Raw genomic sequence first — 58,323 nt, 5'->3', positions numbered from 1 at the left:
ACACAAGATAATAGCCGATTGTTAATCCCTTTTGAATGTTCACTTTTCAAATCCAAAAGCAATCCCCTTCACGCCATTCAAGACAGCGACTTCAAATGTTTTAAAGTTTCCGAGCATGCAACTGGTGTACTTTTTTTGCAATTGTGTTTTTTAGGCTATTCTTAAAATTAATTCTGGCATCATTTACCCGTGTCACTGCAAACCTGTACTTACTTTCTTAAAAAAAAAAGCCAAACCAGACATTTTAAACAATGTGCTGGTTGAACCTTTTCATGCATTTACAGTGAATGAGGACAGACGCTTCAAAAACGATTTAAAAAGGCCATTAAAAGTATATTATAGTATAACTTGACTTGAGAATCAGAATTATTATCATCATTCTCATTCTCTAAAACACTTAAAATGTACCTCTTCGGCACAGCAGTAGTGATGTGCGTACGATATGTGGATGAGTGCTTCTTTTGAGTCTTTTGTAAACTGCAGAAATTGGGGCGGGCGATATGAAAATCACTATATGAGTAACTTAATTTCAGCAGAACAAACAAATAAGAAATGCTGCTTATAAAGTAAAACTGCAATTTAATAAAAACTGCATATTCTTCATGGTGTAAATGAGATATATATTTCTTCTTATTAAAGTTTGATCAGCATGAATGACTGCTGTTACTTTGAAGGGTTACTCCACCACAAAATTAACATTTTGTCAATCACTTACCTTTTACAAACCCGTAAAAAAGCTTGGAACACAATTTAAGATATTTGGGGCTGTCCCATTGACTGCCAACCATTTTCCACTGTCAAGGTGCAGAAAACTATGAAAGACTTCGTCTATATGCTTCATTTGTCATCGGTTGTTCAACGTAAATTAATAAGCTACAAGAATACTCTTTGTACGAAAAAAAACCAAAACAAAAATAACAAGTTTATTTAACGATTCGGCACTGTAAAGTACTGCCATTTTGTAGATCGGTATATGCAGTTCTGAATTAGATGCAATGGGTTTGTACAAATCAAATAAGCAAAGGACAAAAATGACAGCACAAAGAAATGATCCATTATTGGAATAGAGTTTATTATTGTTGTTTGGATTATCATAATAATCGTTTTTACAGTGTATCATTTTCATTTAATGCTCATGGTGCTGTATTTTCACAAACATCTTATCATAAAGAAGTTAGAATCACAGTGATGGTAAAGGTTAAGGGAACACCAACTCGTGCTGATGCTTCAGGACTGATTCTCTCAACTATTTACACATTCACCCTCAATCACAAACACAAATAAAAACCATTTCATATCATTTAGTGCTACTGAAAACCATCGTATCTGGTAATACTGCATGGGCAGAGAAACCTGCATACACAAAAAACAACAAAAAACCTAGAAAATGTTCACATGGTGAATCTTGTATCTGTCCTTTTGTAAATAATTACTGCTTAAACCACATTGTTATCTTCAATGCGGTTAATATACTTAATATAGCTTTCGTGGTCCACTTATAACATCCATATACTATTTTAGTGAATACAAACTCAAATTTTTAAAAGGGATTGGAGTTTTTTTTAATCATCTATTCAATCTCGTGAAAGGTACCCATAACATATTATACATTTTTGTAACATCCTTAAAGAACATGGACCTTATTGTTCTACACTTGACTCCAAAATCTAGTGAGCTGCCTTACTTTGTCAACATGTACATAAAAGAAAACTCTTTGATTCCAATAATTTTACATTAGCGTGTTTCTAAGCTAAAAATACTTTGAGCACAAAGAATATATTGCAAACACAAACACTGCTGCAATGCATTCTGGTATCTACATTAAAATGAGACCTTAGAATCTGGCAAAAATTTGGTATCTCATTTTACCGTTTACTACTTTACTGTCTGTCGTACATTGCTACGCAGCTCACTAGGTCTTGAAACAATGTAGCTTACATTATGGGGCGAATCTCAGTGTCACAGGTAATATTTTACTTCAAAATCCAAAAATTTTTTTGAACTTTTTGCAGTATGGTATTCGCACGTTTGCACCGATTCTCCCCCAAATTCTCAACAAGTAATAGTTTTACCATTTTTTTGTCATTTTTTTCAGTGATACTTTTTGCATTACAGTAATGCTAATTTGCAATTAATGTACTTCACATTTCAATAATGTCATAAAAAGTAAAAATCAGCCAAATGCAATTAATTACTTTGGATTTTAGAGTGAAATATAACCCGGACATGTTTATGACAAGGTATGTGATATCCAGTGGACAATTCATTTAAAATAAAACATTACATCTTTATATAACAGACAACATTCTCCACACTTTAGTTTCTGGAATCATCGGCACATTTCTGGCACAACTATTGTAAACTTAATTCTTGTGGTTTTTACAGTAGGAGAACTAGAATGCCTGGCCATGGATGAAGTGCTACGTGTATGCAACAATATACTATAAGTGCTTGGACATGATACGTGACAAATAGACACACCTAACCACCCCCACCCTCCCCACCACCCCCCACAAAACCCCCAAATTTCTTATAGGAAGATTAGTCCATGATATTTGCTCATGACTTGTGGAAAAAAATCTTTTGGAGCATTTGCATGTATGGAGTCTCTTAACTCAGCGTTATCTATATATGGCTATGACCTTGAATTCATATTTTTTCAAGTGATTCTTTTCAGATGTTTAAAGACAATTCTTTTTTTAATACAAAAATGAAAATTCTACACTGTTCAAAAGTTCTAATCTTTATTTTCATTATGATCCCTCTATCAGTCAGGGACCTGTGGACTGTGCTTTCATATGTATTATTTCCTTAGGAATGTCTTATTTGGCAATTGCTGCCATTCTGCTTTTGTCCATACTTGCATATTCCTGTGTGGTTTCTTAAATGTATGGGGACTTGGAAAAAATGTATAGGCGGGCACATATCTCAAGGGGTCAAAGAGGACCTTTGTACTCAATGTCCTCTGCTCTTCTTCCATGTGACATCCCTGTATTTCCAGTGGTTTAGGTCTCAATGATGGCCCCTTTGTGTAAGTTGCATGATGTCCTTAATATGTTCATTATGGCTTTGACTGCTTGTCCAGAGAGAGAGAGGAAGACACACTAACAAATTAACAGAGAAAAGTCTGGAGAGGATGCTCGGAAGACTGTTTGAAAACCCCCAAGTTCTTCTGCAGTTCCTCTCTCAACATTGTGCCCTGTCCTTTACCACCTCTCCCACCTCTCCTTTACATTTTTTTCTGCCTTTGTTCCTCAATCCTCATCGGTCCCTGCTGCTCCTCTCAATCCATTCATACAGAAGGGCAGAGTTGGAGGAAAAGTGGGTTCCGCTGGAGAAAAACCGCTGAAGGGAGGCAGAGATGCGATCCTTTGCAAGTGGGGAAAGAAAGCTGGAGTTTTGGCCACATGGTCTGAGCGGTGCCCTTCAGCGTGAGCTGTAGGCATCTCGGGTGGGGCGTAGCGAATAGTGCTGGGAGCATAGAGACTCTGAGGCCCTTGTGGGCCGAGAGCCAAAGGGTGAAAGAGCACACGTCCTGCAGCCCCACTCGCAGTCAGTCTCTGCAGCAGTTCAAAGTCTGGAGCACGGCCTCCGTGGATGGACCGATCATCTCTGGGCAGGGATGAGGCCGGAATGGGAGGCGACAGTGTCGGGGAGGGTGGGTTGAAGAGACCCTTGGATGGGGCTTCTGTCGGGGTGGAGTTCTGAGGTTGGGAAGGTGGACTTCTGCCATTGGTTCCTCCACTGTTGGGCTGAGCTTGGCTCCAACGTCTCCCAGAACCCGCACCTACACTTGTTCCCATTACTTCTTGTTCAGTCTTAATATTCGACCCGGAACTGGTCACCACGCTCTTAAGATGCTGGATCACTGCACGTCCGTTGTGGATCTTACTTGCTCCATTGGCCCCGTTGCCTTGTTTCAACTGCCCTTCTTCGCTCTTCACCCGTTTGCTGGTGGGGTTGTGGTCCCACTCGCTTTCCCTCTCATCATCCTCTTCCACCTCGCTGTCGCTGGCTTGGTCCGAGGAAGTACATGGGCTGTCCTCTCTCTGCCGGAACACCTCCATCCGCCTCCTCGCCTCAGGAGGACCGCTGTCAGGATCAGACTGGTGCAATCTCTTCCTGGTGTTCTCTGATTGGCTGGCAGCAGTGTGTGAGAAGGCTTCCTTCCCTTTGTGGTCTGTCTCGGCCCTGCCTTTCAATGGCTGTGTCCCTGTGGAGCCTGAAGTAAAGATAACTGCTGATTTGGGCTGTTGAGTAACGTACAACCAGTGTGTATGGATAATTGTGTGAGAGGCTGAAAGCATACCTTGTGCCTTTGGAGAGGTGCCACGTGGGGAGGAGCTTGCTTGAAGCCTCTCTGCCCTCAGGCTTTCTGGGAGTTGTAATAAGTCCAGAGGCATGTCTGCAAGCTCTGGTCGACTGAAAATACAGATAAAAGAGTGTGAGCAGTTTACCTTAGGGAGCTTTACACATTTAACAGTCTAAATGCTAAACTCTATGCCACAGGTTAACGGAGTGTTGTCCAATCAGTATGTTTGAATCACTCAACAGGTTGTACAAACACTAACTCAGATAGTATTGGATTCTTATATAGTATCAGTTCTGTAGCATAAGTAAGCTCCTACTTAGACAACAATTTAAGGCATTATTTCACCCCCGTTATTTTTTTTTTTACAATTGACGGCAGCTTGCATTCAGATCTGCCTCCATCCAATACTTGATGTTAATTGTACCTCTAATTAAATTTAGTGTGATAGTTTTTTCTTAAAACCATAAAACACAAAATGTTTATGCACTCTTCAGAAAACATAATTCAGTGGAGAATGAATGGAAATTATATTCTATATAAAGAACGTGAGAATGAATCTGAATGAATAATAACTCATAATAATTCTCTCACAGAATACTCCTCTGTCATTGTTTTTAATTGTGTTCTATAAATTCACTGACATTTTACAAGGTAGTCTAAGACTGGTTGAAAATTGCAGACAGATCCAAAGAAGTTCTGGAATATACTTAAATGTATAATAGTTTGATGTAATTAAAATGTCCCAGAATGCATTGCAACAAGCAAAAATCCCAGATTGCCCCAAATCCCCAAAATAAAAAGAAGCTCTATAGTAGCAATAAAAATAAACATATTTAAAGTAAATTATCTGACCCAAAACTTGTGTATGCAATGTATTTTATTTTTATTTAGAGTACTGCATCATTTGCTTAGCAACATACTAAAGGCAAACTCTATAACAATCAACTGTAAAACTGAATTTTTCTATTGTGCAGCAGAACTGCTATTATTCTGGTGCCAATAAATCACCTTTGCTGATTATGAAGATTGTTCCAAATCAGTCAAGAGAGGGTACCTTACCAGTAGGCAGCAACACAGTTCACTAGATTTTCGAACACAGCTTCAGATTTTCCTCCTCACAAAGATTAACCCCACAGTAAGAGATGTACTCGCTTGTGATACCGTTCCCAAACACCCCCCCACACACACACACCGTCACACACACACACACACACTCACACTAGAAAAGCCCTTCTGAACATGAACATGGCTCCAGCAGGGTGCTATAGAAGTTAATTAGCTATCGTAATTACAAAGCTAATTAACTAAAACACCATTCAGCCAGAAAATTTTGACATCCATTTGGTGTAATTATATATCACCAGTCCAATTATCACTGAAATTCAGCCAATTTTTTTCGTGTTTTTGTCTGACTTCTTTGAACGCGTGAGCTTGTGTGATGAAGATTACTGCAGACAGATGGAGAGGAAGAGCGCTTACGAGAGGGCCTCTGTGGAAACCCTCAGCGCATTAACATTTTTTATACTGTAGCACAACACTCAAAAACACAAACACACAAGGTCACTAAGAAACTGACCTGAGCACATAGTTGACCCAGATGACATTACGCTCGTGGGGCGCTTTGTGGTTAATGGACACGGTGGCACAGGACTGAATCCACAGATACCCTCCTCTTTTCTGCAACCAGCGATAATACCCCGTCACAACCTGCCCTTTCCGCAGCACTAAAAGAGAATGATTAAAATATATACATCAATATATTTTAAAATGCAAAAACCACATGGAGGTCCATTTTATAACCTGGATGTGGAGAAGAATTTTACAATTAGTTTATTTGGCTAGGGGGCGCTGTTGTCAAAATGTATAATGTAAACAGCAGCTTCAGGCTCTTAAACTGACAAAACAGATACAGCAGTTCTTTAATCACGAACTAAAACGGTTATTTTTCTCTTTCCCATTTCTTTTATTATTCACCTTGCAACCACCCTCACTACAGCTCTTCATATTACCCATATCTACATAAAAGCTGATAGTGTACTGGTCATTGCGATACAATAAAATCCAATAGTATGATTAAGTTCTTGACGTGAAACACATAGTAATAAATAAATAAAATGTATGATTTCTGTTATTTATTATATAACCTTGAGAGAGAGAGCGCACATACATCTGCAAGTTGTCTGTTAAAGATCTCACGATCTGGAAAGCATCTGCTGTCTACAGACAGACGTCTTACAGATGTCAGTTTTACATACATTCTAAATTATAAACATCTTAAAGACATCTAACAGATGACCGTTTGACATCTAAAAGGAAACGCCCCATAGACGTCTTGCAGGTGTAAATGTAGACGTCAAATAGACGTCTCTGAGATGTATGTGCGCTATCAGGGATGTTATAAGCTTTTTCTAGAGATGGGGCGGCAAACAGATCACAAATCTTGACAGGCTTACAATCTTCGTGGCTCTGCCTGATGGTGTCCAGGTCTTCTGCGTGGATGAAACGGTAGCAGGTACGTCCGACTACCTCAGCTGGGCTCAGGTCCATATACTCTGAAATCCTACAAAATCCAAACAAGTACACATATAACAGTGACACTGGCTGTAACACTGGCCTTTAATTTGGTCAGTTTGCTGTATTAACATCGTATTTTTCAATCATTGTTTTAGCCACTTAGTGTAATTCTATTCCCAAGGCTTCAGATGTGGTGTTGATGCGAAAACACCAGTTATGCTCAAACAATATGGCAAAGGTAGCAAAATATATTATAACCCCAGACTGAAGCGTGCTGGAAGTTTACCTGTTTTCACAGTAGGTGACTTGAAGGTCCATGTTGACTCTGAAGACAAACATGTGACTTTCCATGCGCACCTCATTGAGCGTGGAGGGCGGAAGTGTGTGAGCCAGAGCAACCAATCCCATTGGTCGATGCAGGGGGCGGGAGGAGCCTGGCACCAGGGCTGGCCGACACCGAATCCGACCTGTCACATGAATCACCTGATAAGAAATTAAATAAGCAGTTCAGTTTTCAAATCATTCAATCGTAAAACGAAAAAATGGGTAAATGTTTATATGCTGGTCCTGCGGTCCCATGTTCCGTGAGCCCTCTACTAAATAGTTGCCTCTTTGGGCTGGTCTAAAAAGATGCATTAATCATGCAAGCCTGTTTCCACCAATGAAGAAGGCTGAATTGTAAAAGGTAAACTTGCAATTATGAGAAAAATTTGTGAAATAAAGTTGCAATTCTGAGAAATGAAGTCTGAAACTGCGAGATAAACATGTTTACATCTCGCAATTTGGAAAACAGGACTGATATATATATATATATATATTATGCAATTCTAAGAAAAAATGTCATACTTGCACAATTACAAAAAAGTCAGTATTGCAAGTATCACCCAATTCTGAGAAAATACTCTGGTACTGACTCAGAATGTCCTTTACAGTACAATTCTGAAAAGTCAAAATTGTAAGACGTAAACTTGCATTTGCGAGAAAAGTTAGAATGGTAAGTTTATATCATGCTACTCTTAGAAAAATGAAATTCTGCAATTGACTAAACATTGACACAATTCTAAGAAAAAGTCTAACAACTACAAAAAAAACCCATGTCTTTGTATAAACATGCTTTAAGACTACAAAAGATGGTGCTACAATTTAACACCCAAGATGGTACATGTCCAATAAAGGACTTACTTTATAACCCGAGGATTTAACGTGGAGGCCACGCTTGGTGAGGGTGGATTTCATCCTGATGAAAAATCCACGTTCAGACAACTCACTGACTGGAGAACAGGGACTAGATGGTGCTACAGGAAAAAAAACACACATACAACACAAAGGTATCAACACTTCAATTTGTATATCATTATATTTCACAGACCAGGAGTGTACAGTCCTGCAGATTTGCCTGAAACTTTATGATTCGGGTGTGTTTAATTTGCATTGCAGCTATAATTTGGATACCTTTGAAGTAGACAGTCAACACATATATGGAAAGTAATATTTAGTGTTTTTGCCAACGTATGTACATTCATATGATCTCGTTTATATTATATATATTTTTTTTATCTATGCTTTTTCTGGGCAGTCATGGCCTAATGGCAGGGACTGTAGGTGGGAGGAGTCAGTATCATGACTGAGGTGAGACCCTTGAGCATTGGCTGCTCACTGCTCCGGGTGTGTGTTGGTGGTGTGTGTTTTCACTTGGACGGGTTAAATGCAGAGCACGCATTCCGAGTATGGGTTACCATACTTGGCCACATGTCACGTCCTTTCCTTCCTTTCCTTTTGACTTTGTACATGTGCATGAAATTTTTTGATTTTAGAAGAATGTGGCCAAATGTAATATAGTTCATTTTTGCTGTTCAGTTTAAGTTGGGACAGCTCAGAACAAAGTATCAGTGTCATTTCATTTTTACCTGAGGCCCACCATTTTTTTCTTTTTCACAAAAAGCAGTCGTATTTTAGTTTTTCATGATCATTTTCTATCCTCCTCTCTGACCCTTAGAATGAAACGAGCGGTTTTCGCTGCCGTGCTTCAAGCCTTCTATGCAAATAACCTCTTGAAAATGAGAAACAGCACTTTCCTGCAGAGCGGCTGGTGTTCTGCCCTGGATCAGCACGAGATCTGAAAGGCATCGGTGTGCCAATACCAAATAGTGTATGTGGGTGGTCCTTTTTAACGCATGTATCTTACTGATGACAAAAAGTTATTCCAGCAGCATTGTTTGAGGCTACTGAAACAGTATGATTTTTGTGTATCGATTTTAACTATTTATCTCAAAGGAGTCATTGAGGAAAAATTAGAGTTGAATGAAGCTAGACATATGAAGGCGAGTTACCTGGCTCTGGAGTGCCGGCCAGTGAGGATGTGGAGGCGGAGCTTGAAGCGCTCTCATGGGACGTTTGACAGCCTGCCTCTGCCCGGAGGTGTGGCCTAATGCCAAGACGCTCTGCCATCTCAACGTGATCCGCGGGGTGGATGTAATCGAACACACTACTGCCAGTCAACTCAACCTGAGCATGCGGATACACACATAAATACACATGCGCACAGATCAATACAGAATAACATTCATATAAGAAACATGACATAGATCACAACATATTGGCTAACAGCCAATGAGAGACCTTGAAAAACACAAGCTCGTCTATAGCTACTGCTACATTTGTAATGTGTAAGTGTACACACACACACACGCGCACGCACGCACACACACACTCCTAAACCCTTAGACTGAGGGAAGCAAACATCAGAGAGAGATAAAAGCAATGCTACACATAAAACATTAATTATAGCGCTCCATGACCTAGACTGAATATTCTACCTGCTGCATTTTACAAAATGAATAAGAAACTCAAAACAGGTGAGCTTCATAAAACAAACCGAGCATGTATAGATATAACAATGTTACAAATCATTGCAAATCTGTATGCTTTTCCGTTCTTCTTTGAAACACAAAAGCATGTCAAAACTGTCCTTTTTTATGCAAACGAAGTGCAGAGACCAAGATGGTCTAGATTCAAAGGCACAAAAAACAAAGTCTTTTCTAAACCAGTAGTTCTCAACCGTTTTGACTCTCAATTGATCTCTCAATCACTATAATATCTGAAAGCCCAGCATAATTACTTTCATAGTTAAGTAAATTTCAGTTTCCCTCTTTTCAGTAAATTTAATGATATAAATTTCCCAGTTGTTTATGATTTACTGGGTAAGAAATAAGAATAAGGATTTTTAGAGTTGGAAAACACAATTACCATAGTTGCAAAAATATTGCCATGAAGTTTTAGATCAAACTTAATATCCAAAGAAATATACAAAAGATCTTATTTTAATGCTAATTTTATTTTATATATATTTTTTGTTTTGTAATTATATTTTTACTCTGTCCTTTACAATATAATGATAAATGATTTTTCAATGGTAAAAAGAAAGAAATATACACTATATATATATATATATATATATTCCCTTACTGCTCTGTTTAACAGGTAAGTGCAATTTATTTTTTATAATTTGCATTTCTGCCACTCCTGGATCTATAAAAAAGAAATCTGTGTGGGTCAGATTTCATTCTACAGTATCTTGATAAAAGGCTGGTTTCTCCCTCACACCCTTGTCTGTGGGACAAAGCCATTTATTATGGGATTAGATCCATTTACGGAGGGATTTTAAAGGATTTTCCGCTGGCCGTCAAGGACACTAATGTGTGTGTGCAAGGCAGGTTGCATGCAAACAGAGGGAAGAGCAGAAAGAAGAGGGATAGACGGAGGAGTAAAGAGCGGGGCTGTGTAATTGGGGATCAGTTGAGGGATGAATTGTGAAGAGTCTGGGGTTTTAAGCCTGTGTCGGCTAATTGAGAGGTAAAGGTGGAGGTAAATCCAGCAGACAGGTGGTCTGATTTGGAGAACTTAATCTGATCTACAATGCTTTGGAGAGGGTTGTTTAGCTTTTTGAACTAGCACTGATGGGATCTCAGATGTTTGGACACCAAGGAAGACACCAAAAGTGCACGTGGAAGCTTTTGGGAAATATCAATTAAAAGGATCCACCGGAGGATTTGTAAGAATAAATGCAATTGTGAAATTATCGATTCTTTTAATGCTCTTTCCGTGTATTTATTTAATTTTTTATTTATTTATATTTTTGTAACTTCATCTTACCATTTTTTAACATATATATTTTATTTACATTTAAATTTTTTTTTTTTTAAATATGATTTATTTTCAAGCGGACAGCACAGTCATTAAACTTTTTTTTTGCATTCTAATAACCATTTTATAATTTTTTTATTATTACAACCAGGACATTTAAAAAAAAAAACGTATTCTTTTATTTATTTATTTTATTTACTTTTAAAAGTATAAAGTATACTTTTATTTATAAGTATAAAGTAGACTTTTAAAACCTTCATATAAAATACAGAATAAAATGTCACTGTGTCATGTACCGAGATGGTGTGTTTTTAAGAGGCCGTGTCAAGTTAAAACAGTGAAACTTTGAAAAGCGTGTCTCGAGATGCTTGCAATGTTCCGCTCCGTCTTACTGTTTTTGAACACGAGAATGCGTCCTGTGTGAACGGCTCTTTACTTATTCTGTGCTGCTGCTCTCAGTAAGTGTGGTGTCCTGTACTAGCGTGTGTCAGAGGCCGTTCACTCAGGACACCTTCTTGCATTCGAAATCAGATAGACGCAGTGAAATGGAATAAAACACGTGTCTCGAGACACTTAAGTTTAACTGTGTTTAACTTGACACAGTAGTGCTCACGCTGCAAGACACATATACTACACATATAATACCTTACACTACCATTTAAAATCTGGGCTAAGTATATATATATATATATATATATATATATATATATATATATATATATATATATATATATATATATATATATATATATATATATATATAAAATATGCACAAACCATCTTTTTGCATTAAAATGGTACTGAAAGGATTTACTAAAGACTTGCACTGATGAATTAGTGCTAAAAAAGGCATTAAAAGGAATCGTACAATGCGATTTACTAACGTCTGCGCTTGTCAAATTATCATACTTTTGTCTAAAGCACGCCTAAATCTATTTTAACAGAAAGAGTGTGGTAGAAGAAGGGGGTTTCTCCACACTTATTATTCAGATGTTACGTCTGTGTTTTTAATTATTTTTAATAATCACTTGCATCACAGGAATAAATTACATTTGTAAATACAGTTAAATAGATTTTTTTTTTTACATTTAATACTTTTAACACAAATAATATTTCACAATATTCCTGTTTTCCCTGTATTTTTTATAACTATATAATTTGATCATATATACGCAAAATAAATATTCTTTTTTTTTTATATATATATCTTTATTTTTCAGCATTTCTTTATTACCTTCTAACAAAAGCCCAAAAGAACGACTGGTTTGAAACCAGGCATCAGTAGAAAAGAACCAGAGAGAAGCTGAAAGAGGAATGAGAAATAGAAGAAGTGAGAAAAGGTTGTTGGTAAGTGTTAAGAAGAGGGTTAAGAAGTGAGAGAGAGCGCGAGAGAAAGACATGATATAAATAATAGCTAGAATTTAATATGTATGAGGCGTCCGGGCAGTTGTCCACAACACTCTCTCAGTCTGCTTCTGACTGATGGGAGAGGAGCAAGAGAAGAGGACGAGGAGGAGGCAGAGGAAGAGATGGGGAGGAGGCAAGGTGATGGGTCTGCATACTAATCAGCCCAGGATCAATTTCCCACCCCATACGCCCCTCCACATTTCCCAGATGCTGTGGCTTCGGCCGTGGAGAGGAGACGAGAGGCTAAGCTCCTAGACCTCCATCTAGGCCCGGAGCTTTGGCTTCTGTAGGGCAAGAAGCCTGGAAGCAGGCGTATCATCCCGCTCTCGAGGTCCCTGACCCTGCCTAATCCGCCTAAGGAACCCTACTGTCTTTGGAGAGGTCACAAGGATTAACCAGAACGGATGGCTCTATCTACGATGGTGTGTCATGACCTCTGACACAAGGTAACAAGTGGGGTCTTATGCTTACAGTTAATGGATTTCCTCTTGTGTGACCTCTGAGACCCAGACAGAGGCCGCAGTGAAGGACCGCGGCGGTGCAAAAGCTACCAGGCAGCAGCTGGACACACTCGACTGAACGGAAATCTTTGTGATTCTAAACGCCTTCTGATCTTGGGCTTTTTAAATGCTTGGAATTACTTTTGCATACACGTTTACTTTATATTTTGGAATTGTATAGATATACTAGTTATTACACGCGATATTCTAGTTATATCAGAACTCCAACCATTCAACTGTTTGTAAGACAAATCTGAAATTTAGGATTATTTTGATGACAAAATAAAGTAGATATAGGGTCACATACTAGCTATGCTCCAAAACCTAGAGTGTGGCCTACCTCAACCTAGTCTCGGCCTCAGATGTCACGCTTATCTAGAAACACTTCAGGAGTCTTCTTTGGATTCAATTCTACAGGATTTCCGGGAGACGTTTGTGCTGTGTTCTTTAGCGTTCCTGAAAGCCGTCATGTTTAGAACTGTGGCGACGAGCGCTTAATCAGAACACGCTAAATTCTCTATTTTTCAAATTGGAGGTATAGAATCTTTGAAATAAAGATTTAAATAGAGGTTTTACACACTGGTTTGTTATTTTGGTGACATTGTCATAGCCAGAAACATGACACTAAACGAAAAACAAACTGTAATTGGTTGTTTGATTGGTCGGTCAAACGGCCTCATGAACGGGCTTTGGCCAATGAAAGCTATCATGTATTCCAGACCTTCAGTCTGAAGATCTGAGACACACCTCAACGCCTCAATTTTAAGGCCGTCGTCTATTGTTGGTAATGATAAAGCGATGCATTATTCACAGATTACTTACAAACTGTAATCCGTTACTGATTCAATTGTAGTTAGTAGCGTAATAGTGCATTACACATGATTACTGTACATTATAGTTTGTATAATCCAAGCTTTTAGATTACTTTACAGACTACTTCTGATTTTTCACACTGGTTTATACAGGATAATTAAATCCTATAATTGCAAAATTAAAACAAAAAACTCTAAACTAAATCAAAATAACAATTTTTTTGTAAAACTGAAAAATGATTTACCTGCATGTCATGTGACTATAATTTGAAAGGCAAACAAAATGAATATATGGTAAAATGATCAAGTGATAATTCAAATAAAAATGAATACGTTCATCAGTAGTTGAAACACTTCTCAAAGTCATACCGTGCAATTTCATCTTTGTATATAAGATCCATAAAGATTAAAGCCTCAAATACTTCTGAAAGTTCAGGATCTTCGACAGATTCCTAAAATGGCTCATTCAAACACGTCGCCACAAATCTATGCAGCTCTGTGGGAAGATTTACATAATACAGTGAAGGGAGTCAAATTTGCATCACACACCAGAGGTATTTGGCCAATCACAATGCACATGATAGCTGGCCAATCAGAGCACACCTCGCTCTTCACATGATGAGCTTTGTAAAGAAATGAGGGAGAATCAATAAATTATGAATAAATTACTGTTACTGTAATATGTAATTATGTCATCCATAGCAAGCTAACTGTGGTCCAATTATGAGTATTTTAAAATGTAATTTATTGGAATGACAAGTACTTGATTTTTGGGTTCGGATTAAGTAATCCAGATAACGTGTGATCAGTTACCAGCTCTGATCACACGTCACACGGAAACTTCTTTCAAACCAAGCTGCTTTCTGTTGTTCAGTGCTGCGAAATCGTATAATCGTGTGGGGAATATTTCCCCCTCGCGCAAAATTCTGCATCGCACGGATTCCTACTGAAATGGTAAAATAATCCCAGAATGCACTGTGCAAAGCTCAGTGAAAGAATTCAAGATAGCGGACATGAAACTTTAACTATAAATAAACATGCATCATTGAATACAGAAAACTATCAATAAAAATAGTTCAGTGTAATATATTCAATAAAAGTTGTATATATATGCATAAATATTTAATCTAAGTAAATATTTAATATACACCCAATATTTTTGTCTGATATGTATTTTTAAGTGAATTACATCGACAGCAACATGCGAACGTCAAACTGTAATAGAATCGATTGTGACATGAGTGTCTGATGAGTTTTATGTGAGTGTGTGGAGTTTCTGTTTACGTCTCCTCTTCCGAATCAGTCAGATATGAGTTCCTGTTCAGTTTGGATGCCACTGTTCAACAAATATTGTGAAATCCACTCAGTTTTAATAATCATTTTCTGTGACAGTATATTAAGTCATGTGTGTTTTCTATCAGCTCCACAGAATCAGAATTAGAACAGGGATGCCAGATTTATGAATAAATCACTCTAGAATCAGTCAAATGGGTCTGCAAAAAGGTCTGGAACTGTTCATTTTGATTCATTAGGACAGTTGTAAGACAGAAAATAAAAGAGATTATGTGGATATTTATATACAATTGACCCTCCGCTGGGAGTTTGTTCTGACCAATCATAACGCGGAATGTGCCATTTTTGTCTGACAAACAAACCAAACAGGAGAGTAGAGTAACACTGGTGAATTTGTACTGTCTCTTTCCACATTTTGAACAAGATACCGTCTGATGTTCGTTCATGTTTATTTTTATGCTATAACTAGCAAAGTGTTCGCATGGAAGTTAAATTGAAGCACTACAGTGATACACATAAAAGAGCCACAGACGGTGTTGAATAAAATGACTTTTAAAAGTAATGCATTACAATTTTGCTTGTTTCTAATAAAAACAAAATCTTCTTTTACAAATGTAAAAGCTTTTTCACACTAAAAATTAAAGGAATGCACTTCAGGCTGAATGCTATTTCTATGATCTTATTTTGCTAAACATGGCAACACAAGAGCTGCCAGTCAATACACTGGGGAAAGTAGCTGGAGTTACTTATTTGATATAGTGATATAACTACTTTATACTGCAGTTAAATACTATTTATATCCAAAACGTGAAAATATGAGCACACTTGTTGTGCCTGTGACTCATAGTGTCGACAAAAGCCCCTGGTTGCCAAATCTTGAGTAGTTAGTTCAAATGACAAAACTAGACAAAAGAAAGCTCGTTTTGAGTGTGTGTCCTGCTCGCACAAGTATTCGGTAATCTAGGCTTGTCGATATGGAAACGGCAAGATGGCAATAAAAGGTTGAATACTCACAATTTCTACTTGTTTTCCTCAACCAGCCAAACTCATTCACATCTATTTTCCCTCCTAAACTCACTATCTGTCCACCCATCCCCCTCACACCCATCCCAGATTGTGTTTGTGTGTGTGTGTGTGTGTATTCTTTTTTGCCACACAATCAATGTGGCTTTTAAGATGTCTATCGATTTGTTCCCGAGACAGACCCCGGCTCGCTGGAGCGACGCTTTGATTGCTGTGCGAGTAATTACTGTTATTATTTATGCATCTGGGTGAAATGGCAGGACTTAACATTCCCTGTACAAGAGGCCACAGGCAATCAACAGAGAGAAAGCACCTGGAGAGGCGAGAGGCTCAAGAGAGGAAGAGAGCTGGAGAAATGAGCGCAGGGACACAGGGAGATTCACAATACACCAAAAACACAATCGTGGATGAAAGCGTATGCGGGGGTTTTTCATAACATAAACCAGGGCTGTCAAATCGATTTCAGATTTAAATGGCAAAATATGTCAACAAATTAATCGATCGCATTATTTGCATATTTAACCGTTTTGCCCATATTGATCATCCGTATAAACATAATTCCTTGCATTTAATCGTCTGTTATTACACAAATATAGCATATATTTAACTAATAATATTAATAATATATTTAACTAATACACGAATCATACATTTAGTTTTAATAATAATAATATTTCATTATTACTAATAATTTACTCGCTTATGATGCTTTAATTATTAGTCAGTGTGCAACAGACTTTGGGTTTTATTGTAAAGTGTTACCAAAATAACTAGTTGCACACAATGAACCCAACCCCAAGCATAAAGCACGCTGCAGTTTCTACAAGTGTTTTAGTCTCACCTGTGAAAGGCCAAGGTAGATGGACACAGTCTCTGAGATGTACAGAAATCTGCCTTCCTGACTGACCACGAACACGAATCCATCCAGAGACTGCAAAGAGAAAGTTTTGCACAACAAGTCAAAAGTTTTGTGTGCTTTTCCATTTTCGCCAAATTTCATATACAGCCATATTATCTGCTTTCATTTAGTCTCATTACGGACGTGAAACTGCCTGTGCGCGCTATTTCTATGCAGTACAGCATCGGAGAAACACGCGATGTAAAGTAAGAACATTTCAGACTTCATTTAATCAATCCTGAGCAGCAACGCAACACTTCTGAACAAGTCTCGAGATTTATTTGGAATCAAGCTGCAGACGCGAGCATCGACATCAAAGCAAAAACAACATGAGCGGAGAAAATGATTTGGAGAGAAACCTGCAACAGCTTCAAAATAAACTCTGGCGCACCAGATGAAAAGCGCGTCCCCATTAAAGGACTCATTTAAGGAATAATATTAATTGTAATAACACACAAGCAGCGGTGAAGCAGAGTGGGCACTTTAGTTGAGACTGACGGCGGTAATTTATGCAAGTGACGAGTTCACTATGCAAATGAGAGTGGACCGGAATGAGGGGAATGCTGGAAATAAAGCGTAATTATCTAGTTATTACTGACAAAGGACGAGACAAAGAATCATAAGGATTTTCAGAAGTGTTAATTTGATTTCTATCAGCGCCGTCTGTCTCTGAACACTTTACATTTTTCTCAAGGTAACCTTCTAATAGCGTTTTTATTTATTTATTTATTTCCCTCTTCAAGTCAGATGTCCAAATTCCAGTACTTATGGCGCACCTTAAACAATCAAGCAGATGATTTGCAAAAAGTGGATCCAAAAAGTTTGGACACAGCCTGTATGAAAAATGTATGAATGTTATTGCATTATTGAATGTTTTTCTATTCCATATATATATATATATAAACAGATTATTCAGACATCTTTGCATATTGCGCTTGCAACCCCATGTCTTTTGTTGCATTTCGCATTACATTGCAAAAGTTCAGCGTTTAAGTTTGCATTTTCCCCCATTACACTGTATTAATAATATGCATTTACATATTAGTGATACTTTGAATATTGCTGCAAACAAATATAAAATGAACATAAAATGTATTTAAAAGTTATTTCTGATGCATCACTGAATTTTCTGCTGTCTTTATTCTTCTGTATTACCATCTTTAGCAGCACTATAAATGTCTTTACTGCCACTTCTAATCAATTTAACTCATCCTTGCCAAGTGTGAGTATTAATTATCAATTCATTTTCAAATCTTGTTACCCAAAGCTTTTAAATGGTGTGCAGAAAGACCTAAAATATCAAAGCACCAAAAAACTTTTAAATAAAAAAAATTAATTGTGAAGAAGAAGAGTTTAACAGTCGCATAAAATAAACAGCAAAAATGGTTACAAACGATATATCTTATTTTGTTTTATTATATTTTGTCATGATACTGCATGCGATGCTGCTGTATTTATTTAGAAACACTTTCGAGTAAAGTTGGGTAAAGTTCTACTGGGATTGAGGCAGTATGAAGGCTGATAATGGCTGAATGCAAACAGAAAAAAATGATGATAAACGAATAACGAGGATAATGTCTCATGCTGTCTCAAGTAGTTTGCCGAGCATTTCTTTATTTCAACACACTTACAGTTAAACCTTAGTATTATCAATTTGCGATGGATCGTGATTCATCGCAGTCTGTGACTGTAATTAATGCGACAAAATTATTTTATTAATTGACAGCCCTCTCCATAGTCTCTAAATGTATAAACGAAACACATCTTTACCTGCAGCAGGTGAGCACCCAGGTGCTGTTCAAATATGTCAGTGACCAACGAGTGACTTGTTCTTCGCACTGCAAAAAAAAGTAACAAAAAAAAGCACATCATGTAGTTATTTAAAGCTAAACGTGTCTGATTTTACCAGAAGCATGAATGTAAATTCAAACAGACCATTTAATCGCTAAATGTAACTTTTGAAATTCTGCTACATAATTGTAAAATGATGATATTCTCGAACGCATCTTGACAGTCCCACTGTTTGGTTGCTACAGGAGCGACCGGCTGATAATAGCAGCTGCTAATACACCTTCCCATTTCTTTACTGCTGTTCGAGAGAGGCGGCGAATGTCAGAAATGCTGTGGTTTATAGAGAGACATGCTAATTCATCTTCAGCGCGCAACAGCATCCTGGGCCGCCTGTCATCACAAAACAAACACGTTTACAAATTACACAAATGACATCGCTGGTGCATTTCAAACATGCCTGGCTCTGATCTCTGCTGTGGAAGCCCAGCTGAAATTCACTCACAGCAGGACGCCTGTGTGTGTGTGTGTGTGTGTGTGGGGCAATCAATAAGTGTTTTGAGAGAGGATGACAGCGTTTGTCTGAGTTGCTACTAAACGGGAGACAGACAGGGAGCTCGCTTCTCCAAGCCTTTTTCCCGTGGTACTCCTGCCACAACACGAGTGTTCACCTGACAAAATACACGGCTTCGGGAAGAAGCGTTCGAGAAGATGCGGAAATAAAAGGTAGTCAATAACGGATTAAAAAAGTCAAATTAACCCTCAAGTCAACCGTTGGTACACTTTTGCTGTGTTTATTAGGCAAATAATAAACTACAATATACTTCTGTCGTGAATGTATAATAATTTAGCAAATATTAATTATTAGAAAGTTGTAATAATGTTGTAAATGTATTGAAAATGTATTCATTTAAAATGTAAAGTTGCATAAGTTAATTAAATTATAACTTTAATTAGGACTTTACACATGTTTTAGTATGTACTTTAAAGAAAAACGTAAAGATTAAATGATTAATCATGAAGTTCACATAATATATGTGTGTGTACTATGTATATTTATTATGTAAATATATATATATATATATATATATATATATATATATATATATATATATATATATATATATATATATATATATATATATATATATATATAGACACACAGGATATGTTTTGAAAATATCTAGATGTACTTACAGGTATATATTTATATTATATAATTTATTTTAAATATAAATAAATATATATATATATATATATATATATATATATATATATATATATATATATATATATATATATATATATATATATATATATATATATATATATATATATATATAAATATATATATATATATATATACAATAAATATACAGTACAAACACATATATTATGCAAACAAAAACTTTTAAATTGCGATTAATCGTTTGATAGGACCACTTTTAATATGACATTATTTCAAGGTGAATTTTTATTTAAAGAGTATTTAAGTGGGCTAAGAAACAATATTAATGAAAGTAAACTCTCTTTTAGTATTCTGAAGTGTCCTTTTATTTGAATAATATTATATTAACTGCTAATATTTTATATTTTAATTCTATTATAAATACTGCATAGTTAAAATGACTAGGCAAACATACGATTAAAAGCTACTACATGGTGTTGGGAAAGATTTTAGAGATAAATGGCTCAAGTTTGATTCATGCTAAGAGATCATATGGCTCTACAAAAATATTAATATAGCACAAGGGTGAGATAGACCACTGGCACTCTTTTGTCAGTTTTGGAGCTTAATTGTTTCTGTTTTTTTCAGTGTAAGGTAAAGAGGAGCCAGGACAATTTGCTAAATATCTCCTTTTTTGTTCTACTAAGGAAAAATCAAACACAGTTTGCAAGCGACATGAATGCGAGTGATTAATAAGAAGATACGCTTTTATATTTTTGGTGATCTACTTCTTTGACATCCGCACGCTGACAACAACACACAAGTCCACACATAAATGTGTCCCTGCACCCAAACTACACACACCCCAAAACTCACTTTAAGAATGGGGTCCCCTCACAGGAATATCAATGAGTCTGTCCCATTCAGAGGCCTGAAAAGGGTGTTTGGCGCAGAGAGCGGGATCACCACTCGGTGCGTGTGGGTACACAGAGCACTGCTTGTTCGTCTTTGGGGGTCACATGCATGTGGACGATTGAATGGTTCGGCGACCCCCCTCATCCAAACACCGAGGGTCTTCCCACAGAGTGTGTGAGCGATGCAGTCCGGCTATAGAGCAGGCCTGACAGGAGCCATACTGCCTGATGGATGGACAATGGGCGGCCCTCATTTCCCAAAGTCAGCCGCTACAGCAGAGGCTAATGTGAAGTCGAACCGGGCCCAATAGTGCAGAGGGTGAGAATGATGGTGCTGTTTCTCAGCCTGGGGGTAAACACCATCTATCTGATATAACAAATCACTTAATAGTGGAAACTTAATGATCGGTCTTCTTCATATGGTTATTTTAATAATCACTCATCTATCTATCTATCTATCTATCTATCTATCTATCTATCTATCTATCTATCTATCTATCTATCTATCTATCTATCTATCTATCTATCCATCTATCCATCTATCTATCTATCATCTATCTATCCTATATAAATATTTATATTTTAAATTGTTGTGTATATTTTCTTTTTTAAATTTAAGTTGTATGTACATAAAATGTTTTAATTAAATTTACATTACATCAATTCAATCTTGTAATTAATCTTAGAAGACCAATCTTAGCTTTTTAATCTCATAAGCTTAATCTCCTTTAGACTTACTTTTTTTTAAACTTTTTAATGCTATATTATTTTGCTCAACACAAATCTTATAGTACTTAAATATGTAATACTTTTGAAAAAAAAAAAAAAAAAAAAAAAAATATATATTATATATATATATATATATATATATATATATATATATATATATATGATATATAAAATGCATAATACTATATGCATAAATATCAGAACAATAACAAAAATTATGTTTTTATATTACATACATTTATATATTATAAAAATTACATGAATATAGAGATATAGACGTAAATATTTCAAAATGTATGTTATGTGTGTGTGTGTATAATGTACATATAATACATATACACAGTACACACTTTTATTTTAGATCATTAATTAGATGATTAATTGTTTGACAGCACTAATCATTTTCACTCTTGGGTGAGCTTTAGAGGCTATGTCACAATCTAAAAATCTATATAGAGAATAAAAAATAACTAAAGTCGTTTGACTCTTCTCCTGCACACCCAGCTCACTTTGACTCTCTTTCATTTCTTTCTTCGCTCTCTTTTCCTCTCCCCCCTCCTTTAAGCTGACAACCTTTTAACCAAGTTCGAAGGTTACTATGGGAACTGCAAGGTTGGCCTTTCATTCCGTGTTCGTTTGCTCAATCCAGTTGGCTGATGGGAATCGTAGGCCGATCTCCTAGCAACTTGTTTACAGGGCGGTGGACGTCGAAACCCCCCCCACCACCTCCCCCCACCTCTAACCTCACGCATGGAGACAGGAGGAATGACTCTCAGACAGACCAAAGTGTCTCCAGTCGCAGTGTCCCTCTCCGCTGCAATTATCCTTTCAGTCTGCCATCCCTCTCCCTCTCTCTCAGCTGTTACCTCTCTCCTAGCACGGTCGAACATAATTTGAGTGCAATTAACGTCCCTTAAAAGCCCTCAGTGCTTTAAATGCTTGAAAATAGGAGAGAGAGAGACAGACACGGAGAGCTGGCAGGAGGGAGAGCAAGAGAAACAAGTGAAAGGAGAAAGAGAAAGACAGTGTGAAAGTCAAAAATACAACAGTGTGGGACTCGGACAAAAGAAAATGAGTGGAAATCTTAACTTACTGAAAATTTCCAAACTGTACGAAGATAACAGCACAAATTCACACTGTATTTCATCTTTATAATTATAATAGCTGCATTTTTACACTCCGTACCAATAAAACTCAACAATGTTTATGTTATTTCATACATTCTTATAAATCATTTTATAAATCACATCTTTGGCCCTTTTTTGCACAGAACATCCAAATATTATTAACATATATGTGAAAGGCAAAATTGTTAAATATAATAAAAAAACATATATTAAAGGAATTACAGGCGCTTTTATTTTTTTTGTTGATTTTTTGATGTTGTTTTAGTAATAAACATCCTGGAATTTATATGAAATATTTATTTAAATCTGTAGGTTTTTTTAATGATTTATTTATTGTATTTTGTAACATTTTGTCGAATTAATATAAAAAAATAAATAAATATTGATCTGTGTTTTCAGATTTTTGTTGTTGTTTTAAGAATGCTATGTTTATTTATTTTTTATAATAGTTATATTTTAATAATATTAATATAACAAGGTAACATGTTCTAACAGGTTCTATAAGTGTACTTAATAATAGAAATGTATTATAATATAATCATATATCATAATAGTGATACTTTAAAAAAAAGACTTAAAAAAATACTATTTTACTTTCTAAGAATTTTTTTTCTTGTCTCAAGACACATTTACAAATGTGGTATAATAAAATGCATGTATTTATTGTTATCACTAATAAAAATGACGCACCGTATTTTAATACTGAAGGTTAAGAGGTCATTTAAATCACTAACCCCAAATATGATCAACAGTAATAGTGATGCTTGACTTACCGAATGCCACTAACAAACCCTACAAAAATGGTTTGGAACTGAAGCCGCTTGTTTTGTACTTGATCTGCTGATCCGCATGCACTGCGGGCTAATATATGTGCATGTATCCTTTTAAGGGCCATAGGTCTGACGGTCGGACATAAAAGGTTTAATCACCCCATTATCCATAAAGACTGTCATTCCCTGGCAGAGCCTGCCCAACTACACACTCACACACACACAACACATGCACTCACACAGCGCATAAAGAGAGATAAAATATCACTTTTTTTGTGTCACAGCCATTTTACTTTTCCTCTTGTCCCTCATCGTCCCTCCATTACTCCTCGGCTCGCCCTCCCCGTCTCTTTCCCTCTCTCTTCCTCCCTTTTTCACTCTCGCCCTGTGTGAAGGTCATGCAATTGATTTTCCTCTGTCTATTCATTTTTCAGTCCTGGTTTTGAAACGTGGGAAGCAGACAAAAGCCATACCAGCCCCCCACCGGCTCACCCTCCGCCCTTCCCCCGCCTCACGCCGCCGCTCCGCTCGCACCCACCGTCTCGGTCCGGCCCGGACTCGCATTCCTGCAGTGCGTCTCAAATACAGCCTAGTTCATTGCAGCAAACGTCAGCGCCATGACACGATCACCCAATCTACTAACTACTCGCGGTTCGGTTTGACAGTCCCTAAGTGCATTTATGTACTAGTTTGAAATGATCCCATTGTCATTTTTCAGACAAAAACAACTACCTACATTTACTTTTTGCTCTGAAATAAGGAGGAACGGCAGCAGCAGTTCACGTCCCAGTAGTTGAATACGCATTACTTACACTATTAGAAAGCTGTTGTTTTTTTCATCAATTAAAGTGCCACTATTATGAATTTTTGAATGAATGAAAACAGCCTGCAAAGTTTTAAATCTGAAAGCGCACCTTGTATAAAGTTACTGTCATTCAGAAGTCGACTATGAATTATTCGTTTTTAAAACAAATACCAAGCCGTTTCAGTTTCATATTAGCATATTCCCTGTCCACTTGTCGGTTTTGCGTTGGTCTGAATGAAAATGCGAATTCATTTTTTGCCACTACATGCCGCTTTTGAGCAAATCATTTGAGAGTAATAATAAATGCATATTATGAGAAAATTAAAGTGTTTTTTTTGACCTCGCATGCATGTCAACCTGTTGTTTGGGAAAATAAATAAACATAAATACTCATATTGAAATAAAATTAAACATGATAAAACCTTATAATAAAATAAAACCTTCTACCTAAAAATTATTTTTATTATTATTATTAAAAAAATGTTTAATAATACTTTACTGTTGGACAATGTTTCTTTAGAGTTATACATTACAAGTTTAAATTATTAGATTTTTCTCATTGTTTATATTTTTTTGAGAAGGCAATGCCCATGATTCTAGGTCAAATTCTATTTGGGAAATAATAATTTTGTGACTATTTGCAAATAATATTATATCCACATATGCCTTTATTTGTATGCCCATAGCCCAAAGCAAAGCACTTTTTACTTTTTGTCATCAGAACAATATGCGCACCTGGTTTTTGTAACCACAAATACTTTGTACGGACAAGTCACGTGCGTGCATTAGATTTATTTTGCAGAAATCGGTTGTTCAACAAGATGTCAACGCTGACCCTTGTTTCGCAGTTGGAAACGAAACTTAAGAGACAGAACGACAACCAAATCGCACCCTCGTCTGCAACAACAGCAGACTGTTGCATTGAAAAGCACTCGTGAGCGAGAGGGTGTGGGATAGGCCAGCTTTGGTTTAAAAGAGAACTATTGGTTATCATTCAGAAATTACAGGGAAAATAGTGCAGACACTGGACATGGATGAAGCTTTGATGAGTGCATGTGACAGCTGTCCAAATGGAGCATACTTTAAAAAGCTGATATTTGACTGTGCATACAAAAACTAAGTATGGGCTTAATACGTTAAAAACCAAACACGTTTAGGAATTACGCAATACCGTATTTTATATTCATAAATGCCATATTTGAGAAAAAGTTGAGTAGTTTGTATCGATGGATATTAATATCAAATATTCAGCTACTTCCATCTTGCCCTCTCTTTGGGCTGGACAGTAAACCCTGCCTACTTTGATTTGATTGGCCATCTCGATCATTTTGACATCGGCGAGCGCTGAAAGACTGCTAAAGCAAATAAAATTTTAACTTTGAAATCTTGTTGCCATTCCACCCACAAAACAGAGTGCTGCCTAATGGACTGCAGTAGAAAAGTGCAAGAATTCTGCTAAATTTCTAATTGCTCTTAAATCAGCATAAAATTTAATCTGGAAAACTTCTGAAATCTTCATTGTCAACAGTTAACGTCAAATATTCTGTGTTTAGCAACTCTTGTCACATTGAATTATGAATGACATGAATCACGTTAAATATGTGCTGCTGTTTAATTCACAAATATTCTGTGTTTAGCTTCAACTCATGAAAATGATTAAAATGCGTGCCACACTTTGATTTGATTGATTTGATTGGACACCTCAGTCATGCTGACGCTGACATGCGCTGCAAACAAATCATTCTAAATTGCTTTTTGCCATCCTAAAAACAAACAAAGCACGTAATGGAGTGTAGCATCAAGAATATGAAATATGAATATGAATGATTTATTAATTTTTCTAATATTATTATTCTACTTCAGCTTTAAGGGAAATGATTTTCAATAGCTGCAGCCAACAACAGCAACCTCAGCACATCGGCCTGTACAGATTTTTATTAATATTATATATCTGTGCTTAATCATCAAATCAAAGTGGGAACATTATACTACAGATGAATGTACAATGTTAACATGCTGGGAGAACTGAAAACTGATGCTTTTGAATGTTAGCGTCACACACACCCAGCTTCATCTCAGTAGCTCACGGAGTAGAGATGCACTTGAGAGGCGAGGAGCTCTGGTATAAATCCTGTGTAACTATGGTTCAACAAAACTGTTTAAATCTACATATAAGGAAGTTGAAAAGACAGGGCTGAGTAAAAAAACATTTGGTGTTGGGCATATTTCCAACACGATAAGCATTATCTTTTAGAGACAGTCCCAGGATTTTTGAATTCTGAATCGTTGCAATATATACCTGAAGCGATATAGTATAAACACAACAATATGTACCTATATCGACATAATAAAAACGTGCCAGGTTTCAAGTATTGAACCTGCGTTTTAGCGCCACTCGGTGGACATTTCTCTTTGAAACTGCTGCAAAACGTGCAGTGAGGTACATAAAAAAAGGCTGTTTCACAAAAAGGTACATATTTTTGTGAGACCAGGTTGTCTAAAACCGATCTTTAGTCCCTGTATGATGGTTAATGTACGATAAAAGCACAGTTTGTCAGTTGTAGATATTATGAAGTGTGATGATCAGGATCTGAGACTCTCGTCTGTGTCACACAGACGTCGTTTGAGTCTACACACACACACACACACACCTATACAGTTTGGCCAGGTTCACTTCCTCACAGGTATGTTTATCTACTACACAAACACAAATGCACACATACACACACACACACACATTCACGCACTAATTGTAGCTGAGTTGTTTCCCCTCAGTAATAATAGCAATTAGACAACCCTTGTAATTATGCTCTCCTCGTTATACAGTTAATTTCTATAATTACAAATCACACAGATAATTTCTGCTACCCTTTGTGTGCTTTTTCTTCTGTCCTGTTATACTATGAATTCGGTTGAGGCTGTGTGTGAGAAACAATAGCTTTGTTCCAAAACCCAGCGAGCTGCCAAAATACACAGCATTTTAAGACATCATGCAAGTGCTTTTGACAAAAAGGCGGTTCTGATAATTAACCTGTCTTTTAAGATACTTTCTTACAGCCAAATTATATGGCAGCATCACATTCAGCCCAAAATAACGCAATCCCAGAATGCAATGTAATATGCACCGTGACCATGTTGAAAAATATGACGGTAATAACGGAAAACGGGCTAATTAATTATGCCTCTAATAAGCTGATTTGCTGCTCAAGAAACATTTATAATGCTAACTGAACAAGATTCTTTGATAAATAGAAAAAAAAGTGTTTATTTGAAACAGAAATATATTTTAATTGTCTTTGCTGTCACAGTTGATCAATTTAATGCAGCATTACTAAATACAAGCATTAATTTGTAACATTAAAAAAAAAATTCTGCTGACTTTTAAACGGTTGTGTACTTTTTATACACATAAAATCAAATAAACAATACAGTAAAAATTAAAATAAAAATATTCGATTAAAATCAAATCATTTTATACATTTTATTATATACGTTTAAAATGATAAACCTTTCTTAAATAGTAATTAACCCAATTTGATAGCAGCTAGACTGACCGCCGAACGCTTCTAGTAAGTCAAGGCAGACGGCGAGGCGGCTCGCCAGGCTTTGAAACAGAATACAGAGACCGAAACAGAATACAGAGACAAAAGCAGAAAAAGAGACATTCGCCCAGGTATTTTAACAGGACTGAATGGCTTTGATGCAGCAGGTATAATGAGGCTCGCAGGCGGGCTACAAAAGGACCATCTCTCAGAAACAGACTTCCTTGGTCTGGCCACTTGTTAACAAGCTTGAGCGCCGACTCTGGCTCTTTTGTTCGTCCCCGCTGGCTTCCACACACTGGCAGCGGCTAATTGGCTGTTAGATCTATTGTTCACTTCACAATTGAGATGAACCTATCAGAGGATGTAATGAATGACGAAGCGTATTTGAGAAGCCAAATGACCCTGCTCTCAAATTAAACTCGAATGACAGAGACCCCTCTGAAAAGAGACGTAAGAAAGGAATATGTATCCAGACGACGGCTCTGACAGCGGTTTCTTCTCCTGCAATCTGTACGCTGTCTTGTATGCTGCAATAAGTTGGTGGTGAACTAGCAAATGCATTATTTCAGATGAGCCGTGTTTAACTCCGCATGACTGCGAGTGATTACTCCTGTGGCGCAATCTCAATTACTTTTCTGCGAGTGTGTGTGTCTGTCTGTGTGTGCATGTGTAAGAGCTCTCTCTATCTCTCTCTCTCTCTCTCTCTGGCAATTTTCGACGTGAGAGTATCCCAAGCGACGTACGCAAGCGACCTATAAGACAATAATAGCCTATTCCATTTAAATTCATAATTTAAATTAATAACGCATTTGTATTCATCGACAGGCCGCCACTGTCGTGTTCGGATTGAGTTTCGCTGTGGTTCACTCGAAGCCATCTCCTCTGTTAATGGCATCACAAATACAAATCGACGTCAGGAGTGATGCTGTCGATGAAAGCTTCGTATGAATCTGCCTCAAAATATGAGGGATGCAGCGAACGAGCCGACAATTCCATCTTCTTTCCTGTGCACTCAGAGTATCTTCAAAATATATGGACAATTGGGCTTGGTCTTTCAAATGTTGTAAAAAGCAAAATGCATTTTATGAAGAAAAGCTTTAAAGCGGCCAAAAATATCCTGTTTACCACGATGGTTGCCACTGCTGACAAATCATTTTGTCTACATGTATTTGTTTATTTATTTATCCATCATTCAATCATTTTTTTTTATTCAATGTTTATAGTACCTGCCAAAAGCGTATTTGTCCAAATTTCAGTAACAGCATATAATGTAAACTTATATAAAATATTAATCAGAAAAATTTTCAATACTGCAATATTGCATCAGCTGTTTCATAATGTCGTAATTGGAAAATATCTGATTATGAAGCAATATTTAAACAAAATGCAGCTACCAGCAGATTAATTTTGTCTTATTTCAATTATTTCATTTATTTTAACTTTTTTATGTTTATAAAAACCAAAAAGTATATCTCATAAATGTCATTAAAAAAATTTTGTTGCAAAAAAAAAAAAAAAAAAAAAAACTGTATAGAAAATAAACGGCATGTTATATCTGATTTCAATTTAGGTTTGGCGGAAAAAAAAGTTATTAGGTTATTGAAAAGTTTCTGACCTACCTTGATTCGCCTTTTGCAGACTATTTAGCATTTTTTTTGCAGACTATTTAGCATCTTGTCCATCAAACCTACTCTCTTTCACATAGTAGGTAAATGCCACTCCATTCTCTGGTTGCACCGGCCACACTTACCCTTGTTGCAGTTGTTCTCTCCCTCCATTAGAGGGCTCCAGGGTGGGTCTCCCTGGCTGGCAAAGTGTCTCATGTGCAGGTAACTGATGGTGAGGCGGATGATGGAGGCCTTGTCCAGCTGGCTGGTAATGGCTCCGGGGAGGGGAAGCATCTTCGCCAGCTCGAAGAACTCGAAGTTCTCCTTACCCCGCCGAGAACGAGCTGCATTGCGCGACTTCTCCTTCCTCAAGTTCTGTAAGCTGGGGAAAAATAAGACAGGAAAAATAAGGGCATAGGATGACACTGATTAGACGGTGATAATATACAGTAGTCAAGGCAAGATAGTGCTGTTCCTTTATTCACTGATGTTTTATTCATTATGACACAAGGGTGTGATTTGGATTCAGGTATGAACCAGATATGAGAAACGTATGTATATATATATTATTTTATGTATGCAATATATAATACGATTCAATAACAACGTAGAATAAGAGACTAATAATAATGTGACTGAAAAATAAGACCCAAATATCTATAATTACTCTGAAATAGTCAACAACACAAAAAGATGCTGTCGACTTACATATATTTTCCCAGAAATGTTTTATATATTTTTAAATATCTGGCCAATAACTTCATCTTGTATTTATGACGATGATATATGACACTTTTATACAGGAAAATATTCAATTTTTTTGATTTTAGGAAAAAGATTTCTTGAAAAAGTCCAAAGTAAGAAAATAAATAAAGAAATGTAATTTTTACAAATGTAAAAATGTATTTGTTTTAATTTCTTTTTTTACCTGCGTCATTTTGTCAATTCTCATTCAAAATGAATTGGTTTCAATTTACATTTATTTTTATGAAAATGTTTTATATATATATATATTTTTACATTACTCTTAAAAATGGCATCCATATTCTCCAAAAGTTACTACGGATTACCGCAAGCCTTTAAGTAACCCCGCTTTGCATTGTGGGCTCGTGACCACCGCGGATGTGTGCTACTCTTCAAATAATTCAACGGTCCGTCATCAATTATTCCGCTCATACTACGATTACCGCACCTCAAGGCATTAATCAGATGATATATTTCAATTATATATTTCAATCCAAAATTATTTGTCCATTTTTTGTATTTAAAGCGCTATTGTGAGTAGAATTATTTCTTCCACATCCCATCCAACGCCTCGGTTGTTAATTCCAAAATGTTTTAGGCCTAGTAACAGAGGCTTGAGCCGTTGAAAGCAGACTAATGCAGTTAATAACTAAGTTATGAGTGTGTGTGTGTCTGTGAGAGTGAGAGAGAGCATGTGAATTACCTTTGAGTCAAAAGTGTTCGGCTAAGTAAGTCATTTTTTAAGTAATTTTACGGATAAAATCATAATTGTTGCGCTAACTACATGTTAAAGTATAATTGTTAAAGTGTGTGAGTCTGAAAGAGACAGAACAAGAGAGATGGACTATGTGCTTTCGTACATAATACAATGTAATTTTTTGGCAAAATATGTAAATGAGCTGTCATTTTTATCATATTTATTACTATATTTATTTGTTTGGCCAGTGTCGTTGTAGGTGTTGGTTATTTTGTTGTTGTAAGACCTTTGAAATAATAAAAATCATTTGGCGAAGTAATATGGTCATGCAGTGCGGTCAAAGCTGCCTGAAAGTAATTGCACAGCCAATCAAGATTTAAGCATACAATCGTAGCATAATTAGCAAGCTTGCGAGAAAGAGGCGGGTTTTGATTGGTTGAAACGCACCAATAAAGCATTCAAAACAATCAAAACCATGCGTTTAGGAACCAGGGTGAGTTATTATTTTCTAGCAGAGCCCTCACTGGAGAGCGACAATAAGCGACGAGCTGCGACTCCGGATCTCTTTCGATCCCATCGGCTTTTTCCAAGCGTCTCGGAGCATGATGGCTGACCTGTGATCGGGTTCACTGAAGCCGGTGGGAGGCCTGATCTTACATCAGAAGCCCTGCACCAGCATCCAGCCCCAATCCAATGGCTGCGCTTCTTTCCCAGGCTCCCTCCTGGGTGGTGAGCCCCAGTCTTGATTGAGGGATCAATGGAGGGAGGGGTCGTCTCGGAGGCAGGCCCAGGTAGCTGTCGCTCTGATTGGATATCGACTCGCTCTCAATGGGGCCTGAGTGGAGGAATTATGTTGTCACGGCGACTCTACAATTTGTGACTGCGCTCCGAGATGGAGCCGAACGCGCCTCTCTCGCTCTCTTTCTCTGTCTGTGACATTGATTCTCATTCATCCTGCAGATGCAGGGCAGTATGAGCACGGGAGGGAGGGACGGCATGGAAAAATGTGTGTGTGTGTGTGTGTGTGAGGGGGGATCCACAGAAAAAAAGGGAACTGCCAAAGAGGACACACAAAAGAGTCAGTTCCTCAAATTGAAAAGGCACTAATTTATTTGTTTAGAGAAGACTGTGTTGTTTTTTAAGGGACGGAGTGCGTAAATCAGTACTTGTATACAATTCAGCGTTTTAGTAGCCATGTTTCCATCCAAACATTGCAATTAAACTTTTGGCAAAACTGGAATGTCGTATAAAACACATGCAAATGAGAACAAAAATGTCACTTCCTGGTAAACTGTGGCACTAAATAGCAATAAAAATATAGGAAAAGGCACTAAATCTAATCAATTTTATTCATGATATTGGCAAATTCGCCTGCTGGCACCTTAGAGCGAGCTGAAGAAATACAATAAATGTGCTCAATACTGTGTTTTGGGAACGCAATCATGTAAGAGTTGTTATACAGAAATACTTAGACTTTGCTCATCAATTTCAGAATGACCATGACAACATATAGTTGCTGTGTGAACGCGATCGTGAACTTCTATCTGTTGCACAAGGAGGAATTCATTCTGGAAATTGGTTTCCATTGCAGTTTATGGGCATTATATGTTTTTAATGCGTATTTTTAAAAGCTATGCGCATCTTGGTGTTTCCATCCATGCGATGGAAACAGTTTGTGTGTTCGTCTATATCAGGGTTTCCCAAATGTGGGTTTGTGAGTCGATGAAAAGCAAATGTAAAATTAAAATAAATAAACGAGGGATCAAGATGATGGTCATAAACCTTAGCGTGGCAATCAAATCAAAGGCTGATTTGATTGAATTTGATAGTTACATAGTCTGAATCACTGCATTTTCAGCAAGTAGATCTTGATTTGTTTTTTCCTCATTGTCTGGGACTTGTCTGAGGTTCACAGAAAATGCAGTACCTTTCTACTTGTGCTAGAAGTTGAACACGAATTAAGGAATGCAGATTTGCTTTGCTTATACATTCACATTACAATGCATCTCAGCAGTATTCTGACAAATTAAAAGGTAAAGGACTTATTTTTAACCGACTGGGGTCAGCAAAGCACTTGCATATTTTTCAGATGGCAATCAAAAAACTTTTGATTGGACGCATAAATGTAATGCATCACTTTATTTGTGCATGCTCATCATATCAAAAAAACGTTGTGCTTTTCTAAAATAAAGAAAACCAACAAGGGTGCGCTTTCAGTCTGTCTCGAACTGCTTTTAGAAATGTGCCACTAAAATGAACTCTAACTCAGCAAATTTTTTACATATATATCCAAAGAAAGTCGACATGTCTACTCTTAAATGAAGTCACAATTTTTTAGCTTTTATTTAAAGTTCAGTTAAAAGTTTTAAAGTGAATACAAGACAAATACCAGCATTGAACGTTTTTGTATAATATACTAAAATTATTATGCTTTGTCACTTACAAAAGTAATCTATTTATATCTTCACTTCTGTAATAACAATTAAAATAAAATAATTTATTTTATGTGTGATTGTGGTTGAACACCAGCAAAAAAAGTTCAAATAAAAAGCTTAAAAATATATACAGTATTTTATAATGTTACAAAAATCATGCTGTTATCATATTTGTATTATGTTTTATTGTATGAACTGTGTTTTTTTTTGTTATTTTTACTTAATCAAAAAAGCCCAACTGCATTTTGTTGATTGAGATTAATTGGATGGCACAATGAAAAACCAAGTTCTCTGCTTTTGCAAATTAACTCTATGTATACTTGCATGTCATGTGACCATTAACTGTGAACATGAGAATGTGTCCTAGAATGATTCAAATATTAAACATTAAATTAAAGTCTTCAAATAAATCTTTGCATCCAAATGTTTGGTTGACAAAAAGGTTTGGGAAGGCCTGGTCTATATCACTGCATTTTATGTGTCTTGGTAGATCGTTGTTTCGGCCCTGTGAGATTTCCCTGTGTGTAAACAGCATTGTTCAAGTAAAAAAGTCTCCAAGAACATCTCATCGTTGCACTAAGACGGCCCTGGAGGGTTCGATCAATACGGAGGCATTGATTCTGTTTAGTTTTATATCCTCCACAGCTGAGCGGACATTAATAATTCTACTAAAACTTAGTTAATCTCCTGCTAATGGATCCAAACCAAGGGCTTACGCTGTGCAGTGGCAGGAGTGAAAGCTCGAAAGAGAAATGGAATTGTTAGCTGTGCGTTTGGGAAGGTGTTTGATGCATCAAGGTGCGCATGTGTGTGTTCACTGGAGGAAAAAAAAAAACTGAAGCACTGTTCACTTAATCAGATGAAATTTAAAGCGCAAAAAGGCTTTGGTTTAAAATTGGGTTGTTTGTTTGAGGCTGTGTTTTTCCTCACCAGGGTAAGGTGGGTGGTTTGGCGAGGAGCCCCTGTAGGAAGTCCCACTCCACGCTCACACACTTCCCCTCGCTGACGAACGGCATGGCCGCCATCACGCCCCCTATGGGCCGCCACCTCTAACTCAGGCTGTGATTGGCCGAGGCTATGTCAGTCCGAGACCCCCAACAGAAGAGCTGAAAGACAACGGAACAGGAGGAAGAGACAAATGAGTACTGAAATAAACAGCTGTGTTAGGAGGGTAAGTCAGCACAGTCCAAATGTATGTAGTGCGAAATTATATATACAGAACTGTATAATAATATTACTTGCCTTAACAAACACCACTGTAAATTCATATAACCACTAATATGCCACTGATTTCATTTTCCATAAAGCTCAATGGTATCCAAAATTGTTTACATTTATTTTGTATATATAAATAATTATTTATATTTAAATAAACACACACACTGTATATTTTATAAAACAGTTCCATTCCTGGATTCTGATTGGTCAGCACCACTTCACCCAAAAGTTCTGTGTATCACTGAGCAACACCCCTAGCAACCACCATTCGCAACATAAACAATCTATAATAGAGCATTAAAAGCGTTCTATGCATTATGCATTTCGACAAAATTAAATGTTATTTATATAATGAAGCATGAGTGACTAGCGTGTGCATGTGTGCATGTGTGCATGTCTCTGTGAAAGCCAGCAGTTTCCAACCTGAAAAGGGAATATGATGTTTTAACATTTTATATTGTGTAATAACCATTTTATAAAAGCAATAAGGTACTCGAGGCAGTGCTGTTTTGTGAATAAATCCCCTGCTGAAAAAAAACTGCTAAATTCAGTCTAGGCTGGCTATCTGGTCTTAGCTGGTTTAAGATGGAAGTAGCTGGTTTTAACCGGTCTCCCGGCCTGGCTAGGCTGGTCAGGCTAGTTTTAGCTGGTCATCACAGCTAAGACAAGCCCGACCAGCTGAAAATGCAGCCAAACCTCTCTAAAACCATGATTTATTCAGGATACAGCACAGCCTCTTGTACCTTATTATATTTGTTATATATAAATATATTTGATATATAAAGAACTTATTTTTCTTGAATATCTACACGAATATATTTGTATTTATATATGCATAATAAATATACACGGCAAAAGTTTATTTTGGATGCTTTTAATCATTTGACAGCACCAGTTTTAAACACAGTATACTCCAGGTACTTCAGCTGAGTTGCGAACGAACCTGTTAAATGATTCAGTGACTCATAAGTGCAGCCAAACTTCTCAGTGCTTTGGAACCAATTGGTTGATTGAATGATTCAATGACTGTCACTGTTTTGAAGTCAATTTGTTTGTTCTGGACATTCAGTACTTCTCACTGATAATGACCCATGAAGCATAAAAGGAGTTAAACGATATTTACATGTTTTTGAAACAACATTTAAATTTTACCAAATAATACCAAATGCAAGAGTACACAGACTCTGTTATTCCTCTGTTATTTACTGCTGCTAAACAAAATAGTGTTTAATAGTTAACATTTTGTGATGATATTAGTGCTGTCAAACTATTTTTTTTGTTTACGTAATATATATATGTGTGTATACTTATGTATATATAAATACAAACAGATGCATGTATATATTTAAGAAATACAATGTATGTATCATATATATATATATATATATATATATATATATATATATATATATATATATATATATATATATATATATATATACACACATGTATTTACAAGTAAATATTTACAAAATTGCTATATATCACCCTATGTAAGTATATTGTATGCATACTAAGAAAGTTGGACATGCAGTACTCATATACCCAACGTTACATAGAGCTTTTATTACTAAAAAGCTTTCATTAAGGATTTCTGTTTCTAAACGTTTCTGCTTACCTACTGAAGTCAGTAATACAAGAACAGCCGAGCAAATTACAAACATAGATGAACAGCCCTACAACATAAAATTACAGGCTATATGAAGACAGTAACAGTAGGTGCAAAAAGGGGTATTTTCACGTAACTGTGTGTGCGTGTATTTATCCGTTGAAGCGCTAAAACGCAGTTTCTCTCACTTTGTGCGCACTATCAAGTGGGGGTCGAACTATGGGGACTGGTCCGTACGGATCATCTTGCTCCCCTAATATTCAACTTATATCACTGGGTGATCCTTTTGATTTGATGATAATATAACAATCAAGCAGATGAGATTTGCTAAAGCCTATACATTGCACTTAAAGTTGGCGTGCATGCAGGTAAGTTTGTTATTATTATTACAAAATGTATACAATAAAAGCTTTCTCTTTTTAAATCTAACTAGCTTGTGCATGCCCAGCAAATTCCAAATAACGAAGGAACGCACGCGCGCACAAACACAAACTCCAATTCCACGAGTTTCCAGGGCTGTTTGGCTGCAGCGCTCGTCCTGGCTCTCTCTCTATGACATTTAAAGGGCCAGCGTGCCCTCCAGCAGCGTGATGCCATACCCACAGGCGCGAGATGCCCGCTGGCCAGCTCTGGGTAAATCACAACACAGTCATACTGGCTGCATGCCACAGCCCTACACTGCCCCTTTGACCTGACCTGGCACAGCACACACACACGCTAACGCAAGAACAACATCAGCAGATTCATCATACGGGTCGATGACACCTCTGACACAACTTGAACTTGCATAAAGCCCCGTTAATTTCAGGTGAGCCCAAGACAAGCATTATAACATCATCATGGCTCACAGCAGCTTAGCATGAGCCGCAGACACTGTATGAGATGCGCCTTTATCTGCTTGTTAGCGTAACGCAACACTTTGACCCTGTTCCGTTGCACAGAAGAGAAATATAATACAATGAAAAATGCAGGCGCCGGATCAATTTCGACTCTGGAATTTATAGTAAAGTTTACAAATTATTAAAAAGAATTGGCAAATAACACATTAGAGTCAAATATGATTTTTTTTTGTTAAATTTACTCAAGTAAGTTTGCTCAAATCTCTTTTTGCAGTGCATGAGATCTCTTTAATATATCAGTTGTTTCTCAGTAATAAGAAAGCATGGAGAGCAAACAGAAATCTTTCACTTCTTAAATTTTTTTTTCTAAATATAGATTCAATCAGTGTGTCTTTGCTACACCGGTAACAATGTGAAAAAAATAAACAATGTTTATTAATATTATTAATAATTAATTATTGAGAAACAGTTAAGATATTTAATAGATTAAATAATGAAAAGCAATTGAAAAAAAAAATTCTACATTGATTTAAACTGGTTTACAATTTGGAAAAATTTTTAAATGATGATTGAAAACAATTGTTTAAACAAATTTGAAATTGTTAGTTAATTTCACAAATAACTACAAAGAAATACAATGAATTAAAATTGAAAGTTTGATGCAGTAAGATTAAAATATTAAAGTATTTTTGTGTAAAACTACTCTTTAATCTTTGTTCAAATCACTGTTACAGTGCATGATATCTCTTTATATATTATTTAATATTTTAATTGTTTCAGAGCGATACGTTTTAACGGAGAGGACGTTAAGAAGTTTCAAGCTTCTTGATCCTCTAGAAATAGACATTCTAATGTCAATTTGGAACAATTTTGAAACAATCATCGCTAAGTAAATTTCACAAATAATTACAAAGAAACATGCCGAAATGAATATGAAAGTAATAAGTAGAAAGACTAACATAGTATTTTCGTGTAAAAATGTCTAAAATGTCAAAAAAAATTTAAAAGAGCAGAAGAACACATGGACAAGCAAAACACGTCTACATGTGAAGGAGTGCAATTAGCATTAGCATCTGTACCACAACACACACACACACACACACACACACACACTGATTCCTGCTCTTTAGCCTATCGTGCCTCATCTAATCGCATGCAGGATCTCGCTCAGCATCCTCACTATCTCTGCAGACATAATGGAGGTCCTGTCCAGCGTAATTGTTCAATTAACTCTGTAACCTTGATGCAAGGTGTGCTGGCATTCATGCCCTTCGTAAACGGACAATGGCGTCGTAGAAGGTCACCGTCTGATGTGAAAGGCAACTAAAATGCAAAGAACACCACATCCACCGGACTGAGCCCAAGAGGCGGTGTCCTTCGCTGAAGGACTGGACATTTACAGGAAATTAACATTTGGCAGCGCTAGAGATGCTTCACATATTTGTGTATATAAGTACTTGGTCAATCAATACGCTGCGTCAGGCGCGCAATGAAGCTGATTATGATGTAGCCAAACAGGACATGTTCCTGGATAAACATCTTTTTCTGCTCTCGTAGTATTAATTGCATCCAAAATAAAAGTTTTTGTTTACATAAAATATCTGTGTGTAACGTGACCATTAATTGTTTATATATATACCATCACATAAATGTATATATTTAAGAAATGTTATGTTTATATTAAATAGTTACATATATAAAATAAAAAAAAAAAAAAAAAAAAAAAAAAAATATATATATATATATATATATATATATATATATATATATATATATATATATATATATATATATATATATATATATATATATATATATATATATAAAAACTTTTATTTTGAATGCAATTAATCATGATTACTCATTTGATGTCACGCATTTTAATTAGCTTTTATTTATATATTTTTGGTTTTAATCTCAATTTGTTTTGGTAATATTATTTAGGGCCGCACGATTATGAAGCAAATCTGAAATTGCAATTGCGATTACTAATTATGATTATCGTAACTTACACTGAACGACGTTCATACCATTGTTTAACTAAACTGCATGAATGTGAAATAAGCTGAGAGCACCTGTCTGACTGAAGTTTTAGTTTTAGCCATTTGTGTACTTACTTAAACTTATTTCAATTATTTATCAGGGCAACATTTCTAATTTACTGTAAGTTTTTCATCTAATATTTATATATTCCTCTAAAACATTTATTTCAACTACCGATTTTCTTTTTTTTTCCAATTAAAAAAGTTTCGGTTCATGACAACACTGGCTTGCAATGACGTGAGGACGAGTAAAGTTAATCCTAGCCGCGGATGTATGACTCGTGAATGGCTTGTGTGTGTTGTTATTTGGCTCAGGCCCGGGGTACGGGTGTGTGTTTGGCGAGCCTGTGGCTGTTTGTTTTCAGAGGGGATCGTTAATTAGGGCCTCCAGCTGTCAGAGGTTCGTTAGTGCGCTCCGCCCCTCCCTATGGAGCCGCCAAATGGGGAAAATGAACACATTTAAGCCAATCTGCACGGAGACAATACGCCGCGTCTATTACCAACTCGCTTTCCCGCACACACAAACTCCCTCTCTTTTCTCTCTCGTACAACATTTATTGGTCCCACACTTCCAGGCCAGATATAACACTGCCATTCCGCTTTAAATGTCACGAGCGGTGGTACGAGGAATGCGTGAAGGACCTCTGGAACGTTCTGGATTATGCATTTCTGTAATGCAGGGTGACTCTGGTGACTTTGACCTTTGAATGCCTTTGACAGAAGAAGAAAACAATTCCTGTATGCGGCCATCGGGCACTTTCTCGCTCACTTTCTTGGCGCACGCCTCCTTTTCCCTTTTTTCTTAATAAATCTAAACAGCAAACAGCTGTGGCGGGCCGGTCACATTCTAGCCAGAACTTTCTAGAGTTTAATCTGACACCGATTAACGTGCTTTAGCTCTGGACAAACATTTCAGTACCGGTTTACGCAAAAAAAATGACAGTTTGATCATCATTTACTTTTCTTTTACTCATCAAATGTCTTCAGATTTTTACGTAAAATTGGACAGCTAACGTTCCCGTTCACTGGAAATGTTTGAATCTTTGACATTTCTCCTGTTGCGTTTCGCAGAGGAAAGCAATACGGTTTTTGTTTCGTTTTCAAAAAATAAAAAGCAATTGTATAACAATTGCCAGTAAATTTCCCAAACCCTACCGCTAACAAGTCAAAAATTGAAAAGTGTGCATTTAGCAGGTTTTCAAAGGTCGAAAATATATTTTCTTATAGTCTAATAAATTTAGTTTATACAGTGAGTGTATGATATTCAGTCATTTTCTTTTTTTTATTTGAACTTTAGAATGTAAAGTTACTAAAAAGGACATTTTTTTATATTGTGCACCAACGTCTTGGTCAAAAAAATCTCTTAAAGACACAGTAGCTGATGATATCATATCACAGATGTTACTATGTATTTCAACACCCAGAAACCGAACTACGCATTTCATAAGTGCTGTTTTTAACACGCCGTCTCCTTGTCCTTTAACAGTTTTTTTCTTCAGAAGTGAATCGATACATTCATATTCACTTACTGTTAATATTAACTGTGGCATGTGACCTGAACAGCAAATATCGCTTCTTTAAAGTTCAACTCATTGATTTTTCTAAGCAATTCTAAAAAGTCCAGTTTGTTCTCTTGTAAAAACGCTATATTGTTCAGCAGACTTTGGCTTGATTAGCGTCAGCAATCTTCACCGGGCGTTCGCGCTTGTGTGCAAAAGTCAAAGCAGCCGTCGGCCGTGTCGCTGAAATCACCCGAGAAAACAAATGTCTTCTTTAAAAGATTAACATCGTGCATAAACAAAATGTCCATAATTTACCTCGCCTCAGTCTTTGATGCACTCAAAAAAGAGCATTTTAAGGTAATATCTAATACAAGTAACTGAAGAAATTATGTTATGGCTTGTAACATTTAACTCTATTTGCTTTTGACGTTATTAGTCTGATATCTTTGAAGTGCAAATAGTTACACACACACACACACACACACACACACATATATATATATATATATATATATATATATATATATATATATACATACACACACACATACTGCATGTAGTTTTCCATCAATATATGGGGCTGTTTCAGCAGAATACTAATTTCTCTTCACATCTCTCTGCATTTGAAGTCCAGCATTAGGAAGTCAGATGTTGTCTCGTTTTCTTCGAACGCTGATAAATCAGCTCTGGTCAACAGCGTTTCTCTCTCCCTATCTCATTTAACTGGAGCTCTCTCGCTCTGCGCTCTGGCTGGACACGGCTCTCGTGGTTTTCCGCTGACCTTGGCTGCTTCCCATCACTCCCAGTCCAAGGTTCCTCTCAAATCCTTAGAGCTGGAGGCTGCGTCTTCATCTTCACCTGGCCCATTAATTATCAAATGGAATCAATACCCCATTTGATTAGATCAAACTGACTCTACCCGCCTCGACCCTCAACGGTGAAGCAGAAAGCGGAAGGGACGCTCGACTTGGCCCCTGAGAAGTCTCTCACAGGAGGAGAAATGGTGTGTGTGATTCTTTTTAAGTAAAATTTTAAATAGCGAAATAGTTACTAAGGGATTGAAAGCTAGAGCGAGGAAAATATACCAGTCATTTTCAGATTTTTTTTCAACCCTTGAAGCTCTAAGGACATAAGCAATCATTCAACAGTGACAAAATTAGGTGTTCACAAAGAAAGTTAATGGCATCCTTTCTCTCTATATTGTGTACTTATTCCTACGGGGAGAAAATATCACAGTGAGATCTCTTTAATATTTCCGTTTTGTTTTCAGGGAATTTTTTTCTAGACAGCAGCGGAATTTTTTCTTCTGCTCAGACTTTCCTGCTAACAACCAACACTCACGTGTCTCTTCCAGGGTTTTTGGTAATAACGTCTCAAATTCATATTTCAACATAAATCAGAAATTTCAATATAAACATGTCTTGTTAAGCTCTTTCACGATCCAGACTTCATTTACTCAGCTGGGATGTGCACTATAACTGTTAAAAATGAATGAACTATGAAGAAAAAATATGCATTTTAAAATATTAAAGAATTCCATTAGTTAACTGAATACCGCTCAATCTGAAACGCACGGCGTTCGGCCCCTTTTAGGCAGGGAGCGGGATCTGAAACACACATAGGGTCAAACAGCCGCACGCCGATGTGCGTACAGACTTTATTTGTGTATTTAAACAGACCTTTATCATTGAAAACGCCTGCGCAAAGCAGCGTACCGTCTGTACATCGGTGGGAATGAGACGATTTCGCACCATTATACATATATACGTATGTTCGGTGTTTTATCCGCACACGGATAAAACCTTTCATGAACATGTCTGTTCATTTTAAAATCAAAAGAAAACAACTAAGAAATTATATTTTGGCTTAAGAAAATGAAGCTCACACTAAACTGATACATCATTTTAATGCCAGTTAATCAACTGTCCCCAAAACTTTAAAATAAGTTTATTTGTAAACAAATACTCAATGCAAAACATGTTTACGAATATACATTTTATTTTCTTTATATTTTAACTTTTAGTTTCTTTTATTATTATTATTATTATTATTATTATTTATTTTGGGGTGAAATGAGACCTAAATATTTTCATGAGATTCGCCTTTAGTTTGAAAAATATATTGACAATATCTGACTGTCATAAGACACTCTCTCTCACTTGCATGACGCTTATGCAGAGATTTCAGATCATGAGCGGTCATTTTCCGTTGATCAAAAGCAGTTGGTAAGATCACATCTCCTAGACTACAGAAGGATGAGGGGTCTGTATATCGACAGGTGCTCTTGTTTGTTTGTGTGTGTGTGTGTGTGTGTGTGTGTGTGTGTGTGTGTTTATAAGGGCGCATCGATATGTGTGTGTGTGTATGTTGAGTATATAAATATCCGCGCATGTCCCTGCAGAGCTGGGTGTGAGTGGCAGGAAGTGGTTATGTAAGGAGTCACAACGGGCTGCAGTGGACAGCCTGACCACAGATCAGGTCAACCAAGTGTGACACCAACAGCTTCTCACTGACACCTCGCTGACACTGTCTGTCACCAGGCCTGTCTGTCCCACTCTGAGTGTGTGTGTTTGTGTGTGACGGCTTTTATGGTCCTATAGCTCCCTCGTACATACCTGCATAACCTCTAGCGATTCCCTATTCACTTTCTTTTGCTCCCAAATGCCGATATATTCTTTGGATGTGTACGTGTTGCTAACAAGCCGGCTCGCTCTCAGTAAAATGGCCTTTTTTGGGGTCTGTGATTAATACACACACACTATATGTTAAACTATAGTTAGTAGTCTGTTTCTTCAGCAAACACTGTCCAACAAGAATCTAATCAACAACAACAACAACAAATCGCAATTTATCCTCACCAGGGTACACAATAAAAAAAACTATTCAGGTAATCTAAAAAAATGTGTTATGTGTACTGTAGTAACATCTAAATAAGTAATTTTTATTATAATAGAATTATGACACAATCGCTGTCATTTTAGACTGATATGTAAGGAAGAAAAGCTTAGGTTTTAACATCCGCTTATTTAGATTTTTTTAATGTGTTTAAAAAAGAGCAACAGGTAGAGTCCAAGATTAATATGAAGCTGTGGACCGAGACGCTCAATCAAAGCAAACGATGTACAGAAAACAGCAAGCAAACTTCCTCCTAAATCTAAAACCAGAGAGTCCCTTACTTTTTGTGGTTTTCCTGTACAGCTGCTCCCACAGAAAGTGTCAAAATAATTCCTGTCCTATAATTCCAGCTGTCGAGGATAGCTATACGACAAATAAAGAGCATGAGTTTTCTGTTTACTAAGCAATCTGTCTGGTAAATACGCTTTATAACTGAAAACTGTAGTTAAATTTTTAAATATAGTTTGTTACATTGTAATAACGTTGCAAGTACATGATAATTACAGAGTAACTGACCTTTTTGCGGAGCCGCTTGAAAATAAACTTTGTCATTATTATTTCTGTTGTAATTCATTACATTCGCATGCAATATGTAACTTGAATATATGAAAAACAAAAGAGCTTGAATGAAGGTGACTTGATATTAGGCAAATGTGTTGAAACTACATTTCAAGATTTGTGACAAATAAGAATAGTTTTGCGAAAATTATTGTTATTATTTTTTATTGTATTATTATTTATTATAACTTTTCTTGTTGCAATATGCATTATCCGTTTAACAAAAAAGCAGTTTAACAAAAAAAGTTAGTGAATTTAAAAAACGAGCAGAACTACTATTTCAATTCTTTAACAATCCCACGCTAAGCCCAAACGGACTGATGAAGGAAAAGTTAATATTTACCCGTGCTTTTCATTTCTAATACAAATCCAGTCATTTAGAAGAAGCTGTTAAATCCAAAGACATCAGATAACAGAAGACTGCCGTCTCGCCGCTACCATTCACTACCTTCCGCAGAACACGGCGTCAATGCAAAGCGCGCTAATCTTGTAAAATCCACTAATTAAGTGAGAGATGATGTTTGAGAGCGAGCCGAGGCGGTCCGCGCAATTAACCCCAGCGTTCCTCCCCTCCGTTCCCAATACCTCCATCACCGAGGGAGAAAGACAAGTGCACTTATGAGCGAAGTGTCTTTCCCAAAAAACTTTCCCAGGAAGCCAAGCCTCCAGACACGGAGCCATCAACAAGTTTAAGAGGAACGGAGAAGCCCTCCGCTCCTGTCCTAAGACTTAAAACCCGTCAGGTACGCGTGTGACAATTCGGCACGTCAAGAACAAGAGGAAGCCGTGTTTCCCCGTACAAGGAGACTCACCTGATGTGCATGTCCAGCTGTTTTGGAGGCAGATGTTTCTCTCCTCCTCCGTCCGGACGCCCGAACCGGCGACCCTCCCCTCGGCTCAGTCCACGTTCCAGGACCCCTCGAGCTCCCACGCGCAACGCAAACACGCACACACACTCACACGGGGGGTGACAAGGGGGTCAGACGGGGCCAAGAACAATCCCAGCTGCCGGCACAAAAGAGCAGGCGAACACACGGCGGTCTGCTGCCGCAAGAGAGAGTGTGTGTGTGTGTGTGTGTGTGTGTTTGTGAGCGGTGACCGCGCTCTCCCTCTCTCTCTCTCCTCCCTCACTTTCCAAGCGGGATTGTCTCAGATATGACTGGAGTTAGAGGATGCGAGTCTGTTTCCTTCTCTGGCGTGCTCCCTGCTTTGGCTGTCTCTCTTTCCTCGTTGAGCTTCTTTTCTTTTCATTTCCTCTTGGGAAAGCTGCACGCACCGGTCGTCTCTTCACCCTCTCTCTCTCTCTCTCTCTCTCTCTCTCTCCCTCAATCGCTAGTAAATATAAAAGAAATGCTTGTACGACCCCTACCTCTCTCTCTCTCTCTCTCTCTCTCTCTCTCTCTCGTTTCTTTCTCGTTTACACTCCCTCCTCCCCGCTGCCCTCACTTTTCTTTCTCACTGTCAAAGCTGCCTTTCAAATGCTGATTAGCACACAGAGTAAAAGAGAGCGAGGGAGAGTGGAGTTATGGCTAGCGTTCGGCTAAGATTCCGTCACATTCGACTTGAACAACACTTCTCTCAGACAAACACATACTTGAGTCTCCGTCCTCTACCGATATCATCTCGCCCCAACGGGCTCGCGCTAACAAACACTGAGCGAATAAACCCGCTCGGACTGTTTCCCTCTTCCACCCCTCCCCGGTTCGTTCTTCTTGCCCTCAAACACTACTCAGAATATTGATACATCACCCCCTCCTCCTTTCTCTCCTCCGTTTCTCTCTCTCTCCATCACTCACTTTCTCCGCTGAATACTGATAGGCTGTCTAGTCCGTGGTCTGGGTTTCAAATTCTCATTCTCTCTCTCTCTTTTTTCCTCTGCACGCCCGCACAAAAGCTCTCCGTAACATAAAGGCAGAAACGGCAGAAGTTAATGCACTGGGCACAACATAAATTCACTTAAGCACCATTTCAGATTATGTCAAGCCAAAAATTGGCGTAAGCGCTCCGTAAGGAGGAGGAAAGAATGCCTGCGGCTGTAAAACGGCGAAAGTGACGCGGAGGTGACGGGATATCGAGAATACAAAGAAGTGCGTGGAAAATTAGGAAGGGAACTCTTACTTTTGCTGTTGTCAGGGAGAGAGATAGTGAGTGAAAGAGAGAAATAAAGGACAGGGGGATGGTCCAGACCGTAGGAGACCCCCTCAGAAGTTTAAACAGTTATCAAACACATTTTGCAGGCTGAATGAGGACGTGCCACCCGTGATGAGAAGTTTGTTCTGTTGTGGCTATAAAATGGCATAGGGGCGCGCTTTTTCCGTGTGGGTAAATCTACTCGTGGCATTTCTTTTTTTATGCATCAGTTTTGCATATTTAGTATAAATATGTTACCTCCTTTCATGGAGAGACTGTATACTTTTTTTCTTTATTTACATCAAAAGATTGTAAGTGAAACGTGACAACGTGCCCCATATGTGGGGGATGCTGTGAGAAGACGATATAACAGCTTAAAACGTTATGTGATCTAATCAGAAATACAGAAGACAAACTAAAATATTCTGTCCTAAAATGCAATTGTTTTGGAAATACAGCAAGGAACTATATTAAAACAAGATTAGGAGATTGACAAAGACACAACTCAACACAGCACAAAATATACAGCTTTTAATTAAACAAGCAAGTACGAATGCTTTATATTTCTTGAAATAAATTCTGAATATCCAGGTTCTTTCACAGTTTCTCGATAAAAACTTACAAGAGTTATGTATGTGAATTATGTATGTGATTTACATTAATAACGGGGCACATTTTAATGCAAGTTACAACGCGCCTGAAGATTCAAAACTGGCTATTTAACAGAATAAATAATAAAAATGAGGTCATTTTGAATAAATGTGAAAAGCTTTACGAGAAAGCTTTAGAATTATGTTGGCTTTTCCTAAAAAAAATAGTCAAATGTGAAACTAAAATCTTAATGGTTCTAAATTGGTTCTCAGTTTTTTTTTTCATATTTAAATATGATTATATTTATTTCCTATTTCATTCATTTCATTTTTTTTTTTTTTAATTTAAAAATACATACACATAAATACAACACTGTCCACAGACGCAAGAACATGAGAATGATATGAAACAGAAAAAAGCACAGCTGCGAGATTAAAAGACAAAGCTAACAGCAGTGTAGAGTAAGTCACTGAATCTACTGTCCAGTGTCCTTGATTTAGACAGTGTTTTAACAGAGAGTGTTATTGTCTGTATGATTTTACACACACACACAGAGAACAGTGTCCTCTCTTGATGTCCTCACCTGGACCATTTCAGTTCTGGCACAGGCCCAGTATTCACTCACTGTATTAACATCAGCTTCTGCCACAGAATAACTGAGCTTCTACCATCACTGAACCGCAATAAATGAGGAGGGGAAAAACATTTTTTAATCTTCAAAAGTGTGCAAAGAATGAAAAGAGTGGTTCAGTTAAAATGTATGATTTACCTTCTTCTTTATGTTCTACCTCCACCACTAGAGCGCGTTTGGGGGCATGGCTCTGACGGAGAGAGGGTGTGGTTAGGAAACCTGTTTGGAAGGACTCAAGCTGCACTCAAGGTGATTTCTGGCAGATGTGTTAAGTCAGAAAGGGGTGTGATTGATTGAAATAACACCAAAACTGGTCCCCAAATCATGCCGTCGAAGAATAGCGCACTTGTGTCCTAGCACACGACCGACAGGTGTAGTTAAATAACATTCTACAGTCTGCAAAGACTTTTCTTACGTGAAGTTACTTTATATCTTGGATCTCAAATGCTGCTCTATCAGATAAAGTTTTTAAAACATTGAGCATCAGGGGAATTCTCTGATTCAAAGCTATGAGTTCTTTTACTGGTGTATGTAACAGCGATGGACTGATGATAAGGCATTAAATGCTTCAGGAGGATAAAACGCCTGAGCATCAGCATGACAGAAATCATCTTTATCCCAACATAACTACTGCAGATGTGATGCAGTTCCGAATGGCTTATAAACTCTCTTTGATCATCATCAATCATCTACCTGCTATTAGCCATTACATCCAGCACCAAAATGTCTCATGCTGCAGATATGGAAGCGGTAACACCACATTACCTTTCGCTGAAAAACTGCTGCAGTCCATTAAAAGGTCTTGACCATGAGACTTAAGCTCTGAATCTAACATTTGATAGATAGCAAAAATAATTAGTTAGCATTGAAGATAATGTGACTGATGCACGACCATGAAAAACATGCCGTGGCGACGCTAATAGATAGTTGTAACGTTTCAGTGTTTTTTTAGAGTAGCATTTTTTATAGTATTGTAATGCAAGAACCATTAGGTCAAAGAATCCTCTCTTTCTTACCTTTTTATGAATTAAAGAATGTTCTTTTACCACAAAGAACCTTTTATGAAATGTTGTTCAGACGTTCTTGGAACCATGTATGGACTATTTATTTTCTGTCTTAGTTTTATTTATTGTCATTTTTCAACTCGTTTCGTGCTGTTTGCCATTAGCATCTGTTGTCTTATTTTTAATAACGAAGATTACGTAAAACAACTACTGGGATTTTCTCACACAACCACCTTCGCGGGGTTTGAGAATGGAAGAGTGAAAATATCCGCTGGGCAGCAGGGTGAAGATGCTCTGATAGCAGACGTCAGAGGAGAACGGCCGGACTGGTTCAAGGTGATAGAAAGGCGAGAGCATCTCCAATAACCACTCGTTACAACCGAGGTATGCAGAAGAGCATCTCTGTACAGACGACACACAAAACCTTGAAGAAGATGGGCTCCAACAGCAGAAGACCACGCTGTCAGCCAAGAACAGGAAACTAAGATTGCAATTCACACAGGCTCACCGAAACTGGACAACTGAAAATTGGAAAAAGGTTACCAGGTCTGAAGGGTCTCAGTTTCTGTTGAGACATTTAGATGGTAGGGTCAGAATTTGGTGTAAACAGCGTAAAAGCACAGACCGTGCCATGAAGGGATCATCTCAAACTGTTTTTTTTTAAACATGACAATAAGTTCACTACACTCGTAGTACACTCAAATGGGAACTACACACTGCGTGGTGCCAGCATAGACCTTATTAGGCTACACTGTGCATTTATTTATTCATAAAGATGAACATGAAGTGTATGCGTCACTTATCGTGTTCAACACCACAGGAAGCAGATCTTTTGAACTATATGCTATATTCAGCCAAGGACAGAACATTGTAGAGTGCCTTCAGTACAAAACATCACAATAAGCTTTGTGCTTTGTTACTTTCGATATGAAAGAAAACCTCAGATTTTCACATTATGTCAGAAAATTCAAACAATACATACCGTTTTGGCGCTTTTTGATTCGGCGGGACATATCGCTGTGAATTATGAGCCAAGCGCGTGAAAGGATCATCTCTTCCGCTTTACTACAAGCTACAGCAACAAATAAACACGAATGAACATCAGAAGGTACGTTGAAAGATGAAGTGCAAATTAAAGTATCATTCATTGTTTCGACCGCTGAAATATCACTTCATGTTACCTTACCTTAGAAAAGCCACTCTGTGATCAAAAACTCGGCGGTCAGCTAGAAAACGACTCTGGTGAGGGGCAGTTTGCTAAATATATGCACCGTATCACATGAATTATATTTTTAGACTGATGCTGGTTGATGATCCTATGATCTACTGCCACATTGGAGCGCGCTCGCCACCCACTGGACAGGGCTGGGAAGTACAGCTACAAAGTAACCTGTCAAAATGACAACTTTCAGATTTTTCCATCACTGCTACTGACAGAAAAATGTCGGTTAAAGCGACCTTTGGCTAGAATACAGAAAAAGATATAAAATTTACAACCACTACCTCAACAGTTGTTATAAAAATACCCTCAGTTCATATAAAACTACATTAAATATTACATTAAGCTACATATAATCGTATACTTTGTGAGATTAAAGATGTTAATTACGGATGAAATGTGTCACAGACTGTGAAAAGAGTCCGTAACATTTAACCATTGTGACTCTGAACTTCTTTTCAAGTAATTTGGACACTATTGTATTCTTCCGGACCTGTCCATCTGCTTGACTGTCTGTCCGTCTCTCATTCTCTTTTCGGCAGTGAGCCACAGCTGTCTTATGCTGCATCTCTCAACCTTTAGCAGCTCTGACAGCGCAAAAAGTAATTACCTCTCTAATTTACCTTGTCCACTTATAGAACATGTCTCTGTCTGTGTGTGTGTGTGTGTGTGTGTGTGTTAGTAACAGTGTCAGCAAAAATGTCACTGTGTAAATGTGTCTTTGCGGGTGGATTATGTATTAGTGTGTGTGTGTGTGTGTGTGTGTGTGTGTGTGTTTGTATCAGCATTTAAATATGTGTTCATGTGAGCTGCAATGTGTTTGTCTGTATGTAGGCTCCCCTCGGTCCAATTACTCACTCGACACCCTTCCACCCCCCTCCTCATCCTCTAACTCTTCTCAGCTTTCACTCATCCCCAAATCCCTCTCTCCCATGTGGGACGCCCCGCCGTACCTCTCCCTGACCAGCCAGACCTTCCCTCCTCCCAATCCCCGTCCCAGGTGAGCTGACGACATCAGGAGGGCTTAATGATACGGGAATATTAATTAGCTGTTTAGAATACTAATAATACGAGCAGTTCAATGAGATGGAAAGCACACGGATGCCTGATCCCGTCTAAAACATTGACAGCTTCAGTGTTGGAGACCTAGCAACTGCGTTTCGGACCATTAAAAAACAACACAAAACAGGTTTTTTTAACGGTATCTTCAATGATTAGCAATAACATGGGACAAAACTTGATTTTATAAATAGCTATCTTGTGTGATGTCAGTCGAAAAGGAATGGTTTAAAGGGGTCCTATTGTGCTATTGTGACTATTTTGTTGCTGTTTGAGCACAAAAATGATCCACTTCAAGAAAACGACTTCTTCGGAATACAACACACTTTATTCAGATCAGTCTTCGAACACAAGCGTGCCAAAACACGCGTGTACATTCCTCTGCTTGTACACAAGGTGCAGTGTACCCAGGTTCTACGTCAGCATGACATGAAATCGTTGAAAAAGTTATAAATAAGTTATTTTTGTTTTCTTTGCTGTCACATGGAATATTTTAACAATATCCTTACTATCTTTCTTGGTCATATGTGGTAGCTCTGTTGTCTGTGGAGTATCAGAAAGCTAGGATTTAAAAAAAAAAAAAAAAAAGACTTAATTTGAGATTAAGATAAACAAAGGTTGACAGAATTGTCATTTTTGAGTGAACTATCCCTTTAAGGTAAGTGGGCGTGTCTTTTACACTGGGCAGCTAACCAGTTACCAAACACGGTAATTACAATGATGTAAAATATAGCAGGTGTAAATGCCCTCTGATCTGGAGGTGGTCTGGATGTGAATCTGGACAAATCTGTAAATGTTTTACTTGCTGAAACCACATATTACTCCTCTCAATGTAAAAAAAATAAGGTGTGAAAGCGTTTTATATTTTATAGCTCTAATGCTACACACATTACAGGATAAACAGCTATCTCTTCAGTCAGTCGACGCAAAAATGCCACAAAAGAACCTGAAAGTTTATCTATTTTCTAGCGCTGACGCGGATCTCTCTCCTGTTGTGGTCTTTGATCTAGAAATTAGCTGATGATGAATAAAATGCAGCACATATTTTAAAGGGCTCATGAACCGCCTTTATTTTTTTTTAGTTCTGTTTTCTGACATCCACTTATAATGTTAATTAAATAATATTTAAGTATTAAAAAGGGTGAAATTATTTATTGTTGTGACCAGAGTACTTCTATTATGAATCATAGTAAATTTGTTTTTATTTTATTTTATTTTTTTAAATTATTTAATACATAAAATCACAAGCTATGAAATAAGCCTTAGCGAGACAAAATAATTGTCATTTTTTAATTTTTATTCAGACCATTTTGCCATTGTTTTCAACATTTTTATAAAATATTACTACATAATATGCGAGACAGGGAGAGTAGGTTCACGTTTCACAGAAATTACACAAACCTTCTGTGCGCCTTTTCATTCCAAATAACTAGTGACATATAAAATATATCTGTATTGTTACAAAGTCAGTAATGTATGTAAACTAACAGTGTTTACTCACTCACTTGTATGCAGATATTTGCTATCAAATGTCTGCCAGGTGATGCAAAATTGCATCTTTTGCGTAATCTGCTAGATATTTGCAGGCAAAAAAAATTGGGAAAATCCGGCAGACTTTTCACAACTTCAGGTTTTCCTTTGAAGATACAGATCAGACTCATTTTTGCAGTCCCACCAATGGTCAGTTGGATCGACCGAGAGGGTGGGAGCTAAAATTAAAAGTGCATTATTTGTGCTGAAGTTTTGGCCAGAGAGAACAACATTGTTATTTTTTTCTAAAAATCCACGTGAACAATTTATGCATGCATGTAGTTGAAATCGAATTACTTTTTGATGAATCAAACTTTCTTCTTGCCCTGATGAATAATGGACAATAAAACCTGGAATGAGTATGAATAAATAAACACGGTCCGTTTGGATTTCATGCGGACTTTAAAGTTGACATCACCTTTCCTTCGACTAGTCTCTCCTGTTGATCAAATTCTTGTTTTCTTTTTATCTGCTCTGCCGGGATCGGAGTCCTCTACGTCTCCTGTCCTCCTCCTCCTCCTCCTCCCTCTCTCTCTTCCCCCGGTCTCTATCTCTCTCTTCCTAGCGCTCGCTCTCTCTCTCCCTGCTCACCTACTCGATATTCCAGCCTTGTTTCCCTGCAGTCTCCAGCACAACTTTCTGACCCACTTCCCATTTCCTCTCTGGCCCTATGATCAAAGCCTGCAGGACGGCATTGCCTTGGGCAGCGGAGAGAGGGAGAGAGGGATGAGGGGGTTGAGGAGAAAAGCTAGAGGAAGAGATGGATAGACAGGGAATATGGCACACGGGTGGAAATGGAAAGATCACAGAAAGTGGGAAGGGACTCGGTTCGCGGGTGATCTCTCTGTCCAAGGACAAAAAGATGGCAAGATGAGGTCAGCCATTCCAGCAAGTCATGGTCATCCAAAAATGTCCACCACAGTTGTTCTTCGCCTCTACACTAAGAAACATGGACGCATTTAGTTGTTTAAAGGACTGGTTTACCCCCAAAGTTAAATGTATTCACCACGTAATATTACTTATGTCAAAAGAAGAAAAATGAACTTGACGGGTTTTTAGGCCATTGCAATGAATAATGACTGAAACCTTCACACAAGTAGACACAAAGACACCATAAAGTATCGTAAAAAAGCGTTTAATGTGTCTTCAAGTCTTGCATTTTGGGAACAGAGGGAATTTTTGTCTTTGTAGTCGGTGAAAATCTCGACACCTACATTGGCTTTCTTTCAAACATCCATTAAACTAGCATTTAATTAATAAATCATCCTTTTGAGTAAAATCTTTTCATTTGCACTTCTTAGAAATGCTTACAATGCTTACAATATTGAAAAATTCATAAACCTATACTAAAAATCACGTTCTGTTTATTAAAATGAGATAAATACCATTTTTGTTTCATATGTGTGATCAAAAAATAGCATCACATTAAGCGTATTAGTTTTTGTTAAACTAAATGGATGAAATGTTGTATTTTATTATAAAAAATTGTGTTCTTTTTTAATCATCGCCTTCCTCGCGCTATTGTATGACCACTGCTAGGATGTTTTGAAGGCTATGTAGCTTCAGTCTCTATTAATTCTAACTGCACAGAAAAAGATGATCAAATTTGCGCGTTTTCACAGAAGTGAACGTGAAGCTACAGTTGTATTAATTACGGTCAACATACGCTTAAGTAAGTCTTTAGATTTATTGTTTGAATGAGTCTCTGATTCTCTCCTCACGGCTAATGGATGAAGAGTTTTAAGAAGAACAAAGATAGATACAGAGAGAGAGAGAGAGAGAGAGAGAGAGAGAGAGAGGAAGACACTGGCCCATTTGTACCCAGACCAGAGCATCTTGTACTTTAACATTCTCCCTGCATTCTGACAAAGAGCACTAATTATAAATAAATTAGGGACACGACACGGTGAGCCACAGAGGGACAGCGAGAGGCGCAAGAGAATGAATGAGAGAGGGAGAGAGATTGAGGGAAAAGGTGGGGGTGAAAGGAAAACGGGGAAGAAAAGAAAACAGATAAGAGGAGAGAGGGATGAGCAAGGAGACACGAGCCAAGAGAAAGGAAGAGAGAGACATGGATAAACAAGACTGGAATTACTAATAAATGCAGTTTGCGTGGATCGTAAAGGAGAATTAGGGACATTCTGCGAATCATTTTTTTTATTATTAAATAAGCAGAGGAAATGGAAATGGCATTCACAAAGAAAATGCAGCCAGATTTAAAACACATTTGTTTGGGGGAGACGAGAAACAGGAAAGTGACCTCACCGTTCAAAATTCACGGCGATTTTAAAAGCGTGAAAGCTCAGATCCTCACTAGGCACTTAAGACAGAGTCTCTAAAAGCTGAAGAGTAAACAGTAGATTGTATTTTGACGTACGCGCGAGTTAAATTTTCTTGCACAATAAAAAAATGTGAGGTGGAGACTGTTGATTAGCTGTTGACTGGATGAAGGTGGATCTGAACGTGAGACCGCAGCTGACTGTAAACGGAGTAAATGATTGAAGAAGACGTGCGTAGGTCGGATGTTTCACCGGAAGATCAAGCTTTTCAGCGATTTTTGATTAGATATCGCAAGATGGGGTCAAAAAACAAACATTCGCGAGGATGGATCATTCACGATCAAATAAATAACATGCATTCAGAAAATTTTCATTTGATACTGACTTTACGCGACTGATTGGAAAGACTCTTGTTGGGGATTAGCTAATTACATTTCTCAAAAGCTTGGCTGCTTCTAATACAGAACGGATTTCCCCAATTGAAATCACCAGCGAGGCAAAAAAGAACGCTCTGTTTCTAAAAATTAAGTATATCATTTGACAAGTGCGCCATTCAAAAGATATCATTCATTAAATAGATTTAGCAGCTAGAAGAGTTATACTTCTTGCTACTTTAGGCTCTCTGTAAACATCTGTGGTTTTATTATAAAAAAGTCAGTCTCGGCGCACAACTGATTTCTGTAGAGTCAAAAGCTGGGTATAACTCCTTTTAAAACATGCTTTATCAACTGAATGATAAATTAAAGCAATATCAATTGAGCAAGCGTGAGTTATACAGCTACAACACACTACTTACTCGCATTAATGATAGTTCAGCTCTCTGTACTGTAAGGAAATAAATAAGGGAAAAATATCCCAATGATCCTACTTTGTATTGAACTATTTTTTCATTTGATTTTGTTTAATGTTTTGTTTTGTTCAAAGTTCAGTAACAAAATGATAGAAAAAGGACTAACTTGTTTGGGCCGCCCTGGAGTAAATACGAATATGAATGTATGTATGTATGTATTAATTTGATAAAAGGTAATAACTATATTTTTAGACACATTTCCGTTTTTCTATGTCAGCGTAAATAGTTTCAAACAAAGGTGCTGCAAGTAAATGAATAAGTGACCCATTTATAAAATCAATCACTTGTTTTATTCCTGAATCATTCAGTAGTTTTAAACAAATGATTTAGGCTAAAGAAGTCTTAGTTCATAATTGATTCAGTGGTTTAGAACAAACTGGTTGAGTAAGTGATTCATAAATTAATTTTTAATTAAGTGAATCACGTTTATTGTTGCTGAATCAGTAACTCACTCACCGACTCACTTTTTTAGTTCATTATTGAAATCAATTACTAATATTCTTGGTTCATGTTTGATTTAGTGTTTTGGAATAAACCGGTTAAGTAAATGATTCAATGACTCCCTCATAAAGTCAGTCAACTGTTTTATTTCCAGAATTAATAACCTTTTTTTTAATGAATTGGTTTGACTAAATAATTCTCGCTCATAAAGTCACTTTTATCACTGTATAAAGACTCACTGAGAAAAAAAAAACCTTATGCAAAGTCTGTCTGGAACAAACACCAAGAGAAGTGATGCAAGCAATATAAAAAGGGCCACTGCTCAACAAGATTGAATCTGATACATCTGTCATCTGTCACATTAGAATATATATAACATTTATGTTCTTTTCCCTCGGTTGTGGGACTCCAAGCTGCGTTAAGCTGCTTCGAAATGCTGTCTATGAAAGCAGCTCACAAAAAAATTAAACGTTTAAATGGTAATCGAGTGCTTTTTAGCCAAGGCCACTGTAAACATCAAATATTTACTTACTGTCATTCAAGCTTATCATCTCTGACTTTCAGACGAAGGAAAGGAAAGGACAAGTTATCTAAATAGATCACACTTCAACCCTTTTGGCCCTGCAGTCATTTCTGTCCGTACAGCATGACCAAAGAGCCAGAGACGTCAGACCCGAAAGGCCTGGATCGGTTTTTATACAGTACACACCGATGGTGACAGACAATATCTCATTAATTTCTTCCATGCGATCACAAGAGGTGCGATATATAACAATCTGTGACTCTAGTGGAAAGGGAGGGGTTGATTTGCAACGTGAAAGGTGAATGGCAGGAACACAGACGGCAAAGGTCACAAAGGTTACCCACGTCTGCCCTTTACTGACCTTCTCTGGGCAACAAGGCTATTGCCATGGCAACTGACTCACAAACATATGTGATGTCATCTATTGTAAGTGGATGAAGGGGGTTGCTGGGGGGAAGGGGTGGTTACACAAACACACACACACACACACACACTGGGGCTGTATGTGCCACTGACCGAGCCATCGGCGCCTTTACCATGTCCAATGATCGCTTCAACTTCCCAGACAGCCTTAAAAAAAAGGAAGTTGAATCAAAAGAATTAGCATTCCCGTAACGCAGGGACTGTCTGCGTGCCCCCTGGCAGCAGTGAGAGGGGCTTTCTGTCTTTCTCTCTCTTTTCTCTTCCTGTTTCTGCCTTTCCTGCTCTCTGTCTCAGCCTGTGTCATTCCAGCAGAGCAGCTTTGGGTGAATGAGGTGGCGTTTTTGAGGATGATGGCGGTGAATAGGAAAATTACTAGCAAGCCTTAGACCGCTGTCAGTCACGATACATACACAAACGCGGGGTGGTGTTTATTTACAATGGAAGACACTTCTGTTTTGCCTTTTTGTAACTGAGTCAGTGACAAGGAAGGATTAAATAAATAGATAATGAAAACTATGTGTTCAAAGTTCAACTATGTAGGCAGCACAAACATACAGAACTGTTTCTTCTCAAATCAGCTTATTAGAATGATATCTGAAGGATCACGTGAAACTAAATACTGCAGTAATGATGCTAAAAAATTCAGCTTTGCATCACAGGAATTTTTTTTTTTTAATATATCAAAAATTAATTAAAATGACAGTTTTACTGTGTTTTTGATCCAATAAATGCAGCCTTCGTGAATATAAGAGACTACTTTCAAAAATATTATTAAAATAACACCATACCAAAATTTAAAAATATGTGTGTGTATGTTTATTACGTATATATACAGACTTACGGTATATTTTTTAAAACTATCTACATTCATTTATATACTTATATTCTTGTATTATATATAAACATATATACATGCATTTGCTTGTATTTACTGTATATGCATAATAATTATAAACAGTATACACACACACACACAGTATGAAAACTTTTATTATGGATTCTAATAATTGCAATAAATCGTTTGACAGCACTAGTAATAACATTTCCATTTTTGTTCAAATATATATGTTTTCTAATAAATAGAAAAAAAAGATTGTTATTCATTTCAAAGGAATTCAAAGGAATTTTAAAGTTATAATTTGTCCCTCATTATGTCATCAGTATAGCTGCAACACTGCCTTTGTAAATCCCCAAAATATCCATAAATCTGAAAACTATAAAGACATAAAAAACATGTCATTGTGATGTATTTTGGACTTAACCTTTCTGGTGCATTTAAGATGCTTATTGCAATATATATCTTGACAGTTTCATCATTACCTCATCTACTGCTTCACTGGGGGGAAAACAAACATCTATCTCTTTAAAGGTGGACGATGATCAACATGAGAGAAGTCACCGGTGATAAACTGATTTCAAAAGCACCTTTAGAAACACACACATGGGTCTCTGATCAGGCGCTCACATGTGTTCGCAAAGTCATCTACAATCAGGGATTTGCTTTGAATTAATGACTGTATCCTACCCACACTCCATCCTACACTCACAGAAAGGCCCCTTCTAATTGGACATTGATTGTCAAGGCCCTCCAATCTCGTTTGAATATCTAGAGCATGTTAATTGAAGAATGGAATTGGGTGTATCTTCATGCTTAAGGGGAAGAGAGTGACATAGACAAATGAATGTACTCTCACAGACACAATTACAAGAGCTCACCCATGAGCAAACTTACACACCACAGAATAAACA

General features: G+C 37.2%; 1 protein-coding gene across 2 annotated transcripts; it reads right to left on the bottom strand.

Annotated features, from left to right (window-relative positions):
- Positions 1-1,048: 1,048 nt before the first annotated feature.
- npas1 (neuronal PAS domain protein 1) lies at positions 1,049-45,555 on the bottom strand. 2 transcript variants are annotated; one of them, XM_043258209.1, is made up of 12 exons: positions 44,707-45,555; positions 34,162-34,337; positions 29,499-29,737; positions 18,673-18,740; positions 16,846-16,935; positions 9,157-9,331; positions 8,009-8,121; positions 7,113-7,309; positions 6,766-6,872; positions 5,889-6,036; positions 4,310-4,422; positions 1,049-4,222 (listed from the first exon to the last, which is right to left on the bottom strand). In XM_043258209.1, exons 2-12 carry the CDS (start codon positions 34,254-34,256, stop codon positions 3,255-3,257), a joined length of 2,313 nt encoding a protein of 770 aa, XP_043114144.1. In that variant the 5' UTR covers positions 34,257-34,337; positions 44,707-45,555; the 3' UTR covers positions 1,049-3,254. The 2 variants fall into 2 exon arrangements, with proteins under 2 accessions (XP_043114144.1, XP_043114145.1); XM_043258210.1 differs by lacking the exon at positions 44,707-45,555 and adding an exon at positions 44,238-44,461.
- Between the last annotated feature and the right edge of the window lie 12,768 nt (positions 45,556-58,323).

Source organism: Puntigrus tetrazona, chromosome 15 (genome assembly GCF_018831695.1).
Source record: "Puntigrus tetrazona isolate hp1 chromosome 15, ASM1883169v1, whole genome shotgun sequence".
Classification (NCBI taxonomy): domain Eukaryota; kingdom Metazoa; phylum Chordata; class Actinopteri; order Cypriniformes; family Cyprinidae; genus Puntigrus; species Puntigrus tetrazona.
The sequence above is the reverse complement of the archived record's forward strand: the minus strand, read 5'-3'. Positions and strand labels throughout refer to the sequence as shown.

Bases quoted from the DNA above. Each gene is read 5' to 3' on its own strand.
- npas1 (XM_043258209.1), bottom strand. From the start codon at position 34,256: ATGGCGGCCATGCCGTTCGTCAGCGAGGGGAAGTGTGTGAGCGTGGAG. The intron at 29,738-34,161 runs GTGAGGAAAAAC...ATTTTTCCCCAG, and splicing joins AAACCACCCACCTTACCCTG to CTTACAGAACTTGAGGAAGG. The intron at 18,741-29,498 runs GTAAGTGTGGCC...TTTTTTTTGCAG, and splicing joins AGAGAACAACTGCAACAAGG to TGCGAAGAACAAGTCACTCG.